The sequence below is a fragment of the Camellia sinensis genome, chromosome 3, assembly GCF_055761805.1.
Source record: "Camellia sinensis isolate YWXY chromosome 3, ASM5576180v1, whole genome shotgun sequence".
Lineage (NCBI taxonomy): Eukaryota > Viridiplantae > Streptophyta > Magnoliopsida > Ericales > Theaceae > Camellia > Camellia sinensis.
This window is the reverse complement of record NC_138963.1, coordinates 151567602-151639690: the sequence shown is the minus strand read 5'-3', so window position 1 is coordinate 151639690 and position 72089 is coordinate 151567602. Positions and strand designations below refer to the sequence as shown.

The following is a 72089-nucleotide window of genomic DNA, read 5'->3' as shown; positions in this document are numbered from 1 at the left end:
CGGTCTAAGAACTCCCGGAAAATCCGGTTCATCAAGTCCATAAAGACTGCCGGTGCATTGGTAAGCCCAAATGGCATCACCAGAAACTCATAATGGCCATACCGCGTACGGAATGCCGTCTTCGGAATATCCTCTTCCCTGACCCTCAACTGGTGGTAACCCGATCTCAAATCTATCTTAGAGAAACAACGGGAACCCTTCAATTGGTCAAACAAATCATCTATACGGGGCATAGGGTACTTATTCTTAACCGTAGCCCGATTCAACTTCCGGTAGTCAATACACAGTCTCAGGGCACCATCTTTCTTTTTAACAAAGAGGGTCGGTGCTCCCCACGGCGAAACACTAGGGCGAACAAAGCCCTTATCGAGCAATTCCTGGAGCTGAACTTTCAACTCAACCAACTCTGCTGGAGCAAAACGGTAAGGTGCCATAGAAATCGGCGCCGTGCCGGGCACTAAATCAATAGAGAACTCTATCTCTCGATGAGGTGGCAAACTAACAAGATCTTCGGGAAAAACATCCGAATACTCACAAACCACCCTCGGCAACACAATCTGTGTCTCAACACACTCACTACTCTCAAAGCTAGCGAGTAGACCACTAAGCTCACTTCGCCCTCGCGAATCATACCCCGGTGGCAAAACACTACCAACCCGGTCTCCCAAGAAATGGAACCACTCCCCGCTCAGGGTACATAACGTGACCCTCTGGCGGTAGCAATCGATAACAGCCCGGTATGACGATAGCCAGTCCATACCCAAAATAACATCAAAACCCTTCATGGGCATGACAACAAACGGAAAAGCAAGCCTATAATCGGCGACTTCTATATCACATCCTCTAACACCCTGTTTCAGGATCAACTCACCACCCAAAGGCGATACCACACAAATAGGAGATGCTAACTGTGCTAACTCCAATTCCAAAACAGATGCAAATGCAGCAGATACAAAAGAATGAGATGCACCCGTGTCTATCAACACATTGGCAACCGAGTTGCAAAACAGAAAAGTACCTCTCACTACTGATGGAGCTGGTACTAAATCCTGCGCGGTAACAGCATACACGCGCCCCGTAGGCCCCTGGTCTACCTGCTCACCTCTCGGAGCAAAAGACTGCTGCACAGACTGGGATGACGAAGCTCCCGGATTGGCCCTCGAGGCCTGCACAGACTGAGCTGGCTGAAAACCCTGCGTCTGCCTAGAACCAGACGCTCCCGAAGTGGCACTCAACTGCGGGCAAAACCTCTTCAGGTGCCCAGGTTGTCCACACTGATAACAAGACAAGGGCTGCCCCCTGCCCAAACTCTGACTCTGTGGTCTAGCTGAAGAAGAAGCAGCTCTCTGACCCCCACCCTTCTGCGGGCAAACCGAAACCTTGTGACCCAGCTGGCCACACTTATAACAGGTGAATTCCCCCTGACCACCTCTCCCGGAGCCTGCACTCGGCACTGGGAAGGTCGATCTAGCAACACCACCCTGCGACTGCTGAGGGTTAGAACCCCTCTGCCTCCTGCCATCACCCTGGCTGTCCTGGTTCCTCTTGGAGCCCCTCTGCCCCTCATCCTCCTCCTGCATCATAAGCTCCATATGAGCTGCAGCATCTACTAGGTGTCTATACTCTCGGATATAAGACCCACCAACCCTCAACTTGAGGCCCCGCCTCAGCTTCCGCTCAAACTCATAGCAACGGCGTTCCTCAAACGCCACCAGTTCAGGTGCAAACCTGGACAAACTAGTAAAGGTAGCCTCAAACTCGGCCACAGACAAGCCCTGCTGATTAAGCCGGCTAAACTGATCCCTCAGCTTCTCCCTAGCTACTGCAGACAAAAACCTCTCCTGAAAAGCATTCACAAACGCCTCCCAAGTACCACCAACACGAGCCTTCTCATACTTCCACCACTGACCCGCATCTCCCTTCAGTTGGAAGGATGCCAAGGTCACTTTCAGTGCTCCGTCTTCGATGCCAAGCATCTCGAACGTCTTACTCATTTGCTCTAGCCACTCATCAGCCTTCAGTGGCTCCTTCGGATCCCCGACAAACTCATCCGGATTAGACCGGAAGAACTCCCTCTTCAAGAAAGAAGGCCCTGCCTCAGCGGCCTGATTCCCAGCTCTAAGAATACCCAACGCTCCTGCTATCTCTCTAGCCAAGGCACCCATAGCCTGCTGACCCACTGGCTCGGCCACATTGGCCTGGCCAACTCCCTCCTGCACTGCCGGAATCTCACCCTGTAACGGTACTTCCTACCTCGCAGGTCTACCACGCCTAACACCTCTTCCTCGTCCTGACATCCTAATAAAGGTAACACAGAACATTAGCACACTCATAAATGTGCCGAAACTAAACACTCACGTCCTAATGCATGGACAACTGTAATTCACTGCACATAAGCACATAAACACATAAGCACTTACGAATTTCATTTCCGGATAATGATAGTCCCGAGGCGTTACTAGAGTTCCGGTTAGAAATAGCATTGATCAAGTGCTTTTCCAACAAGACTCCCAGAAACCCAAGGATCCAATCAACATCCTAAAAATTAAATCCCATACCCACATAGTCACACAAACATGTTATCAAGTAAGCACATAGCATATGATACTACATCTAAGTCTCTATCAAGCGAGACAAACCCATTGTGATCCTAATCACTTCCCACGTACCCAAAGTATTCGAACCCGGTACGCTCTGATACCAAGTTGTAACGCCCTCAAAATAATAACAATAAACCCATCAAATAACACATTCATTAACATATGAAATAACCACATTCTTCTATTCATCAGTGTTTCATTACAAAAAGTATTACATGTTAACACTAAAAGCAAAATGCCCTACAGGCTTACAGCTTTCCAAGTTAACACTTGGTTACAACAAAAGAGTACTAACTCATACACATTAAGCCCTTGGCTTGTATTTACATGTAATACATCAAAAAGTAAAACGACATCATTATGTCCGCCTCAAGCCTCCCAAGCTATGTCCTTGGAGGTGGCATGCTTCCTGCACCTGAAAATGATATTCCCATATAGGGTGAGCCACAGCCCAGTAGAAATACACTAAACCAACCATGAACAATGACTAAAATATTAGCAATTGATAGATGGCCAACACTGATACAATCACATAAATCACACATTTATGTCAACCGACTAATGAGTCCAAGTCACTTTTCATTTTCCCTTATTCAATAGACAAGCATGCTAGCTCTATCATCATTTCCACAGATATGTATAAAAACTATATCCCACATACAGATAAGCATACAAGCTATATCCACATTCTCAACAGATATGTATAACAACAATATCCACAGATAAGCATATAAGCTATATCCACACTTCACAAAGATAAGCATATGAGCTCTATCTTCACTTCTCTAGACAAGCATATGAGCTGTATCTACGGAGTTCATCCCCTTTCTTCTCCCAACACTATCCGGTTTAGAGGTACATCCCCTATCTTCCCCTAAACCGCGGAGTACATCCCCTATCTCCTCCTCTACACATAACGTATACAAACACAATGGTTCTATATACAATCACCCAATACATACAATTAATGTATTCTATCAACCGTCAAGTTCCATGACACATTCCATTGATTAGTTTCAGTTTGCCTAATCATCATGCATTGTCTACAACAATCACGACTATCCTCCACCGATAGCCCCAAGCAGTTATTTCTAAACAGAAAATAAATGCACAATGGATATTCAATCAACATTTCATTTCCTTATTCTTCTCAATTAATTATCCCAATTAATTAAACAATGTAATTAGGTCAATTCCCATAATTAACATTTCAATCCTTAGGTCCCATTTTCATCAATGATTTAACATTCATTCCATTTCTCTAAGCCAAACATGCATCTAGGTTTATTATGAGTAAAACCCCAACTTTTGTAAAATAGCACAAAAGCCCCAAACTCTCACAAAATGACCAAACCAACCCCAACATCTCAAAATACCAAAATTTAAAGACAAAATCCATAGAGAGGAGTAGGATATCCCTACCTCAAACCCAGAGCCTCAAAGGAGATGAAGACCAAAACCAAAATGCTCCAAATCTCGAAATTTTCAGATCAAAAGGAAGCTCTCGACGATCAACACAACTTTTGTGAAGACAAAAGGTGAGTAAACGATCCTTACTAGATCAAATCTAAGAGAGAAGGGCCGATTTAGAGTGAGAAGCTCTGAAAATGGCTTTTTGGAAAAGTAAGAGAGAGAAGAGAAAGCAAAAAGTGATTTGAAGAGTCACAAATTCGGGACTTCAACCCAGGTCTCCGCTCGAGCGTAAAACACCCCGCTCGAGCGGCCACTCACAGACTTCCGCTCGAGCGGCTAACCTCCCGCTCGAGCGCAGAATGCACTCGCTCAGCACTTTTGCAGAACCAGACCTCCGCTCGAGCTCCCAACCCTACGCTCGAGCGTACAACACTGCATAACAAATACTGGATGGGTGTATTCCCCGCTCGAGCGCCAACACCTCCGCTCGAGCGGACAGGCCAAAAAAAAATCTGGGCAACTAGTTTTGGCTTCTAAACTCAACCAACCTGAAACAAACCCGCCCAACACATCCCATAACTCAAGTATGAAGAAAAGAGGATGCAAACAAGATAATAAACAACTACCAACATCCACGGACACATGTCCGGATCATGGTACAACAAGGGTAAACCCGGGATCGCTATAAGTAGCAAAGAGAAGCTCAACAAGTAGCAAACGATCAACACCATCATAGATGAATTACTGACTTCGGGGAAGTAAACCTAACCCACAGCTACCATTGCTAGCACGATGGTCGCTTTGATAATTTTTTCAATGAGATGAAACCCATCCGCCATACATCTCTAAAAGTATGTGTCCAAATTCCTAAATGTTAGTGAGGTAGACGCTATCACCGCACAGATGGTACCTAGCACTCCACACACATTGAAACTCTGATGATGATGGTGAGTATTGAAAACTAGCTCCTTATTGTCACGCCTCTAAAGAACCCAATTTCACAGTAAGCAATTGACATTGAAGATATTTTCCTCAACTCACATTCAAGAAGTTTTTTTTTAAAGTTTTTTTTTTTTTAAAAAAAAAATATCGCAACCTGAAACAATACAATCACATGCTTTGAAAATTAATTGAAAAAAATAGAGTACCCTTAGGGTTCTCTAAATTTAGATAATTTTGGAGTTCCGCGATCAAAACCCTAATTTTTCAGCGAAAATCCCTAAATCAAAACCCTAGTTTGAATCTTATAACCTGGTTGAAGGGAGGAAGTATTCTTCCTGGTGTGTTTTCATCTCTTCAATCTCGTCTCTCTCTTCGTCCTTACTTCTCTGTCTTCGTTCTTCTCTTCTGAGTTAGAGCTCTTTCTCTCTCTACGTATTTTTTTGGTTGATCTTCTCCTTCTCACATGTTGTTATGTCGATTTCAGTTTGGATTTGGGATTGTGATTTGGGGTCTGATGGAGAGAGAGAGGGGGTTTGAAGTGTTTTTGCATAGATGAAAACAGAGAGAACAGAGACAAGGTGGAGCAGAAGCGAGATCACCATTATGCAGAGAAGAGCGGAGGAGCGCTCTCTGAGGCAGATAGAAGAGGGTTCACTTTAGATCCATGCTTTATATATATTATATAGATATAGATATGTTGATCACACTAATTTATTTAGAAGGTATGATTAAAAAAATTATATATAATCACATTAATTTAGAAGGTGAGATTAAAAAATATATATATAATCAAATTTAATTAAAAAGTGACATTAAAAATAAATATTATCAAACAATCAGATTAAGTGCGATTAAAATATCAATTTAATTTTTTTTATCACACTTCTAATAAAAGTGAGATATTTTTATTTATCAAAGTGTGGTCTTTAACTATTTTTGTAGGTGTCTCGTAAAAAGGCAATACTTTTAACGGCAGGCGAAGTGTACGTCGTAAAAAGGGCCATACTTTTAATGGCGGGCGTTGTGTGCGCCGTGAAAAGTATTAACTTTTCATGGCTGGCGTATGTGCGTCATGTATAATTAATTTATTAATGGCACGCCATATGCACATCGTAGAAAGTTTTATCATTTACGGCGTGCATTGCAAGCCATAAAAAAATCATCGTTACCACCATTCACGGCCTACGCAATACACACGTCGTGGTTGGAAAAGTATTCACGATGTGCAAAAAACACCAGTCGTCAAAGTGAGAAACTACGACATGCATTTATTGTATGCCGCCGATAAACACGCTCAGACAACCAACAATATAGGAATACTGAGCACTTTCTTCATCGCAATCAAGCTTTTTCGAACCAACCAAAAACCAAGCATGATGTTTGCTATGTTTCGATCGAGAATCGACAGTATTGAACATAAACGCTTTAACCATGTAAGCTCATGCTCATTCTCAAGTTTAATAACCATTTTCGGAGCTTGTTTTTGAAAATGGTTCAGAGTTGTTGGAATGAAAGCTGAGAGAGGAATGATGCGTTTTATATAAGGTTGTTGTTTGTAAAATGATGTAGTGAACAAGTAGCAAAGAGAAGCTCAACAAGTAGCAAACGATCAACACCATCACAGATAAATTACTTACTTCGGGGAAGTAAACCTGACCCACAGCCACCATTGCAAGCACGATGGCTGCTCCAATAATTTTTTCAATGAGATGAAACCCATCCGCCATATATCTCTAAAAGTATGTGTCCAAATTCCTAAATGTTAGTGAGGTAGACGCTATCACCGCACAGATGGTACCTAGCACTCCACACACAATGAAACTCTGATGATGATGGTGAGTATTGAAAACTAGCTCCTTATTGTCACGTCCCTAAAGAACCCAATTTCACAGTATGCAACTGACATCAAAGATATTTTCCCCAACTCACATTCAAGAAGTTTTTTTTTTAATTTAAAAAAAAAATATCACAACCTAAAACAATACAATCACATGCTTTGAAAATTAATTGAAAAAATTGGAGTTCCCTTATGTTCTCTAAATTTAGATAATTTTTGAGTTCCTCGATCAAAACCCTAATTTTTCAGTGGAAATCCCCAAATCAAAACCCTAGTTTGTATCTCCAATCCTTGCCAAAGGAAGGAAGCATTCTTCTTGGTGTGTGTTCATCTCTTTAATCTCCTCTCTCTCTCTGTCGTTACTTCTCTGTCTTTGCTCTTCTCTTCTGAGTCAAAGCTCTTTCTCCCTCTGCATATTTTGTTGGTTGATCTTCTCATTCCCACACGTTGTTATGTCGATTTCGGTTTGGATTTGGGATTGGGATTTGGGATCTGATGGAGAGAGAGAGAGAGAGAGAGAGAGAGAGAGAGAGAGGGTTTAAAGAGTTTTTGCGGAGATGAAAACAGCGAGAGTAGAGACAAGGTGGAGGAGAAGCGAGATCCCTATTAGGCAGAGAAGGGAGGAGGAGGTCTCTCTGAGGCAGATAGAGGAGGGTTCACTTTAGATCTATGCTTTATATATATTTTATAGATATAGATATATTGAACGCACTTATTTATTTAGAAGGTGTGATTAAAAAAATTATATATAATCACACTAATTTAGAAGGTGAGATTAAAATATATATATATATATAATCACATTTAATTAAGAAGTGATATAAAAAATAAATATTATCACACTGAACCAAATTAACTGCGATTAAAATATATTTTTAATTTTTTTTATCACACTTCTAATAAAAGTGAGATATTTTTATTTATCAAAGTGTGGTCTTTAACTATTTTTGTAGGTGTGTCGTAAAAAGGCAATACTTTTAACGGCAGGCGATGTGTACGTCATAAAAAGTGCAATACTTTTAACGGCGGATGTTGTGTGCGCCGTGAAAAGTATTCAGTTTTCACGGCTGGCGTATGTGCGTCATGTATAATTAATTTACTAATGACAGGCCATATGCACATCGTAGAAAGTTTTATTATTTACGGCGTGAATTACAAGCCGTAAAAAAAGCATCGTTACTACCATTCACGGCCTACGCAATAGACACGCCGTGGTTGGAAAAGTATTTATGACGTGCAAAAAAAGAAAGTCATAAAAGTGAGAAATTACGACGTGCATTTATTGTATGCTGCCGATAAACACGCTCAGACAACCAACAATATAGGAATACTGAGCACTTTCTTCACCACAATCAAGCTTTTTTGAACCAACCAAAAACCAAGCCTACGGTTTGCTATGTTTCAATCGAGAATCGGTAGTATTGAACATAAACGCTTTAACCATGTTAGCTCATGCTCATTCTCAGGCTTAATAACCATTTTCGGAGCTTGTTTTTTAAAATGGTTCAGAGTTGTTGCAATGAAAGCTGAGAGTTGAATGATGCATTTTTTATAAGGTTGTTTTTTGTAAAATGATGTAACGAACAAGTAGCAAAGAGAAGCTCAACAAGTAGCAAACGATCAACACCATCACAGATGAATTACTGACTTCGGGGAAGTAAACTTGACCCACAGCTACCATTGCAAGCACGATGGCCACTTTGATAATTTTTTCAATGAGATGAAACCCATCAGCCATACATCTCTAAAAGTATGTGTCCAAATTCCTAAATGTTAGTGAGGTAGACGCTATCACCGCACAGATGGTACCTAGCACTCCATACACAATGAAACACTGATGATGATGGTGAGTATTGAAAACTAGCTCCTTATTGTCACGTCCCTAAAGGACCCAATGCCACAGTAAGCAATTGACATTGAAGATATTTTCCCCAAATCACATTCAAGAAGTTTTTTTTAAAATTTTTTTTTAACAAAAAAAAATATATTGCAAGCTAAAACAATACAATCACATGCTTTGAAAATTAATTGAAAAAATCGGAATTGCGTTCGGGTTCTCTAGTTTTAGATAATTTTGGATTTCCTCGATCAAAACCCTAATTTTTCAGTGGAAATCCCCAAATCAAAACCCTAGTTTGAATCTCCAAACCTGGTTGAAGGGAGGAAGCATTTTTCCTAGTGTGTGTTCATCCCTCAATCTCCTTTCTCTCTCCGTCGTTACTTCTCTGTCTTCGTTCTTCTCTTCTACGTCAGAGCTCTTTTTCTCTCTGCATATTTTGTTGGTTGATCTTCTCCTTCTCAGACGTTGTTATGTCGATTTCGGTTTGGATTTGGGATTGGGATTTGGGGTCTGATGAAGAGAGAGAGAGAGAGAGAGAGAGAGAGAGAGAGAGAGAGAGAGTGGGTTTGAAGAGTTTTTGCATAGATGAAAACAGAGAGAGCAGAGACAAGGTGGAGGAGAAGCGAGATTGCCATTAGGCAGAGAAGAGAGGAGGAGGGCTCTATAAGGCAGATAGAGATGGGTTCACCTTAGATCCATGCTTTATATATATTGTACAGATATAGATATGTTGATCATACTTTTTATTTAGAAGGTGTGATTAAAAAAATTATACATAATCACACTAATTTAGAAGGTGAGACTAAAAATACATATAATCACACTTAATTAAAAAGTGACATGAAAAATAAATATTGTCACACTCAATCAAATTATGTGTGATTAAAATATCAATTTAATTTTTTTTCATCACACTTCTAATAATAGTGAGATATTTTTATTTATGAAAATGTGGTCTTTAACTATTTTTGTAGGTGGGTCGTAAAAAGGAAATACTTTTAACGATAGGCGATGTGTACGTCGTATAAAGTGCAATACTTTTAACGGCAGGCGTTGTGTGCGCCGTGAAAAGTATTCAGTTTTCACGGCTAGCGTATGTTCGTCATGTATAATTAATGTATTAATGGCATGCCATATGCACGTCGTAGAAAGTTTTATTATTTACGGCATGCATTGCAAGCCATAAAAAAATCATCGTTACTACCATTCACCGCCTACGCAATAGACACGCTGTGGTAGGAAAAGTATTTACGACATGCAAAAAAAGCAAGTCGTAAAAGTGAAAAACTACGACGTGCATTTATTGTATGCCACCGATAAACACGCTCTTACCACGAACAATATAGGAATACTAAGCACTTTCTTTACTGCAATCAAGCTTTTCCGAACCAACCAAAAACCAAGCATGATGTTTGCTATGTTTTGATCGAGAATCGACAGTAGTGAACATAAACGCTTTAACCATGTTAGCTCAATCTCATTCTCAAGTTTAATAACCATTTTCGGAGCTTGTTTTTGAAAATGGTTCAGAGTTGTTGCAATGAAAGTTGAGAGAGGAATGATGCGTTTTATATAAGGTTGTTGTTTGTAAAATGTTGTAGCGAACAAGTAGCAAAGAGAAGCTTAACAAGTAGCAAACGATCAACACCATCACAGATGAATTACTGACTTCGGGTAAGTAAACCTGACCCACAGCTACCATTGCAAGCATGATGGCCGCTCCGATAATTTTTTCAATGAGATGAAACCCATCCGCCATACATCTCTAAAAGTATGTGTCCTAATTCCTAAATGTTAGTGAGGTAGACGCTATCACCGCACAGATGGTACCTAGCACTCCACACACAATTAAACTCTAATAATAATGGTGAGTATTGAAAACTAGCTCCGTATTGTCACATCCCTAAAGAACCCAATTTCACAATAAGCAATTGACATTGAAGATATTTTCCCTAACTCACATTCATGAAATTTAAAAATATATATATATATATATCGCAAGCTAAATCAATACAATCACATGCTTTGAAAATTAATTGAAAAAATTGGAGTTCCCTTTGGGTTCTCTAATTTTAGATAATTTTGGATTTCCTCGATCAAAACCTTAATTTTTTAGGGGAAATCCCTAAATAAAAACCCTAGTTTAAATCTCCAAACCTGGTTAAGGGAGGATGCATTCTTCCTGGTGTGTATTCAACTCTTCAGTCTCCTCTCTCTCTCTTTCGTGACTTCTCTGTCTTTGTTCTTCCTTTCTGAGTCAGAGCTCTTTCTCTCTCTGCGTATTTTGTTGGTTGATCTTCTCCTTCTCAGACGTTGTTATGTCGATTTCGGTTTGGATTTGGGATTGGGATTTGGGGTCTGATGGAGAGAGAGAGAGAGTGGGTTTGAAGAGTTTTTGCATAGATGAAAACAGAGAGAGCAGAGACAAGGTGGAGGAGAAGCGAGATCACCATTGGGTAGAGAAGAGCGGAGGAGGGCTCTCTGAGGCAGATAGAAGAGGCTTCACTTTAGATCCATGCTTTATATATATTGTATAGATATAGATATATTGATCACACTTATTTATTTAGAAGGTGTGATTAAAGAAATCATATATAATCACACTAATTTAGAAGGTGAGATTAAAATATATATATATATATATATAATCACACTAGTGTAGAAGGTGAGATTAACAAATATATATAATCACACTTAATTAAAACGTGCCATAAAAAATAAATATTATCACACTCAATCAAATTATGTGTTATTAAAATAATTTAATTTTTTTTTATCACACTTCTAATTACAGTGAGATATTTTTATTTATCAAAGTGTGGTCTTTAACTATTTTTGTAGGTGGGTCGTAAAAAGGAAATACTTTTAGCGACAGGCGATGTGTACGTTGTAAAAAGTGCAATACTTTTAACGGCAGGCGTTGTGTGCGCTGTGAAAAGTATTTAGTTTTCAAGGCTAGCGTATGTGCGTCATGTATAATTAATGTATTAATGGCACGCCATATGCGCGTCGTAGAATGTTTTATTATTTACGGCGTGCATTGCAAGCCGTAAAAAAATCATCGTTACTACCATTCACGGCCTACGCAATAGACACGCCGTGGTGGGAGAAGTATTTACGATGTGCAAAAAAAGCAAGTCGTAAAAGTGAGAAACTACGACGTGCATTTATTGTATGCCACCGATAAACACGCTCTGACCACGAACAATATAGGAATACTGAGCACTTTCTTCACCGCAATCAAGCTTTTCCGAACCAACCAAAAACCAAGCATCATGTTTGCTATGTTTCGATCAAGAATCGACAGTAATGAACATAAACGCTGTAACCATGTTAGCTCATGCTCATTCTCAAGTTTAATAACCATTTTCGGAGCTTGTTTTTTAAAATGGTTCAGAGTTGTTGCAATGAAAGCTGAGAGAGGAATGATGCGTTTTATATATGGTTGTTGTTTGTGAAATGATGTAGCGAACAAGTAGCAAAGAGAAGCTCAACAAGTAGCAAACGATTAACACCATCACAGATGAATTACTGACTTCAGGGAAGTAAACCTGACCCACAGCTACCATTGCAAGCACGATGGCCACTCCGATAATTTTTTCAATGAGAGGAAACCAATCCGCCATACATCTCTAAAAGTATGTGTCCAAATTCCAAAATGTTAGTGAGGTAGATGCTATCACCGCACCGATGGTACCTAGCACTCCACACACAATGAAACTCTAATGATAATGGTGAGTATTGAAAACAAGTTCCGTATTGTCATGTCCCTAAAGAACCCAATTTCACAATAAGCAATTGACATTGAAGATATTTTCCCCAACTCGCATTCAAGAAGTTTCTTTTTTTAAACTTAAAAAAAAAAAATCGCAAACTAAAACAATACAATCACATGCTTTGAAAATTAATTGAAAAAATTGGAGTTCCCTTAGGGTCTCTAATTTTAGATAATTTTGGATTTCCTCGATCAAAACCTTATTTTTTTAGTGGAAATCCCCAAATCAAAACCCTAGTTTGAATCTCCAAACCCAGTTGAAGGGAGGAAGCATTCTTCCTGGTGTGTGTTCAACTCTTCAATCTCCTCTCTCTCTCCGTCGTTGCTTCTCTGTCTTCGTTCTTCCTTTCTAAGTCAGAGCTCTTTCTCTCTTTGCGTATTTTGTTGGTTGATCTTCTCCTTCTCAGACATTGTTATGTCGATTTCGGTTTGGATTTGGGATTGGGATTTGGGGTCTGATAGAGAGAGAGAGAGAGGGTTTGAAGAGTTTTTGCAGAGATGAAAACAGAGAGAGCAGAGACAAGGTAGAGGAGAAGCGAGATCACCATAAGGTAGAGAAGAGCGGAGGAGGGCTCTCTGAGGCAGATAGAAGAGGGTTCACTTTAGATCCACGCTTTATATATATTGTATAGATATAGATATATTGATCACACTTATTTATTTAGAAGGTGTGATTAAAAAAATTATATATAATCACACTAATTTAGAAGGTGAGATTAAAAAATATATATACAATCACATTTAATTAAAAAGTGACATAAAACATAAATATTATCACACTCAATCAAATTAAGTGTTATTGAAATATTAATTTAATTTTTTTTATCACACTTCTAATAAAAGTGAGATATTTTTAGTTATCAAAGTGTGGTCTTTAACTATTTTTGAAGGTGGGTCGTAAAAGACAATACTTTTGATAGCAGGCGATGTGTACGTCGTAAAAAGTACAATACTTTTAACGGCGGGTGTTGTGTGCGCCGTGAAAAGTGTTCCGTTTTCACGGCTGGCGTATGTGCGTCATGTATAATTAATATATTAATGGCACGCCATATGCACGTCGTAGAAAATTTTATCATTTATGCCGTGCATTGCAAGCCGTAAAGAAATCATCGTTACCACCATTCACGGCCTACGCAATAGACACGCCCTGGTTGGAAAAGTATTTACGACGTGCAAAAAAAGCAAGTCGTAAAAGTGAGAAAGTACGACGTGCATTTATTGTATGCCGCCGATAAACATGTTCTGACCACCAAAAATATAGGAATACTGAGCACTTTCTTCACTGCAATCAAGCTTTTCTGAACCAACCAAAAACCAAGCACGATGTTTGCTATGTTTCGATCAAGAATCGATAGTATTGAACATAAACGCTTTAACCATGTAAGCTCATGCTCATTCTCAAGTTTAATATCCATTTTCGGAGCTTGTTTTTGAAAATGGTTCAGAGTTGTTGCAATGAAGGCTGAGAAAGGAATGATGCGTTTTATATAAGGTTGTTGTTTGTAAAATGATGTAGGGAACAAGTAGCAAAGAGAAGCTTAACAAGTAGCAAACGATCAACACCATCACAGATGAATTACTGACTTCGGGGAAGTAAACCTGACCCACAGCTACCATTGCAAGCATGATGGCCGCTCCGATAATTTTTTCAATGAGATGAAACCCATCCGCTATACATCTCTAAAAGTATGTGTCCAAATTCCTAAATGTTAGTGAGGTAGACGCTATCACTGCATAGATGGTACCTAGCACTCCACACACAATGAAACTCTGATAATGATGGTGAGTATTGAAAACTAGCTCCTTATTGTCACGTCCCTAAAGAACCCAATTTCACAGTAAGCAATTGACATTGAAGATATTTTCCCCAACTCACATTCAAGAAATTTTTTTTTTAATTTTTAAAAAAAAAAAAAAATATCGCAACCTAAAACAATACAATCACATGCTTTGAAAATTAATTGAAAAAATTGGAGTTCCCTTAAGGTTCTCTAAATTTAGATAATTTTGGAGTTCCTCGATCAAAACCCTAATTTTTCAGTGGAAATCCCCAAATCAAAGCCCTAGTTTGAATCTCCAAACCTGGTTGAAGGGAGGAAGCATTCTTCCTGGTGTGTGTTCATCTCTTCAATCTCCTCTCTCTCTTTGTCGTTACTTCTCTGTCTTCGTTCTTCTCTTCTGAGTCAGAGCTCTTTCTCTCTCTGCGTATTTTGTTGGCTGATCTTCTCCTTCTCACACGTTGTTATGTCGATTTTGGTTTGGATTTGGGATTGGGATTTGGGGTTTGATGGAGAGAGAGAGAGAGAGAGAGAGAGAGAGAAAGAGAGGGTTTGAACAGTTTTTGCAGAGATGCAAACAAAGAGAGCAGAGTCAAGGTGGAGGAGAAACGAGATCACCATTAGGATGAGAGGAGAGGAGGAGGGCTCTCTGAAGCGAGATCCATGCTTTATATATATTGTATAGATATAGATATATTGATCACACTTATTTATTTAGAAGGTGTGATTAAAAAAGTTATATATAATCACACTTATTTAGAAGGTGAGATTAAAAAAATATATATATGTATATAATCACACTTAATAAAAAAGTGACATAAAAAATAAATATTATCACCCTCAATCAAATTAAGTGTGATTAAAATATCAATTTAATTCTTTTTTATCACACTTCTAACAAAATTGAGATATTTCTATTTATCAAAGCGTGATCTTTAACTATTTTTGTAGATGGGTCACAAAAGACAATACTTTTAATGACAGGCATGTGTACGTCGTAAAAAGTGCAATACTTTTAACAGCGGCCGTTGTGTGCACTGTGAAAAGTATTCACTTTTCACGGCTGGCATATGTGAGTCATGTATAAATAATGTATTAATGGCATGGCATATGCACATCGTAGGAAGTTTTATTATTTATGAGCATGCATTGCAAGCCGTAAAAAAATTATCGTTTCTACCATTCACGGCCTACACAATAGACATGTCGTGGTTGGAAAAGTATTTACGACGTGCAAAAAAAGCAAGTCGTAAAAGTGAGAAACTACAACGTGCATTTATTGTATGCAGCCGATAAACACGCTCTGACCACGAACAATGAAGGAATACTGAGCAAATTCTTCACCGCAATCAAGCTTTTCTGAACCAACCAAAAACCAAGCATGATGGTTGCTATGTTTCTATCGAGAATCGACAATATTGAACATAAATGCTTTAGCCATGTTAGCTCATTCTTATTCTCAAGTTTAATAGCCATTTTTGGAGCTTGTTTTTGAAAATGGTTCAGAGTTGTTGCAATGAAAGCTAAAAGGAATGATACGTTTTATATAAGGTTGTTGTTTGTAAAATGATGTAGCGAACAAGTAACAAAGAGAAGCTCAACAAGTAGCAAACGATCAACACCATGACAGATGAATTACTGACTTCGAGGAAGTAAACCTGACCCACAACTACCATTGCAAACACGATGGCCATTTCGATAATTTTTTCAGTGAGATGAAATCCATCCGCCATACATCTCTAAATGTTTGTGTCCAAATTCCTAAATGTTAGTGAGGTCGACGCTATCACCGCACAGATGGTACCTAGCACTCCACACACAATGAAACTCTAATGATGATGGTGAGGATTGAAAAGTAGCTCTGTATTGAAAATATTTTTCCCAACTCACATTCAAGAAGTTTTTTTCTTTGATTTTTTTTAAAAAGAAATTATATATATATATATATATCACAACCTAAAACAATACAATCACATGCTTTCAAAATTAATTGAAAAAATTGGAGTTCCCTTAGGGTTCTCTAATTTTAGATAATTTTGGAGTTCCTTAATCAAAATCCTAATTTTTCAGTGGAAATGCCCAAATCAAAACCCTAGTTTGAATCTTCAGACCTGGTTGAAGGGAGGAAATTTTCTTCTTGGTGTGTGTTCATCACTTTATTCTCCTCTCTCTCTCTCTCTGTCGTTACTTCTCTGCCTTCGTTCTTCTCTTCTGAGTCAGAGCTCTTCTCTCTCTGCGTATTTTGTTAGTTGATCTTCTCCTTCTCATACGTTGTTATGTCGATTTCAGTTTGGATTTGGGATTGGGATTTCGGGTCTGATGGAGAGCGAGAGAGAGAGAGAGGGTATGAAGAGTTTTTGCGGAGATGAAAACAGAGAGAGCAGGGACAAGGCGGAGGAGAAGCGAGTTCACCATTAGGCAGAGAAAAGAGGAGGAGGGCTCTCTGAGGCAGACAGAGGAGGGTTCACTTTAGATCCATGCTTTATATATATTGTATAGATATAGATATATTGATCACACTTATTTATTTAGAAGGTGTGATTAAAAAAATTATATATAATCACACTAATTTAGAAGGTGAGATTAAAATATATATATATATATATATATAATCACACTTAATTAAAAAGTGACATAAAAAATAAATTTAATCACACTCAATCAAATTATGTGTGATTAAAATATCAATTTAATTTTTTTATCACACTTCTAATAAAAGTGAGATATTTTTATTTATCAAAGTGCGTTCTTTAACTATTTTTGTAGGAGGGTCGTAAAATGGCAATACTTTTTACGGCAGACGATGTGTACGTCGTAAAAACTGCTATACTTTTAACGGTGGGCGTTGTGTGCACCGTGAAAAGTATTCACTTTTCACGGCTAGTGTATGTGCGTCATGTATGATTAATGTATTAACGGCACGACATATGCACGTTGTAGAAAGTTTTATTATTTACGGCGTGCATTGCACGTCATAGAAAAATCATCGTTACTACCATTCACAGCCTACACAATAGACACGCTGTGGTTGGAAAAGTATTTACGACCAGCAAAAAAGCAAGTCGTAAAAGTGAGAAACTATGACGTACATTTATTGCATGCCGCCAATAAACTCGCTCTGACCAACAATATAGGAATACTGAACACTTTCTTCACCGCAATCAATTTTTTCCGAACCAACCCAAAACCAAGCATGATGTTTACTATGTTTCGATCGAGAATCGACAGTATTGAGCATAAACGCTTTAACCATGTTAGATCATGCTCATTCTCAAGTTTAATAGCCATTTTCGGAGCTTGTTTTTGAAAATGGTTCAGAGTTTTTGCAATGAAAGTTAAGTGAGGAATTATGCGTTTTGTATAAAGTTGTTGTTTGTAAAATGATGTAGCAAACCAGTAGCAAAGAAAAGCTCAACAAGTACCAAACGATCAACACCATCATAGATGAATTACTGACTTCGAGGAAGTAAACCTGACTGACAGCAACCATTGCAAGCACGATGGCCGCTCTGATAATTTTTTCAATGAGATGAAAGCCATCCGCCATACATCTCTAAAAGTATGTGTCCAAATTCTTAAATGTTAGTGTGGTAGACGCTATCACCACACAGATGGTACCTAGCACTCCACACACATTGAAACTCTGATGATGATGGTGAGCATTGAAAACTAGCTCCGTAGTGTCACGTCCCTAAAGAACCCAATTTCATAATAAGCAATTGACATTGAAGATATTTTCCCAACTCGCATTCAAGAAGTTTTTTTCTTTAATTTTTTTTTTAAAAAAAAATATCACAACCTAAAACAATACATTCACATGCTTTCAAAATTAATTGAAAAAATTAGAGTTTCCTTAGGGTTCTCTAATTTTAGATAATTTTCAAGTTCCTCAATCAAAACCCTAATTTTTCAGTGGAAATTCCCAAATCAAAATCACAGTTTGAATCTCCAAACCTGGTTGAAGGGAGAAAGCATTCTTCTTGGTTTGTGTTCGTCTCTTCAATCTCCTCTCTCTCTCTCCGTCGTTACTTCTTTGACTTCGTTCTTCTCTTCTGAGTCAGAGCTCTTTCTCTCTCTGCGTATTTTGTTAGTTGATTTTTTCCTTCTCACACATTGTTATGTCGATTTCGGTTTGGATTTGGGATGGGGATTTGGGGTCTGATGGAGAGAGATAGAGAGAGAGAGAGAGAGAGAGAGAGAGAGAGAGAAAGAGAGAGGGGGTTTGAAGAGTTTTTGCGGAGATGAAAACAGATAGAGCAGATACAAAGCGGAGGAGAAACGAGATCACCATTAGGCAGAGAAGAGAGAAAGAGGGCTCTCTGAGGTAGATAGGGGAGGGTTCACTTTAGATCCATGCTTTATATATATTGTATAGATATAGATATATTGATCACACTTATTTATTTAGAAGGTGTGATTAAAAAAATTATATATAATAACACTTATTTAGAAGGTGAGATTAAAAAATATATATATATATATATATATATATAACCACACTTAATTAAAAGGTGACATAAAAAATAAATATTATCACACTCAATCAAATTAAGTGTGATTAAAATATCAATTTAATTTTTTTTATCACATTTCTAATAAAAGTGAGATATTTTTATTTATCAAAGTGTGATCTTTAAATATTTTTGTAGGAGGGTTGTAAAAAGGCAATACTTTTAATGGCAGGCGATGTGTAATTCGTAAGAAGTGCAATACTTTTAACGGCGAGCATTGTGTGCACCGTGAAAAGTATTCACTTTTCATGGCTGACGTATGTGCGTCATGTATAATTAATGTATTAACGGCACAACATGTGCACGTCGTAGAAATTTTTGGTATTTACAGTGCGCATTGCAAGCCGCAAAAAAATCATCGTTACTACCATTCACGGCCTACGCAATAGACACGCCGTGGTTGGAAAAATATTTACGACGTGCAAAAAAAGCAAGTCGTAAAAGTGAGAAACTATGACGTGCATTTATTGTATGCCGTTGATAAACACGCTCTGACCACGAACAATATAGGAATACTGAGCACTTTCTTCATCGCAATCAAGCTTTTCTGAACCAACCAAAAACCAAGCATGATGTTTGTTATGTTTCGATTAAGAGTTGACTGTAGTGAACGTAAACGCTTTAACCATGTTAGCTCATGCTCATTCTCAAGTTTAATAGCTATTTTCAGAGATTGTTTTTGAAAATGGTTCAGAGTTGTTGCAATGAAAGCAGAGAGAGGAATGATGCGTTTTGTGTAAGGTTGTTGTTTGTGAAATGATGTACCAATGATAGTTGGGTTCTTCTAGACAATATTATTCTTTGTTATTGAACATGGTGTATTTTTTAAACAAAAAATGCATTATGAACGAGTAAAATTTACGTATTTGGAATGTCATATAAAATTAAAAATACATTATAAATAAGAAAAATCGATCCATTTTGGAATGTTATATCAAATCAAAAATATGTTATGAACAAATAAAATTTACCCATTTTGGTATGTCATATCAAATAAGTTCTAAGAGTTTTCTTATGAACCAATTAGTTATTTTTGTTGTGGAAAGTAATATTTATTTGATTTGGTACCATTTGAGTTGAAGTGAATGTCCTTTTGTGATTCATTTTTCTAATTTTTTGATTTATTTTTGGAATGAAAATGGAAATGTGAGGTGTAGAAGATTCTTTTTAGGGGAATTGGTGTCTGAAGTGTTGGTTGTCGCTACCACAAAAAGTATATTTTGTAACATTTTTTTAAAAGTGCTATAAAATAGGAGATATTGATAGCATTTTATAGAAAATGCTATAAAAAATTATTAGTTCATAACATTTCTTTTTCATAGCATTATATTACTCTTTTAATAGCAATTTAAGAACACTACCGTATATTACAAAATTCGGAAAGATATTATTACATAATAGGTGCGCCATAAGAGAATTTTAAATAAGCACTATAACAAGAAAGGGTTTTTACGGTGCGCAATGCACGTCGTAAAAACCCTTCTATGACGTGCAGCTCGCGTCATATTATGACCAGTCATGGAAAGTCATTTATTTTCAACGACATGCTTAGTACGCCGTTAAAAACTATTTAACGGCAAATTTTGTGCGTCATTATTACTTTTTCTATGACATGCTACAGTATGCTGTTAAAACTATTTAATAGCAGATTTTGTGCATCGTTGTTACTTTTTCTATGACTACTTTTGCACACCGTTAATTGGTGAGACAAATAACGACGCTGATTGTGCGCCGTAAAATATGTAATACGACTTATTATGGCTGCCGTAAAATATGCAATTTTTTTTTCCAGATTCAGCAGGTTCTATTTGACCAATTTTGTACAGTTTAACAAATATTACAAACAAGCATCACAAAACATCAATCAACCACCAAAATATTGTTTGAAACATCAAAAAGAAACTATATCTATAAATTATAAACATTCAACAATTGTCTATACATTCCAAACATTCGAAAACTATATCCTTAAGTTCTAAATTGTACAAAAAGTTTAAACCATCGAAAACTATGCATATCTAACTTTCTAAACATATCGACAACTATTAAGAGATTATCTAAAACTACTAACAACAGTTCCTATAGCAGTTGTAGCTGCAGCTGTAGCAAATCCACTTGCTCCTATCGCAGGGATGAGGGTGCCAAATGTATGTGTTAAGGCACCTAAACCCGCGACAATAGCTGGAGGAACTAACCCTGTTACATTTCTTGTCTGTATGACAAAAGAAACTTCACATAAGTACAAAAACCAACGACTCAAGGACAAAAATATTTCTTAAGGTATTAAGAAATGATCAAGAAATTTTAAAACATCAACAAAACATTTCCAAAATTAATAAGATAGTTCAATGGCCCCATAAAAGCAATATCATAATGAAAATTAGCAAAAATTCAAGATCTCAACAGTCTCAACGTATATGCAAATAAAATCCACATAAAGCAAAACCCTTTTTTCATACCTCAAATGAAGTTACCTCTTTTGTTACAATGTTTCTAGAGGGAAATGAGTAGGAATCTTCAAACAAACCATTAAATTTGTACAGGAAAATATAGTTTGCTACTAAATCCAGGCCCTAAAAAGCTCAAGAGAAAAATTAAATTTAAAAAGAGGAAGAGGTAGAATTAATCTACTTCAATGCATCACCTACTTGGGACTTGCATGATTATGTTAAAGGATCTCTATGTATGAGGTTTAAGATTGTATAAGTTTTATCCATTATTATTGTAAGTTCCAAAATAAAGAGTCCAAGTCAAATTAGAGTCTATATGTATGATGTTAGGACAGTTAATGAGATGTGAGATTGTTTAACAATTGATCTAAGAGTTTTGAACTTGTGAATTAGGAATATACAATAACAATCTTTGGTGCGCAATTTGTCTATAACAAAGCATTATCTGGCGCAAATTTTTAGTATTTTCAGGTGCTGGGTTGCTCAGAAGATGTCTTATAAAAGAGTATTGGACAAAATAAGTAACTAACAAGAGCTAATCATGAATGGCAAAAGTTTTTTCATTTTTCATTTATAATTTTAAAAGGCAAACACGAAGAACAAAAAAAGAAAAAATTCAAGTGCATATGTAAACACACAGGTGCAAAAAGCCAATTTTTTCCATACCTGCAAGGGTGCAAACCTAAATCTCCCCATCTATAGAAACCTTAGTGTAGAACTACATAAAGCCTATTTTTGCCCCAACATAAGTTCCCGACTATTATGTGCAAATAAACTAGGCTCTCTGTATGAGATATACACAATGCATATATGTCTACCACATAGTGTCTTGGTGCAGGAAAATTGTTTTCAAAACTTCTACCAAACACCAAAAAAGAAGTAAGGAAAAACATTGTTTTCATGTAAAACGTTCTACACAGAAAACATTTTCTAGTCAAGCATATTATATTGACAAATATGGCAAATCAAATAAGCCTTTTATTCCCATTTTTCTCTAAAAGATTAGAGTTGCATTGATTATTATTGTTAGTTATCATTGCTCAGCAAAATGGTAAAAGCTCTAGATGTCAAGCATGAAAGCATAGGCATAAGTCTATGAGCAGCTACTTCCTGCAATCACTGTCAAAGATTATTCTACTTCCACTTCAAAGCAAGGATATGAGCTAGAAAATAATATGCTCAAACCCTACATAGCCAAGAAAAAAAGTTTGATCGATGGGTTTACTGAACAGCAGAAGGCGATGCTACAGTAACAACAAGAGCACAAAGAGCTTGCATGAGAACTATTTGGTCTACATGACGAACAGGAACCTGGAAGAAGACAATAGGAATCAGGGGTTCCCAGATATAACTCAATTGGCCACCATCAGCACCAAATAAAGTTTAGAGTTAATGACATATCAATTTCTTTTTTTGTTATAAGTAAAAACTTATTGAAAAAAGCATTGAAAGGGGATGCTAACCATATACAAGAGCTAATGCCATCTTTGTTTCTATTTATAAAAATAAAAAATAAAAAAAGTCTCTGTCTCCTATAAAAAGAAAAAATTAGCAATTGTTGAATAACCAATTCCACTAAAAGCTAGATGAAGTTATACCTTCTGAGAATGAGCAGCAACTTAGTACTGCATAGAATTGGCATAAGCTTTTCTAGGTAATGCCAATTTTGAGTATGGAAATAGAAGATTGAGTCTATATTCCCTTACCAATTAAAAATTTTCACAAAATTATTAATACACACCTCACTAAAATCATCCATCAGCTCAATGCCCAAATTAAATTAATTTATCGAGTTGCTTGTGTAAAATTGCTCTTCACTGAGTGACCAATTTACAGAGGTATGTATGGAATTGACCAATTTAAAGAGGTACATAAAGCTAACACTAAAAAATGCAGACATATTGGGAACTTCTCTCTCTCAAGTACAATGGAGAAAGAAAATGGAAAAAGCTTAAAAAGCACGAGGAATTACAATTTACAAGCAATCCTAGTCATCACAATTCAATAGTACTCTCAAAAAAAAAATTAAAATCTAGATAAAGAAAGCTTTTTCCTTTCAATAGTAGGTACACATAGAGAATATGCACAAAATTAAATTAAGAGGTCAATAGAAATTTAGACACATGAAACTAGCAAGCCAAAAGGAGTGATTGAAATTTTAGTGTTAACAAGGGGAAAAATGGACTATCCAGAACCGGAATGCACCAATGTGATTGAACTTAGAATATTTACCGTTGTGTATGTATTCAGCCTTGCGACTTCGAATCCAAGATTAGACATGCCTTCTTTTGAGAAAAAAAGAAAAGAAAAGAAAAAAAAAAGTGTGACAAACATCAAAGGCAACAACTGCAAAAAGTAAATAAATTCAGTATCATCACCCGGGTTTTTGTATGCATATCCAAGATAAATTTTTAAAGAAATTATTTACTAGTTATAGCTTTAAAAATTAGAGCCCTAATGAATTACTTTTTTTTGTAATATATGAAAAATATTGGCAGTGGCATATGATTCACAATGATCAGCTACTTTCAATGATATTAAAACAAATTAGAGGAAATCAAACACAGTTTGCAAACATGGACCGGTGTGTCCTTAAAAAAATTTATTCTGTGACAATAAAGCAAACACGTATTACTGAAAGCAGCAAAAGTACATAAATAGTTAGGTGAGTGAGAGGTCACACATCTTTGGAAATTCTCAATAAATTAAAATTGGACTTTCACCAAATAAGAAGTGTGAGACGAATAGTATAGGAACTGAAGAGGATATCAAATTCACCGACACAAGCATTATTTCTTTATGACAGACCTCAGATAAAGCTCTTGCAACAGATGTAGACTAGAAAATGCTGGATGTTCTCGTAAACAACCTACATTACCACTTAGATCTAGAATCTGGAGCTTGGAGGCAACTTGAAAGCCATTTGATGGAATCTAGAAACAAGAAACAAAGGGTCTTTAAAAATGACTAATTATAGGAGTGATACAACAAACTATAAGGTATATAAAGTATTTGAATGCTTCAAACTAAAGGCTATGCTTATGCAATTAGTAACATGAATAGATGCTTGCAAAGTAAATGAAACATTTCCGGCACAATTTTTGACAGGGAGTATGGTGTAGGAGTTTACTGAGGTGGTGAATGTTTTTTTGATGTGATGAAGCAATGTTGCTGATCAAGTCTTTTGAGGCTTGTGGCTGCAGTTTTGCTGGGTGTGGCTATGGTCTCTCCTACTTACTGCTATGTTGTTGTTGATTGATCTTTGTTCTTAGTTGTAATACATTGTTGTGGAGTTTGATGTTTTGTCTATAATGAGTAAAGAATGTGATGCATTTTTTAAGATTTGTTGTTGGCCTCTTTAGTCAGATTGTCTCACTGTGTTACTGTCAGATTGTCAATTTAGAAGACTACTCAACATATGCACAACATTCATAGGAAACAGTTTGCATAAGATTCTTGCCATTTGAGAGATAGGTTTGTGAAGAAAATTGATAGCAAATAAATTACGTACTTGCATATTGAAGCAAAATTTTCAACTGACATGCATTAATCATTCAAGCTAATTTTTCAACTCACTGCAAATTAAAATGAGTAAAGTTTTTTTTTTAAAAAAACAATAATTGAAGAAACTAATTTTTATATAATCACATGCTTTCAAAATTAATTCAAGAACCTAGAGTTCACTTAATGGTTCTCTAATTTTAGATTCAAGAAATTAATTTTTTTTTATATACAATGACAACTAAGTTAAGGATCCTAATTTTCGTAACAAAACATCAATTGTTTTAGATTAACAAATTTAAAAAAAATAAAAAATATAGTGTTCAACCAATTGAAAAACCTAATTTCACAATAAGCAATTAAAATTGAAGAAACTCAAATTCAAGAAGGCTTTTTTTTTTTTAAAAAAAAAAAAAATTTACAACCTAAAACAATACAATCACATGCTTTCAAAATTAATTGAAAAAATTGAGTTCCCTTAGGGTTCTCTAATTTTAGATAATTTTGGAGTTCCTCAATCAAAACCCTAGTTTGAATCTCCAAACCTGGTTAAAGGAGGAAGCATTCTTCTTCGTGTGTGTTCGTCTCTTCCATCTCCTCTCTCTCTCCATCGTTACTTCTCTCTCTTCGTTCTTCTCTTCTGATTCAGAGCTCTCTCTGTGTATTTTGTTGGTTGATCTTCTCCTTCTCACTTGTTGTTATGTAGATTTTGGTTTGGATTTGGGGCCGGATGGAGAGAGAGAGGGTTTGATGATTTTTTGCGGAGATGAAAACAGAGAGAGGAGAGACAAAGCAGAGGAGAAGCGAGATCACCATTAGGCAGAGAAGAGAGGATGAGGGTTCTCTGAGGAAGATAGAGGGCGGTTCACTTTTAGATCCATGCTTTATATATATTATATAGATATAGATATATTGATCATACTTATTTATTTAGAAGGTATGGTTAAAAAAATTATATATAATCACACTTATTTAGAATGGGAGATTAAAATATATATATATATATATAATTATACTTAATTAAAAAGTGATATAAAAAATAAATATTATCATATTTAATAAAATTAAGTGTGATTAAAATATTAATTTAATTTTTTTTATCACACTTCTAATAAAAGTGAGATATTTTTATTTATCAAAGTGTGATCTTTAACTATTTTTGTAGGAGGGTCGTAAAAAGGCAATACTTTTAATGGCGGGTGTTGTGTGTGCCATGAAAAGTGCGTCATGTATAATTAATGTATTATTGGCATGTCATATGCACGTCGTAGAAAGTTTTGTTAGTTACGGCGTGCATTGCAAACCGTAAAAAAATCATCGTTACTACCATTCACGGTCTACACAATAGACACGCCGTGGTTGGAAAAGTATTTATGACGTGCAAAAAAAGCAAGTCGTAAAAATGAGAAACTACGACGTGCATTTATTGTATGTCGCCGATAAACACGCTCTAACCACCAACAATATAGGAATACTGAGCACTTTCTTCACCGCAATCAAGCTTTTTTGAACCAACCAAAAACCAAGCATGATGTTTGTTATGTTTCGATCGAGAATCAACAGTATTGAACGTAAACGCTTTAACCATGTTAGCGCATGCTCATTCTCAAGTTTAATAGCCATTTTTGGAGCTTGTTTTTTAAAATGGTTCAGAGTTCTTGCAATGAAAGCTGAGAGAGGAATGATGAGTTTTATATATGATTGTTGTTTGTAAAATGATGTACCAATGATAGTAGGGTTCTTCTAGACAATATTATTCTTTGTTATTGTGCATAGCATTTTTTAAAATAAAAATAAATTATGAACGGGGAAAATTTACGTATTTTGAAATCTCATATAAAATTAAAAATACATTATAAATAAGGAAAATTGATCCATTTTGGGATGTCATATCAAATCAGAAATATGTTATGAACAAGTAAAATTTACCTATTTTGGTATGTCATATCAAATAAGTTCTAAGAGTTTTCTTATGAACCAATTAGTCATTTTTGTTTTGGAAAGTTATATTTATTTGATTTGGTACCATTTGAGTTGAAGTGATTGTCCTTTTGTGATTTATTTTTCTAATTTTTTGATTTATTTTTGGAATGAAAATGGAAATGTGAGGTATAGAAGATTCTTTTTAGGGGAATTGGTGTCTTAAGTGTTGGTTGTCACTACAACAAAAAGTATATTTTATAACATTTTTTTAAAAGTGCTATAAAATAGGAGATATTGATAGCGTTTTATAGAAAATACTATAAAAAATTATTAGTTCGTAACATTTCTTTTGCATAGCATTATATTTCTCTTTTAATAACAATTTAAGAACACTACCGTATATTACAAAATTCGGAAAGATATTATTACATAATAGGTGCGCCATAAGAGAGTTTTAAATAAGGGGGCTTTTTAAATAAATCCACTATCTAAGAGTCCTATTCCATCAAACTCATGGTGTTTTGTAATATTCCATTAGGTCCCATTTCATACTAAAAGATTGAATAACCCTCAAACAAACACGTGCCCACCCTTTGAATCAATAACCGTCTCTCTCTCCCCCTCTCTTCTTGCAGAAAATCCCACACAGTATCTCCACTATTCCAAAAATCCAAAACTGTATTCCATATCGTCTTAACACCCAAAAGACTCTCATTGTCCCATCGTTGCATTGTCTCATCATCTTCTTCGCCATTCCTACATCGTGGGTCACCGAAATCGTGGAAATCACCATTGTTAACACATCAGTAAGTTCCATCTTCGTCAAAATCACCATCGACGGCCATTTGTAACAATGCAACTGTCGAAATAGGCAAAAAACGTAAGTAATCTCATCATTCTTGTATGTAAATCCTAAATCTCTTCTTCAACAAACAGCATTGTGAAATTTCACAAATATCCCCTGTTCCTATTCATACAATATGTGAAACTTCATATTGTTATTGTTCATGCCCTAATCGTTAATCTGAACCCCTCAATCCCAATCCCCAATTATATGGGTTTTTTCACCCAAAAACGTTACAGTGCCCATTATGTTATGTTGAAATCTATGAACATTCAAATGGATTGAAAGATGTTGGGCCAATCAAATTGTTTAGGATATTATTGTTGTTGTTGTTGAAAGATGTGAACATTCACATGAAATTGAAAATTGTTGGGCTGATATACTTGGGGATTGGGATTGAGGGGTTCACATTCACGATTAGGGCATGAACAATAACAATATGAAGTTTCACACATTGTATGAATAGAAATAGGGGATATTGGAAGTTCACAATGTTGTAATTTGAACAAGAGCTTTAGGGTTAACATACAAGATTGGTGAGATTACTTACGCTTTTTGCCCATATCGACGGTTGGGTTGTCATAAATGGTCGTTGATGGTGATTTTGACGAAGATGGAACTCCAGGATGTTCAGCAATGGTGATTTCCATGTTTTCGAAGACAGAAGGCGGAGGGATGACGAAACCGACGATGAGACATTGCGACGATGGGATAATGAGAGGCGTATGGGTGTGAGACAATATGGAATACGATTTTGGGTTTTTGGAAGGGTGGAGATACTTTGCGTGATTTTCTGCAAAAAGAGAGGGGGATAGAGAGATGGTTATTTGATTCAAAAAGAGAGGGGAAGAGGGGAATGGTGTTTTGGTCTTCTAATATGAAATAGGACCTAATGGAATAGTAGAAAACACTATGGGGTTGATGGAATAAGATTCTTAGAGAGTGGATTTAAAAACTCCCAAATTTAATTCATTCTACAATAAATAAGATCAGTAACTAATTTCATTATTGTGATTTTATAGATAAAAAAAATATTAAAAAAAAAGAAGAACAATAATCATAAAAAGTACTACAAAAATTCCTAAAATTACAAGGCATTTTTTGTTCATATTTTTATTTATTAGTATTTATATATACAACGCATATAAAACTATTCATTAATTTATACAAGTCAAGTTCGAATTTATTTGAGAATTTATACCAACTCAACCAATCTATATCAATTAATGGTTGATCAGAATTTTAATAACCAACCAATGGGATGAACGGTGGAGACAAGAGATTGCTTTGGTGGGAGTAGAAATCGACTAGAGGGAAAGGTAAGGAAGGGAAGTTAAAAGTAGTGATGGTTGCATAGTAGACGTGCTTTAAATAAGAGTCAATGTGGTCAAAAGAGCAGAGATGAAAATTAGAGAAATGATGGTTAATAAAAATGGTTAAAATTTAATTCATTTTAAAATAAATAAGATCAGCAACTAATTTCATTATTATGATGTTATAGAAAAAAATAAAAAAAATAAAAGAAGAAGAGCAATAATCATAAAAAGCACTACAAAATTTTCTAAAATTAAGAGGCATTTTTTTTTGGTTCATTTTTTATTTATTATACAAAATTATTCATTATTTTATACGAGTCAAGTTCAAATTTATTTGAAAATCTATGCCAACTCAACCAATCTATTATCAATTAATGGTTAATTCGAATTTTAATGGCCAAATAATGGGATGAAGGATGGAGACAACGCTAGATTCGAGAAGAGAGATTGCGAGTGGGAGTAGAAATAGAAGTCAACTTGGGAGAAAGATAAGGAAGAGAAGTTAAAAGTAGTGGCAGTCGCATAGCAGAGGTCCTTCAAATAAGAGTCGACATGGTCAAAATAGCGGAGATGAAAATTGGACAGAGCATAGTTAGTGAATGATGTAGACTTGATAAGGATTATTGAGGGAAATAGTATCATCCTCCTTTTAGAAAGGGATAATTGACAAGTTTATAAATCAATGAATAAGATAGCCATATGTAGAATCATTTGATAAAAATGACGACTTAAATTTTTCAACAATGACTCATTTTAAATCATAAAATCTCGTGCATAGCACAGATAATATGTTAGTTGTTTAAAAAAACAAAAAACACTTATCTATTTTTTTAGTGACAAACACCATAAATTGAATAAGTTACAATTATCGTATTTTGTCTTTTTTCTTTTTTTTTTGGATTATATACACAATGTGCCTGACAAAAGAAACTATTCGAATTATCGAGAAGGAACTCGTTCCCAGACAACACCCTACAGTTCTCCAATTCCTAAAAGAAAATACCCAAAAAAAAAAATGTATTATATCAGTCAATCTATGAAGATAGATAAAGCAAATTGCATCTATCTTGCGATTGATTATTATTTACTGATTCACAACATCATGTCTTCATCAATTAGTACAAGAATTTACACTTTTGCCGACCAAAAAAATTTTTATCACAAAAAAATGACATTTGGCGACCAACTATTAATTAGTCGTGAATGATCATTATTTTTGGCGACCAAATATTATTGGTCGCAGAAGGTTATATTTTGGCGACCAAAAAATGAGTTGGTCGCAGAAAGTAGTATGCTTTTGCCGACCAACTACAAATTTGGTCACGGAAGGTCACATATTTTTTGGCGACCAAAAATTTGGTCGCCAAAAACTTATTTTCAGCAACCAAAAAAAATTAGTCGCCAAATTAGTACTTTTAGCAACTAATACATTGATTGAGATTTGGCGACTAAAAAAATTTGTCGGTGAAGGTACATTTTCTGCGACTAATGCTATAGCGATCCCGGGTTTACCCTCGTTGTACAGTGATCCGGACATGTGTCCGTGAATGTTGGTAGTTGTTTATTTTCTAGTTTGCATCCTCTTTACTTTGCATATTGGGTTATGGGATGTGTTGGGCAGGTTTGTTACAGGTTGGTTGTGCTTGGGAGCCTAGTGTTGCTGCCCAGATTTTTGGTCCTTCGCTCGAGCGAGGAGTTTGTCGCTCGAGCGAGAGTAGTGTTGCCCCGGTTCTGGACCTGAGAGTTGTAGTTTCTGGCTCGAGCGAGCTTTTCGTGGCTCGAGCGGTCTGGGTTTTTCTTCGCTCGATCGAGAACTTCTTGGCTCGAGCGAGAGTTTTCTGTGTCTGGTCGCTCGAGCGACCAATCCTTCGCTCGAGCGAGCGTGTTTTATATCAGCGGACAGCAGCGTCTAAAACATCATTTTCAGGTGCAGGAAGCATGCCACCTCCAAGGACATAGCTGGGAGGCTAGTGGCGGGCATAGTCTTGTTGTTGTACTTTTGATGTATTACATGTAATTTCAAGCCAAGGGCTTAATGTGTAAACGAGTTAGAACTCTTTGTTGAATCCAAGTGTTAACTTGGAAAGCTGTAAGCCCGTAGGGCATTTTGTTATGAGGTTAACATGTAATACTTATGTAACGGAACTCTAATGAATGAAAGAATGTGGTTAGTTTATATGTAAATGTATGTCTTACTAGATGGGTTTATTGTTATTATTTTGAGGGCGTTACAACTTGGTATCAGAGCGTACCGGGTTTGAATACTTTGGGTACGTGGGAAGTGATTAGGATCACAATGGGTTTGTCTCGCTTGATAGAGACTTAGATGTGGTATAGATGTGGTATCATATGCTATGTGCTTAAGTGATAACATGTTTATGTGACTATGTGGGTATGGGATTTAATTTCTGGGATGTTGATTGGATCCTTGAGTTTCTGGAAGTCTTGTTGGAAAAGCACTTGATCAATGCTGTTTCTAACCGGAACTCTAGTAACGTCTTGGGACTATCATTATCCGGAAATGAAATTCGTAAGTGCTTATGTGTTTATGTGCTTATGTGGAGTGAATTACACTTGTCCATGCATTAGGACGTGAGTGTTTAGTTTCGGCACACCTATGAATGTGCTAACGTTCTGTGTTACCTTTATTAGGATGTCAGGACGAGGAAGAGGTGCTAGGCGTGGTAGACCTGCGAGGCAGGAAGCACCGTTACAGGGTGAGATTCCGGCAGTGCAGGAGGGAGTTGGTCAGGCCAATGTGGCCGAACCAGTGGGTCAGCAGGCTATGGGTGCCTTGGCCAGAGAGATAGCAGGAGCTTTGGGTATTCTTAGAGCTGAGAATCAGGCAGTTGAGGCAGGGCCTTCCTTCTTGAAGAGGGAGTTCTTCCGGTGTAATCCGGACGAGTTTATCGGGGATCCTAAAGAGCCGCTTAAGGCAGATGAATGGCTCGAACAGACAACGAAGACGTTTGAGATGCTTGGCATCGAGGACGGAGCACTGAAAGTGACCTTGGCATCCTTCCAGCTGAAGGGAGATGCGGGTCAATGGTGGAAGTACGAGAAAGCTCGTGTTGGTGGTACTTGGGAGGCGTTTATAAATGCTTTTCAGGAGAGGTTTTTGTCTGCAGTAGCTAGGGAGAAGTTGAGGGATCAGTTTAGCCGGCTTAATCAGCAGGGCTTGTCAGTGGCCGAGTTTGAGGCTACTTTTACCAGTCTGTCTAGGTTTGCACCTGAACTGGTGGCGTCTGAGGAACGCCGTTGCTATGAGTTTGAGCGGAAGTTGAGGCGGGGCCTCAAGTTGAGAATTGGTGGGTCTTATATTCGAGAGTATAGACACCTAGTGGATGCTGCAGCTCATATGGAGCTTATGATGCAGGAGGAGGATGAGGGCCAGAGAGGCTCCAAGAGGAGCCAGGATAGTCAGGGTGATAGCAGGAGGCAGAGGGGTTCTAACCCTCAGCAGTTGCAGGGTGGTGTTGCTAGATCGACCTTCCCAGTGCCGAGTGCAGGCTCCGGGAGAGGTGGTCAGGGGGATTTTACCTGTTACAAGTGTGGCCAGCTGGGTCACAAGGTTTCTGTTTGCCCGCAGAAGGGTGGAGGTCAGAAAGCTGCTTCTTCTTCAGCTAGACCGCAGAGTCAGAGTTTGGGCAGGGGGCAGCTCTTGACTTGTTATCAGTGTGGACAACCTGGGCACCTGAAAAGGTTTTGCCCACAGTTGAGTGCCACTTCGGGAGCGTCTGGTTCTAGGCAGACGCAGGGTTTTCAGCCAGCTCAGTCTGTGCAGGCCTCGAGGGCCAATCCGGGAGTTTCGTCATCCCAGTCTGTGCAGCAGTCTTTTGCTCCGAGAGGTGAGCAGGTAGACCAGGGGCCTACGGGGCGCGTGTATGCTGTTACCGCGCAGGATTTAGTACCGGCTCCATCAGTAGTGAGAGGTACTTTTCTGTTTTGCAACTCGGTTGCTAATGTGTTGATAGACACGGGTGCATCTCATTCTTTTGTATCTGCTGCATTTGCATCTGTTTTGGAATTGGAGTTAGCACAGTTAGCATCTCCTATTTGTGTGGTATCGCCTTTGGGTGGTGAGTTGATCCTGAAACAGGGTGTTAGAGGATGTGATATAGAGGTCGCCGACTATAGGCTTCCTTTTCCGTTTGTTGTCATGCCCATGAAGGGTTTTGATGTTATTTTGGGTATGGACTGGTTATCGTCATACCGGGCTGTTATTGATTGCTACCGCCAGAGGGTCACGTTATGTACCTTGAGCGGGGAGTGGTTCCATTTCTTGGGAGACCGGGTTGGTAGTGTTTTGCCACCGGGGTATGATTCGCGAGGGCGAAGTGAGCTTAGTGGTTTACATGCTAGCCTTGAGAGTAGCGAGTGTGTTGAGACTCAGAGTGTGTTGCCAAGGGTGGTTTGTGAGTATTCGGATGTCTTTCCCGAAGATCTTGTTAGTTTGCCACCTCACCGAGAGATAGAGTTCTCTATTGATTTAGTGCCTGGTACGGCGCCGATTTCTATGGCACCTTACCGTTTTGCTCCGGCAGAGTTGGTTGAGTTGAAAGTTCAGCTCCAGGAATTGCTAGATAAGGGTTTTGTTCGCCCTAGTGTTTCGCCGTGGGGAGCACCGGCCCTCTTTGTTAAAAAGAAAGATGGTGCCTTGAGACTGTGTATAGACTACCGGAAGTTGAATCGGGCTACGGTTAAGAATAAGTATCCTATGCCCCGTATAGATGATTTGTTTGACCAGTTAAAGGGTTCCCGTTGTTTCTCTAAGATAGACTTGAGATCGGGTTACCACCAGTTGAGGATCAGGGATGAGGATATTCCGAAAACAGCATTCCGTACGCGGTATGGCCATTACGAGTTTCTGGTGATGCCATTTGGGCTTACCAATGCACCGGCAGTCTTTATGGACTTGATGAACCGGATTTTCCGGGAGTTCTTAGACCGATTTGTGGTCGTCTTCGTGGACGACATTCTTATCTATTCGTCTTCTGAGGAGGAGCACGAGGCACACTTGAGAGTGGTGCTTGAGTTACTTAGAGCCCATAGGCTGTATGCCAAGTTTGGAAGTGTGAGTTCTGGCTGGGGGAAGTCAAATTCTTAGGCCACGTGGTATCCGGGGAAGGGGTGTCTGTTGATACATCCAAGGTTGAGGCAGTGCAAGATTGGGCACAGCCTAAGAGTGTGTTTGAGATCCGCAGTTTTCTGGGATTAGCTGGGTATTACCGTCGGTTTGTGAAAGATTTCTCCAGGTTAGCGTCACCATTGACTAGACTGACTAGGAAGGGAGTCAAGTTTGTGTGGAGTGAGACTTGTGAAAAGTCGTTCCAAGAGCTGAAAGTTAGATTGACCACCGCTCCGGTGTTGATTATTCCGGAAAGAGGGTTGGGTTATGCGGTTTATTGTGATGCCTCACGAGAGGGTTTGGGTTGTGTGTTGATGCAAGAGGGGAAAGTGGTAGCTTATGGCTCACGTCAGTTGAAAATACATGAGAAGAATTACCCCACACACGACCTAGAATTAGCGGCTGTGATCTTTGCCTTGAAAATCTGGAGGCACTACCTTTATGGTGAGAAGTTCGAGGTGTTCTCGGACCACAAGAGTTTGAAGTATCTGTTTACACAGAGAGATTTGAATCTGAGGCAGAGGAGATGGATGGAGTTCATCGAGGATTATGATTTTGAGTTGCATTATCATCCGGGAAAGGCCAATGTTGTGGCCGATGCCCTTAGTAGGAAATCTATTAGTGATGTAGCTTGTATAGCCATCCGGGAATGGGAGATGTTGGGAGCACTTGGCGAGTTTGATTTGCTACTGAGCGAATCTGTTGAGACTGCAGCTTTGTTTTCTGTTGTTGCGCAGCCCACACTTTTGATTAGAGTGTTAGAGGCACAGAGAGGTGACCTTGAGGTAGAATCCTTCCGAGAGAAGATCTCCAGTGGGAAAGTTGAGAAGGGTTTGACGGTGTATCCCGACCTGAGTGTGAGATACCGAGACCGTTTGTTTGTACCGGAGGCTTGCCGAGAGGAAGTACTCCGAGAGTTTCACCATTCGCGCCTTGCGGTGCATCCGGGAGGTACTAAGATGTATCAGGATTTGGGTCGCCAGTTTTGGTGGCGGGGTATGAAAAGAGATGTGGCTGTTTTCGTATCGAAATGCCTTACTTGCCAGCAGGTGAAGGCCGAACATCAGAGGCCAGCGGGTTTGTTGCAACCCTTGCCTATTGCCGAGTGGAAATGGGAGCATGTCACTATGGACTTCGTTGTAGGTCTTCCGAGGACTCAACGGGGTAGTGATGCTATTTGGGTGGTTGTAGACCGATTGACTAAGTCGGCGCACTTTGTTCCTATGCGCGTGAGAGATTCGGTAGATCATCTTGCCGATTTGTATATTCGGGACGTAGTGAGATTGCACGGGGTCCCAGTGACGATCGTCTCAGATAGAGATCCTCGTTTTACTGCTAGGTTGTGGCAGAGTTTGCAGAGTGCCTTGGGCACCAAGTTGACCTTTAGTACGGCTTATCATCCTCAGACTGACGGGCAGTCCGAGCGTACTATTCAGATCCTCGAGGATATGCTTCGGGGTTGTGTCCTTGACTTCAGTGGGACGTGGGAGAGGCACTTACCATTGGTAGAGTTTGCCTACAACAACAGTTTTCAGTCTAGCATCGGTATGGCACCGTTTGAGGCCTTGTATGGCCGACCGTGTAGGTCTCCAGTTTGTTGGGCCGAGGTGGGTGATGCACCTTTGTTGGGTCCGGAGTTGGTTAGGGAGACGACGGAGAAAGTTGAGCTTATCCGTAGGAGGCTTGTTACAGCCCAGAGTCGACAAAAGAGTTATGCCGACCGTAGGAGGAGGCCTTTGGCGTTTGAGGTAGGTGATCATGTCTTTCTGAAGATATCACCTAGGAGAGGCTTGATGAGGTTTGGGAAGAGTGGGAAGTTATCCCCTCGGTTTATTGGTCCTTTTGAGATCCTTGAGAGGATAGGTGAGGTTGCTTATCGGTTAGCCTTACCGCCGCAGTTGTCCGGAGTACATGACGTGTTTCATGTGAGTATGCTTCGGAAGTATGAGCCAGATCCATCACATGTGTTGGATTGGACCGATTTAGAGGTAGATGAGGATGCCTCGTATGAGGAGAGACCGGTTCGGGTCTTGGATAGGCGGGATCAGGTCCTGCGTGGCAAGACCATTCCTTTGGTGAAAGTCTTGTGGAAACATCACGGAGTGGAGGAAGCCACTTGGGAACGTGAGTTGGAAGTCCGAGAGAAATATCCGGACTTGTTTATTGATATGTAATTTTGTATTTAAATTTTACATTTTGTTGAACTTAAGAGCTTTTATATATGTCTTAAGTTGTGAAACATTGAAAATGTTTTGGTTATTGGAAGTGTGTTTTGGAACTTGCCTCATATGGAAGTTGAATGTAACATTATAGGTGTTAAGTATATTGTTGACATTGGAAAGTTAGTGCATAATGTTGATGCATGTTAATAATACATATGTTGTTTACATATTGTGATATGTCTCTTGTTAAAGGGATGGGATGACCGGTAATGGGTCGAATTGTTGAATGTTAAATTGTAACATTGTTCAAAATGGAGGAAAACCTGTTATTGAAAACTTGTGTTTAATTTCGGGGACGAAATTCTTTAAGGGGGGGAGGTTATAGCGATCCCGGGTTTACCCTCGTTGTACAGTGATCCGGACATGTGTCCGTGAATGTTGGTAGTTGTTTATTTTCTAGTTTGCATCCTCTTTACTTTGCATATTGGGTTATGGGATGTGTTGGGCAGGTTTGTTACAGGTTGGTTGTGCTTGGGAGCCTAGTGTTGCTGCCCAGATTTTTGGTCCTTCGCTCGAGCGAGGAGTTTGTCGCTCGAGCGAGAGTAGTGTTGCCCCGGTTCTGGACCTGAGAGTTGTAGTTTCTGGCTCGAGCGAGCTTTTCGTGGCTCGAGCGAGCTTTTCGTGGCTCGAGCGGTCTGGGTTTTTCTTCGCTCGATCGAGAACTTCTTGGCTCGAGCGAGAGTTTTCTGTGTCTGGTCGCTCGAGCGACCAATCCTTCGCTCGAGCGAGCGTGTTTTATATCAGCGGACAGCAGCGTCTAAAACATCATTTTCAGGTGCAGGAAGCATGCCACCTCCAAGGACATAGCTGGGAGGCTAGTGGCGGGCATAGTCTTGTTGTTGTACTTTTGATGTATTACATGTAATTTCAAGCCAAGGGCTTAATGTGTAAACGAGTTAGAACTCTTTGTTGAATCCAAGTGTTAACTTGGAAAGCTGTAAGCCCGTAGGGCATTTTGTTATGAGGTTAACATGTAATACTTATGTAACGGAACTCTAATGAATGAAAGAATGTGGTTAGTTTATATGTAAATGTATGTCTTACTAGATGGGTTTATTGTTATTATTTTGAGGGCGTTACAAATGCGGTCTTTTGGTCGCCAAAAGTTTGAGAGGGAAATTTGATTTTTAGTGGGGCGGGAATTGAAATTTTTTTGCGACAAATAAATGTGGTCGCCAATTACAAAACGCCGTCGTTTTGTACCATGAAAGCAAAAAAAAAAAAAGAAAAAAAAAAAGAGCCCTGATCTCCATTGTCTCTATCTCGCTCTATGTCTCGGTTCACCCTCTCCCTCTCTGTGTTCTTTCTCTCAATCGATGCCCACTCTCTCTAGCTCACCGAAGTCCCTCACCACCGTTGCTCACATCCGTCGCACATCGCCACCGCCGCAAATCGCCATCGCCCTCTGTCTTTCTCTCACACAGAGGGAGCGATTGCTGGGTATTCGCTGCTGTGGTTGTTGCTGGGTATTTGCTAAAAGCATACATATGCATACGGTACCGTGATTTTTGCACTCTCGATCGTCGGTTGAAGACATTGTTTACTGGGCAAGGCTAGATTCTTCCTTCTACCTGGTCCTCTGTCGAACGGGTATCCAGAAAGATTTTTGGGAATGTCTCTCCTGATGTTGTTGCAGACAGAAGTGCCCTAATTCAAGAGTGTTTACGATCCATTCTGCACTCCAGGTTTTCATCCAGCCTTCCAAGTGCTCTAAAGGGTACATTGCTCATTCCTTTGTCTCTTCTATTTGATTCCTTTTATCTTTGTTTTCTTGTAAAAGAATCGTTGACAACAATTTTAATTACTAGAATCTGAACTGTAGTCTTGAAAGCCACTGTTGTGCAAACCTTAGCTTTATATGCCTTATTGTAATTTCTTGATCCACCATTTGCTCTTGTGGTTCAGCCTGCAAACCTAAGGAATTTTTAGGGTGCCTTGCATCAGTGGATAGCACTGACACTCTGTCCGCAGCATGAGTTGGTTGGCTTTTTTGCGTGTATATATATATCCACAACATACATATTTTTGTGACTTTTGGCTGTTGATATATGGTAAGTGAAAGAGGGTGGAAATACTATAACTGCAAATAACACGTCTTATGGTAATAAGATTCTACTAATGCAAGGTCAATAAACAATGTATATATTACATTTTTCATGTTGGTGAAGGCATGCTATCTTCATTTCTTTCATTTTTTTCTTACGTCTATTAGCCTTTACTTGCTTTGTACTTATATTGCTTTGAGTAATATCTATTCTTTCTTATTGTGATTGACTCGCTAGAATAACATTGCTTAGTTGGTGCCCATGGTGAAACAGGTAAAAGTTTGTGATATTTGTGGTGATGCTGGTCGGGAGGATTTTCTTGCAACTAGTAGCAAGTGCAGTGATGGGGCAGAGCACATGTAAGTCATTTATGATTTGTCACTTAGACATTACTAGTTTTACTGTAGTTCATTTGGTATCTTCTCTTATTCGTTTCTTTGAAATGTGAACGTTCACATTTTGTTTTATTTTCAATCAATCAGTTACTGCATGGGTGTTAGGATGGAAAAAATTCCTGAAGGCAATTGGATGTGTGAAGATTGCTTGCTTCAGGAAGAAATTGAGAAACAGAAGCAAAATAAATTGGAAAAAGTAGGTAGGACTCCGCAAGGTCCATCCTCAAATAAAAACCTCCAAAATGCTGGAAATCTAAATACCAATATTAGAACTTGTGTGGAATTGGATGCTAAAGGCTCAGATGTTGAGAAAAGTAGACGAGACAAAGTTGGTTCAATTTCACGCATCTGTGCTAAGAGACCTGCGGGCAATTTAGAATTTGACTCTATTACGAAAAGAAGGGCTCTTGAAACGAGTGTTGGATCTCCAAGGATGTCCAACCCTTGCAAAAAAAGTCCACTTTCTCAGGGTTCTCTGCATAAGAATGTGGATAATGTGAAAGTAAAACCGACGTGTCACGTATCTACTTTCAGTGACCGCTCACCCTCATCCATGATTTCTTTTTCTAATTCACCCAAGACTCGAACAAGTCGTCAGATTTCATGAGGTAATTTTCTAGCCTTCCAAATGATATTTTAGTGATTTTAGTGATTTTCATCCAGCCTTCCAACTGCATATGTTTCATGGAGCTAACATCTTTTTAATTTAGTGATTTTAAAAATTCTGGCTTCAATGGCTTCTCCACAATCAAAATGTGCATTTAAATGAATAATGCTCAGCAACTGTTAAGCATGGGAGTGTATTCTAGAGACCAAGAATAAGCAATAAATTCAGTTAATGATATTTTGGCTCATACTCCAATGAGGCCACATTCTAAATTCTATATATATGTACTAAGATCGGCATGCATATTACATGGGCTCATGTTCAGACCTTGAAGTCCTCTCTTGATGAGCAAACTCTGGAATTGCAAGTTAAAATATCAATTGAAGCTTAGGCCATCTCTCATGTTCAGTTATTTTATGGTATAGTTTGATATGTCAATTGTTTCATCTATATTACCCTTTTGGTACTAACTTAAGTTCATATGGATGCTGAGCATTGGCATTGGCATTGGAAAATGAATATGAATATGGATTGACATATGCTTGTTTACTTCATTCTATTCGCACTGAAATTTGGGAGTCTCAGAAATGTCTATACCCGCCACCTCCTACATCACAGGTATGTTTCTTTAAGGTTGTTATTTTTTTTTTCTTTCAGAAAGGAAGGTTGTTACTTAATAATCTAGTTATTTAGAAAAGATACTGTATTTGATGCATACAAGTAAATCAATTTTGACAGTGGTATTGAATTTTAATAATTACATGGGTTGTTATTTATGCTAGTAATTGAAGTAAAAGTATCACTTAGACAAAAACTACTCAATGAATACAACTTATTAACATGAACTGTGCCAGAAACTGGTATTTAATGTCAAGGAATCAACTCAATAAGCTTCAATCCCAACATACTATTGTGGGTATATGGATCAGGTTTTTGTAATCTATAGTACGTAACGCCACCTCAGTCAAATTCAAGACAATCAAGACCTCTCACACAATTGTAGATTAACTCTCGGTAGAATTTTTTGGAAAACGTGGTGGCCAATAAATCACTTATGAATTTTTAAGTTAAAATCTCTTATAAACCTGAAAAGCAACAACATTAAGGAAATAAACTCATAATAAGACCAGAAACCAAGCTATATTTATTCACAAATCATCTTCATGTGAGTCCTATTAATCAACTTTCGAAACCCTGTTTTATTTTCACCAAAACTCTAGTGATTTTTTTTCATGTCTGTATTTCTCCTGCAGTGTCCAAGTCTGGAATAGTGGAAAGTCTCTTGTCATGGGCAGATTCTGGAATAGTGGTATGTTTTTATTCTTTTATTGCATTTTTATGCATTAATAAGAAGTTTAAAGTAGCACTTAATGATTTTTTCTGCATTTTGACTCTAAACCTTGGGTATTTCAATTCCAGAATTTCTATACATAAATATCTATAAATTTTCTGAAACTAAGGTGACTCATGTGTGGGCATGTGTGCATCCATCTATTCATTCCTGCAGTAATCTTTCCTATTCATTTTTTGATATGCACAAGTAAAGCATAGTAGAACATCATCCCCATCTTCTTATGAGAAGGTTTTTTGTGAATTGGTAGATATATATACCAGAAAGAAAAGGCCTGATAAAAAGAAGCATAATGTGATGTTTATATACATGTTTATATGCATGTGTGCATCCATCTATACATGTTTCTTCTAGTGACTCTAGTCACTTCATTTATCTTATTACTCTTCTAATTGTCCAATCCATGGTAAAGTGGTGATCTTTGAAAAATTATTCTCTTCTCTTCCCCGGACTGAAGAATGTGTTCCTATAATTCTTTTTCTCTTACATGAGCATTCACTAAGAATCTATTCATTGCAGTTTCCTGTGGTGAATTCTTTGGTCAATTGCCTGATAAGGACTCGGATATTTGTGGGTTACGTGAGATAAATGATCCGCCTAACAAACGGGAAGAAGGATTAAAACTTCAGCAAGGTCATTTAGAAGGATTAACAATTATATATGTACCTACCAAAAAAGAAACATTAAGCATATCAAAGTTTCTTTGCAAGTGTGGTGTGAAGGCTGCTGCTTATAATGCCAAGGTAACTATTTTTGTACATCTGTTTAATTTGGATTACCTATCATTCATTAGTTTTTTTCATTTTGGTAATGGTTTTGTAACTCTCTTCCAGGTAAATCAACCCTTTAGCCTTACTAGACTTCTGTCACTCCTAGTTTTCAAAATTTGTAAAGTCTTACGTCTCATGAACGATGAAAGTGGAAGTTGAAAGTTTTATTCAATAAGTGATTATTAACTTTATAAAATTGATGCATTCTGTAACGCCCTCAAAATAATAACATTAAACCTATCAAATAAGAAATTCATTGATATGTAAAAGTTCCACATTCTTCCATTTATCAAGGTTTGAGTACAAAAAGTATTATATGTTAACAACAAAAGCAAATGCCCTAAAGGCTTACAGCTTTCCAAGTTAACACTTGGTTACAACAAAAGAGTACTAACTCGCTTACACATTAAGCCCTTGGCTTGAATTTACATGTAATACATCAAAAATAAAACGACAAAAGTATGTCCGCCTCTAGCCTCCCAAGCTATGTCCTTGGAGGTGGCATGCGACCTGTACCTGAAAATGATATTCCCATATAGGGTGAGCCACAGCCCAGTAGAAATACACTAAACCAACCATGAACAATGACTAAAAGATTAGCAATTGATAGATGGCCAACACTGATACATTCACATAAATCACATATTTATGTCATACGACTTATGAGTCCAAGTTACCTTTCATTTTCTCTTTTTCAATAGATAAGCATGTTAGCTCTATCATCATTTCAACAGATATGTATAAAAACTATATCCCACATTCACAGATAAGCATATAAGCTATATCCACATTCTCAACAGATATGTATAACAACAATATCCCATATTCACAGATAAGCATATAAGATGTATCCACACTTCACAAAGATAAGCATATGAGCTCTATCTTCACTTCTCTAGACAAGCATATGAGCTGTATCTATGGAGTTCATCCCCTATCTTTTCCCAACACTATCCGGTTTAGAGGTACATCCCCCATCTTCCCCTAAACCGCGGAGTACATCCCCCATCTCCTCCTCTACACATAACGTATACAAACACATTGGTTCTATATACAATCACTCAATACATACAGTTAATGTATTCTATCAACCGTCAAATTCCATGACACATTCCATTGATTAGTTTCCGTTTGCCTAATCATCATGCATTGTCTACAACAATCACGACTATCCTCCACCGATAGCCCCAAGCAATTATTTCTAAACAGAAAATAAATGCACAAATGGATATTCAATCAACATTTCAATTCGGTGTGTGATAAACAATTCAACTACACCCATTAATCCCATACATTCCCAATCTCAACAATTCCATTTCATTTCCACATTTCTCACAATTAATTATCTCAATTAATCAACAATGTAATTAGGTCATTTTCCATAATTACCATTTCAACCCTTAGGTCCCATTTTCATCAATGATTCAACATTTATTCCATTTCTCTATACCAAACATACATCTAGGTTTATTATAAATAAAACCCCAACCTTTGTAAAATAACACAAAAGCCCCAAATCTTCACAAGATTACCAAACCAACCCCAACATCTCAAAATACCAAAATTTAAAGACAAAATCCATAGAGAGGAGTAGGATATCCCTACCTCAAATTCGGAGCTCCAAGGGAGAAGAAGACAAAACCCAACGTGCTCCAAATCTCGAAATTTTCAGATTAAAAAGTAGCCCTCGACGATCAACAACTTTTTTGTAAAGGCCAAAGGTGAGCAAATCACTCCTACTTGATCAAAACCTAGAGAGAAGGTAGAGTTCTAGAGTGAGAGGCTCAACAATGGTGTTTTTGGAAAAGTAGGAGAGAGAAGAGAAAGTGAAAAAGTGATTTGAAAAGTCAAAACACGGAACTTAAACCCAGTCGACCTGCTCGAGCGTCAAACACCCCGCTCGAGCGTCACTCACAGACTCTCGCTCGAGCGCCAACAATCCCGCTCGAGCGGCGGATACCCACTCCCAGAACTTTTACAGAACCAGGTCTCCGCTCGAGCTTCCAACTCCCCGCTCGAGCGGCACTCACACAACCCCGCTCGAGCGGCCAATACCACGCTCGAGCGTCCAACACTGCACAGAAAATACTTGATGGGTGCAATTCCCGCTCGAGCACCAACACCCCCGCTCGAGCGTACAGGTCAAAATCTGGGCAACTAGTTTTGGTTTCTAAACTCAACCAACCTGTAACAAACCTGCCCAACACATCCTATAACTCAAATACGAAGTAAAAAGGATGCAAACAAGATAATAAACAACTACCAACATCCACGGACACATGTCCGGATCACTGTACAACAAGGGTAAACCCGGGATCGCTATAACCTCCCCCCCTTAAAGAATTACGTCCCCGAAATTAAGCACAAGTTTTCAAAAACAAGTTTTTCTCCATTTTAAACAATGTTACATTTTAACATTCAACAATTCGACCCACTACCGGTCATTCCATCCCTTTAACAAGAGGCATTTCACAATATGTAAACAACATATGTACTTTCAACATGCATCAACATTACGCATGTCCTTTCCAATTTCAACAATATATTCAACATTTATAATGTTACATTCAACTTCCATATGAGGCAAGTTCCAAAACACACTTCCGATAAACCAAAACATTTTCAATGTTTCACAACTTAAGACATATATAAAAGCTCTTAAGTTCAACAATAGTTCAAAATTTAAATACAAGATTACATATCAACAAACAAGTCCGGATATTTCTCACGGACTTCCAACTCACGTTCCCAAGTGGCTTCCTCCACTCCGTGATGTTTCCACAAGACTTTCACCAAAGGAATGGTCTTGCCACGCAGGACCTGATCCCGCCTATCCAAGACCCGAACCGGCCTCTCCTCATACGAGGCATCCTCATCTACCTCTAAATCGGTCCAATCCAACACATGTGATGGATCTGGCTCATACTTCCGAAGCATACTCACATGAAACACGTCATGAACTCCGGACAACTGCGGCGGTAAGGCTAACCGATAAGCAACCTCGCCAATCCTCTCAAGGATCTCAAAAGGACCAATAAACCGAGGGGATAACTTCTCACTCTTCCCAAACCTCATCAGGCCTCGCCTAGGTGATATCTTCAGAAAGACATGATCACCTACCTCAAACGCCAAAGGCCTCCTCCTACGATCAGCATAGGATTTTTGGCGACTCTGGGCTGTAACAAGCCTCCTACGGATAAGCTCAACTTTCTCCGTCGTCTCCCTAACCAACTCCGGACCCAACAAAGGTGCATCACCCACCTCGGCCCAACACACTGGAGACCTACACGGTCGGCCATACAAGGCCTCAAACGGTGCCATACCGATACTAGACTGAAAACTGTTGTTGTAGGCAAATTCTACCAAGGGTAAGTGCCTCTCCCACGTCCCACTGAAGTCCAGGACACAACCCCGAAGCATATCCTCGAGGATCTGAATAGTACGCTCGGACTGCCCATCAGTCTGAGGATGATAAGCCGTACTAAAGGTCAACTTAGTGCCCAAGGCACTCTGTAAACTCTGCCACAACCTGGCGGTAAAACGAGGATCTCTATCTGAGACGATCGTCACTGGGACCCCGTGCAATCTCACTATGTCCCGAATATACAAGTCGGCAAGACGATCTACCGAATCTCTCACGCGCATAGGAATAAAGTGTGCCGACTTAGTCAACCGGTCTACAACCACCCAAATAGCATCACTACCCCGCTGAGTCCTCGGAAGACCTACAACGAAGTCCATAGTGATATGCTCCCACTTCCACTCGGCAATAGGCAAGGGTTGCAACAAACCCGCTGGCCTCTGATACTCGGCCTTCACTTGCTGGCAAGTAAGGCACTTCGATACGAAAACAGCCACATCCCTCTTCATACCCCGCCACCAAAACTGGCGACCCAAATCCTGATACATCTTAGTACCTCCCGAATGCACCGCAAGGCGCGAATGATGAAATTCTCGGAGTACTTCCTCTCGGCAAGACTCCGGCACAAACAAACGGTCTCGGTATCTCACACTCAGGTCGGGATACACCGTCAAACCTTTTTCAACCTTCCCAACGGAGATCTTCTCTCGAAGGGATTCTACCTCAAGGTCACCTCTCTATGCCTCTAACACTCGTGTCACAAGTGTAGGCTGCGCAACAACAGAAAACAAGGCCGCAGCCTCAACAGATTCGCCCAGTAGCAAATCAAACTCGCCAAGTGCACCCAACATTTCCCATTCCCGGATGGCTATACAAGCTACATCACTAATGGACTTCCTACTAAGGGCATCGGCCACAACATTGGCCTTTCCCGGATGATAGTGTAACTCAAAATCATAGTCCTCGATGAACTCCATCCATCTCCTCTGCCTCAAATTCAAGTCTCTCTGTGTAAACAGATACTTCAAACTCTTGTGGTCCGAGAACACCTCGAACTTCTCACCATAAAGGTAGTGCCTCCAGATTTTCAAGGCAAAGATCACAGTCGCTAACTCCAGGTCGTGTGTAGGGTAATTCTTCTCTTGTATTTTCAACTGACGTGAGCCATAAGCCACCACGTTCCCCTCTTGCATCAACACACAACCCAAACCCTCTCGTGAGGCATCACAATAAATAGCATAACCCAACCCTCTCTTCGGAATAATCAACACCGGAGCGGTGGTCAATCTAACTTTCAGCTCTTGGAATGACTTTTCACAAGTCTCACTCCACACAAATTTGACTCCCTTCCGAGTCAGCCTAGTCAATGGTGACGCTAGCCTGGAAAAATCTTTCACAAACCGACGGTAATACCCAGCTAATCCCAGAAAACTGCGGATCTCAAACACACTCTTAGGCTGTGCCCAATCTTGCACTGCCTCAATCTTGGATGCAACAACAGACACCCCTTCCCCGGATACCACGTGGCCTAAGAATTTGACTTCCCTCAGCCAGAACTCACACTTCTCAAACTTGGCATACAGCTTATGGGCTCTAAGCAACTCAAGCACCACTCTCAAGTGTTCCTCGTGCTCCTCCTCAGAAGGCCAATAGATAAGAATGTCGTCCACGAAAACGACTACAAATCGGTCCATGAATTCCCGGAAGATCCGGTTCATCAAGTCCATAAAGACTGCCAGTGCATTGGTAAGCCCAAATGGCATTACCAGAAACTCATAATGGCCATACCGCGTATGGAATGCCGTCTTAGGAATATCCTTCTCCCTGACCCTCAACTGGTGGTAACCTGATCTCAAGTCTATCTTAGAGAAACAACGGAAACCCTTCAACTGGTCAAACAGATCATCTATACGAGGCATAGGGTACTTATTCTTGACCGTAGCCCGATTCAACTTCCGGTAGTCTATACACAATCTCAAGGCACCATCTTTCTTTTTAGCAAAGAGGGCCGGTGCTCCCCACGGCGAAACACTAGGGCGAATAAAGCCCTTATCTAACAGCTCCTGAAGCTGAACTTTCAACTCAACCAACTGTAGACACCCCATTTTTGACCGACCTTAAGACTCAGACATCACCGATTGAGCGCTCGGTGACATTGCATAATGTGCTCGTTCAGAAGTTTCAGAGTCACGGCCGTGCGCCCTGCCTCCGGACTTCCGAACCCTCTTCTGTGCCTTGCCTCGGTTTGCGAACCAGACTCGATTTTCTCTGTTTCTTTTCCTGAGGGGAGAGAGAGGTCCTGTAGACCATCTCTCAGTGGCCGTGGGCTACATTCTGTGGCCGTAGGCCATTTTGCCCATTTCGGAGCCCGGTTTTCGATTTTCCGGGACCGTCAGGCTGTGTGCCTCGGTTCGGGACCGCCTAACCATCTCCGTTTGCTCTAAATTTTGGCATACATCTTATTTACTCCCTTTTGAGGGACACTGGGGTCTGAGAAACCCACTTCGAGGTCGAATGCCACTTTCGGTGCTTAACAGCCCATTTTCGGGACCCCGAACTGCGCGTTTTGGCCCCCGAACATTCGTTTTGCATCGATTTTCGTTCATTTTTGGCAGGTACCTCTGTTTCATCACTAGGAAGGCCGTAGAAGGGTGGGAGGCCAGCAATTGTTACAGCAACCAAGTTATACGCCCTCCGACGCCCTCCGATGCCCGTTTTTCACACTTCCGGGCTAATGTTGAACACCTTGGGGCCACTTTCTTGAACTTTGAACCACATATTTGTGATGTACACACATGGGAGGACCCTAAAAGTTGGTGGCCGGCCACTAATGTTACTTGACCCTTTTGAACCCCTCCTTCCGGGCTAATGTTGAACACCTTGGGGCCACTTTCTTGAACTTTGAACCACATATTTGTGATGTACACACATGGGAGGACCCTAAAAGTTGGTGGTCGGCTACTAATGTTGCTTGACCCTTTTGAACCCCTCCTTCCGAGCCAATGTTGAACACCCTTAGGCCATTTTCTTAAACTTTTAACCACATATTTGTGATGTACACACATGGGAGGACCCTAAAAGTTGGTGGTCGGCTACTAATTCTCATTGACCCTTTTGACCCTTGGCCGGCCGGCCATAATAGGTGGCCGGCCGGCCATGATCCTCAGGTTGTGTGCATTACAGCTATGCACTTTTTTCCCACAAAATATCTGTATCCGGGGGAAATATCTTGTGGGGGAAAGCTTACCTTCTTTTTGCCCCACCATTACACCCTCTTTTTGTCCATATAACCAGCTTCAAGCATGCATTTTAGAGGTTAGAAAACTTCACCTTCAAGCTTCCATACACAACTCCATCTCTATACCTCTCATTTCCTTGAAAATCTCTAAGTCCCTAAGCACCATTTCTTCTACACCACCAAGCTCTACCACCACCACCTCATTTCCAGCAGCAAGGAAGGTTTCTCAAAGGCAAAAGGAGCTGCAAATTGATCCAAGAAGCAACAAAAGTCTTAGTCTTCAAGGGTGAGTAACATTTCTCCTCTTTGACCCTTTTTCTTGATCTATTTTTAAGCCCTACATGCTTTTTGTTTCAAGCTCCGGCCCTAACTGAAAGTGGCCCTCTTTTGAGCTCATCTTCACTTTTCATTAAGGGCTCAACCCTGTTTGAGCCCTCCATGATGCACTTGCTTCATTGATCCTCTTGTATGTCATAATCTTGCATGCTATTTTTGGCTCATGAGTAATCTGTTTTTGAGCATGATGTAATCTGTAAATGTGCTTATTTTGGGCCCTTCTCCAACATTGTTGAAGGTCCCCTCACCATTTGGTGCCTCCATGTGTCACTTGTAGTTATATACCTTATTTGGCCCCATTTTTGCATAAATTGGCAGCCCTCTTTGCTTCTGTTTTTGGACCTTGGTCCGAACTGAAAGTGGCCTTTTTTTGGCCTATACTTCATGTTTCATTAACATTTATTTTCTGTTTGGTGATTATTTTGTATACTTCATGTTATAGCAACTTTTGAGCCTCATTTTGCATCACATTTCTATCATGTTTGTATACTGATTTTGAGGCTGCCATATACTGTAAATATTCATATTTTTGGTCCCTCTTCAGTGTTGTAGAAGGGAATTTTTCAGTTTGGATTTTGCTTATATCACTTGCTTCATTACCCCTCTTTTGGCCCCTATTCTTGCATGCCATTTTTACCCTACCTATGCTTGCTGTTTGGCCATGTTTATAACTGTGAAAGTGCCTTTTTTGGGACTGTCTAGCTTCTGTCTTTGCATTGCATGTCCATGTTGTGCATGTTTGGCATAGCTATAGGCCATTTCGGGTGCCTAATGTTGCATTTCGGGACAATTCCATGCATTTCATGTCATTTCACCTCATTTCGGGACTGTTTTCCCCCATATTTTAGTGCTGAAATTCCATCAGAATGATTGCTATCCATTTCATGTCATTACATCGCATTTTACCATCGCCTCGGTTTGCGTGCCCGTGTGCACGCATTTCGAGGCACTTCATTTTTATCCGCCGGCATCCGACGTGAGTGTGGCTGAGGCTCACTCATGTTGGTATAAGCCCATTTGTCATTTCCATGTCATTTCATCGCATTTTATCATCGCCTTGGTTTGCGTGCCCGTGTGCACGCATTTCAAGGCACTTCATTTTTATCCGCCGGCATCCGACGTGAGTGTGGCTGAGGCTCACTCATAGCCCATTTGTCATTTCCATGTCATTTCATCGCATTTTATCATCGCCTCGGTTTGCGTGCCCGTGTGCACGCATTTCGAGGCACTTCATTTTTATCCGCCGGCATCCGACGTGAGTGTGGCTGAGGTTCACTCATGTTGGTATAAGCCCATATCATGTTTTCATGTCATTACATCGCATTTTATCATCGCCTCGGTTTGCGTGCCCGTGTGCACGCATTTCGAGGCACTTCATTTTTATCCGCCGGCATCCTATGTGAATGTGGCTGAGGTTCACTCACGTTGGTATAAGCCCATATCATGTTTCCATGTCATTTGCATCGCATTCTGTCATCGCCTCGGTTTGCATGCCCGTGTGCACGCATTTCGAGGCACTTCATTTTCATCAACCGGTTTCTTATATGAGTGTGGCTGAGGCTCTCTCATGTTAGTATAAGTCCATGTTACCTTTCCCATGCCATTTTAGTCACTTGCATTGCATTCTGTCATTTCCTCGGTTTGCGTGCCCGAGTGCACGCACTTCGAGGCATCTCATTTTCACAGCATAGTGCATACTAGGTTGTATCTTAGATTGCATTCTGCCATTTTCTCAGTTTGCGTGCCCGTGTGCACGCATTTCGAGGCATGTCATTCCATAGCATTGTGTATGTTAGGATTGTATCTTAGTTGCATTTCATGCATATCATGCATATTGCATCGTGTCCGGAATAGGAGTTAGCCCGGGCACGAGAAACGAGGTACATTCCGTACTCTGAGTGACGGAATGTGTCTCAATTCTCCAGTCACCGACACTCCGGATTATCCATGATGGAGTTAGGTTTTAGCTGTAGTTTCATGTGCATTCATTCTATATTGAGTTGTGCATTTCGACTCCTCGGCCATCATGCCTCGGTATGCGTGATTGGTGGCACGAGGATCGAGACATGCATATATTTGTGCAAATACATTGCTATGCCCCTTTCCTGCTCTCTGTTGCAGCAAAACGAAGAATCAGCAACTTTTTGGGGCTTGGCACGTATTTCAAGAACAGGTGTAAACAGAGGCTAATTGGGGCATTCCGGTGGATTTCCGCGCAAGACAACCCGGACATGCATCATCCATCAGAAGCAAGGCAGTCCCTGGCTTGCATGCCAGTTTTATTTATTTTCTTAGTTAATTTGTTAATTAATTAGGATTTTGTAATATTTTGGACTGTAATATTCTTTTATTCGGGACTGTAATATTTGGACTGTATTATTTATTTGGACCCTCTGCGCGAGGGCACAACTGTAATAAGTGTGCGTGTGTGTGATGTATGTCTTCCAACCCCACGTCTTTCTTCCCTTTTATTTACATGCTTATGATGGTTAGATTAGGGCATATTTCAATTAGCATACAGTATGACAAGCATGTTTGCATCATTCATCTGTATTGCATGCACCGGGCTCGGCGCATCATACTAACTGCATTGTACTTTCAATTTCAAAATTGAATACGTGTTAGTTGTAGCATTCCATATGCCATGTTGAGAATAGCCGAGCCTGCTATAGTTGCATTTTTGCATGTGTTGCATTAGGCATTTCTGTACACTTAGGATTCATGCATGATTTCTAATGGGTTTTTGTTTTGGCTTGGAGTACCCGGTGAGCTTTATGCTTTAGCATCCTTGCATGCGTGTGAGTGAATGCCATGATAGCATGCTTACCATGAGGCAATTTGCTTATGTGATATAACTGCCTGAATGCTTGTGGGTGAAGGTTGAGTTGCTTGAATTGGAATAAATCATCAACTATTTGTTTTAAGCCCACTAGATAGTGGCAAAACCATCTTTTCCTAAGCCCACCTGTGGGTGGCAAAATCTGCATTTTTAGCCTACTTGCGAGTAGCAAACCACCTTTCAAAAATAAACATGAAATGTTTTGTTCCAATCCAGGCGACCTGGTCTATACTTGTATGCTGTGCGCATCACATAGTAACCTAGGCTAATAACCGGAATAAGAACTCACAATGTTTTCAAAAATAAATATCACGGTTAGTAGAGGCCGGTCTCTGACCGGGCGAGCGGGGGTGCTCACAAAGTGACCTTCCCCAATCGTACCCAAGTTCCCGAGCCGAGGCAACTTTGGTGATGACGGACACGTGGCCTTAGGCAACGAGTCAGGGTTTCCTAAATTTCCCAAAATAAAATATTTAGGTGGCGACTCTGTATCTGGCAAAGAAGTCCATGTTTGGCACTTCTTTTCTAAAAATCTGTTTTTTTCTCAAAACGATTTGCCGGATTTGAACTCTTTGGTTCAGACTTAGAACCGTGACTACACAAAAATCGAGTCCGAGCTGTAGCGAGGTCCCTCGCGGGCTGGTTACACCAACTCTGCCGGAGCAAAACGATAAGGTGCCATAGAAATCGGCGCTATGCCGGGCACTAAATCAATGGAGAACTCGATCTCCCGATGAGGTGGCAAACTAACGAGATCCTCGGGAAAGACGTCCGAGTACTCACAAACTACCCTCGGCAACACAATCTGGGTCTCATCACACTCACCACTCTCAAAGCTAGCAAGTAGACCACTAAGCTCACTTCGCCCTCGCGAATCATACCCCGGTGGCAAAACACTACCAACCCGGTCTCCTAAGAAATGGAACCACTCCCCGCTCAAGGTACATAACGTGACCCTCTGGTGGTAGCAATCGATAACAGCCCGGTATGACGATAGCCAGTCCATACCCAAAATAACATCAAAACCCTTCATGGGCATGACAACAAACGGAAAAGGAAGCCTATAGTCGGCGACCTCTATATCACTACCTCTAACACCCTGTTTCAGAATCAACTCACCACCAAGAGGTGACACTACACAAATAGGAGATGCTAACTGTGCTAACTCCAATTCCAAAACAGATGCAAATGCAGCAGATACAAAAGAATGAGATGCACCCGTGTCTATCAACACATTAGCAACCGAGTTGCAAAACAGAAAAGTACCTCTCACTACCGATGGAGCTGGTACTAAATCCTGCGCGGTAACAGCATACACGCGCCCCGTAGGCCCCTGGTCTACCTGCTCACCTCTAGGAGCAAAAGACTGCTGCACAGACTGGGACGACGAAGCCCCCGGATTGGCCCTCGAGGCCTGCACAGACTGAGCTGGCTGAAAACTCTGCGTCTGCCTGGAACCAGACGCTCCCGACGTGGCACTCAACTGCGGGCAAAACCTCGTCAGGTGCCCAGGCTGTCCACACTGATAACAAGACAAGGGCTACCCCCTGCCCAAACTCTGACTCTGCGGTCTAGCTGAAGAAGAAGCAGCTCTCTGACCCCCACCCTTCTGCGGGCAAACTGAAACCTTGTGACCCAGCTGGCCACACTTGTAACAAGCAAACTCCCCCTGATTGCCTCTCCCCGAGCCTGCACTCGGCACTGGAAAGGTCGATCTAGAAACTACTCCCTGAGACTACTGAGGGTTATAACCCCTCTGTCTCCTGCCATCACCCTGACCATCTTGGCCCCTCTTGGAGCCCCTCTGTTCTTCCTCCTCTTCCTGCATCATAATTTCCATATGAGCAGCAGCATCTACCAGGTGTCTATACTCTCGGATATAAGACCCACCAACTCTCAACTTGAGGCCCCGCCTCAACTTCCGCTCAAACTCATAGCAACGGCGTTCCTCAGACGCCACCAGTTCAGGTGCAAACCTGGACAGACTGGTAAAAGTAGCCTCAAACTCGGCCACTGACAAGCCCTGCTGTTTAAGCCGGCTAAATTGATCCCTCAGCTTCTCCCTAGCTGCTGCAGACAAAAACCTCTCCTGGAAAGCATTCACTAACGCCTCCCATGTACCACCAACACGAGCCTTCTCGTACTTCCACCATTGACCCGCATCTCCCTTCAACTAGAAGGATGCCAAGGTCACTTTCAGTGCTCCGTCCTTGATGCCAAGCATCTTAAACGTCTTACTCATTTGCTCTAGCCACTCATCAGCCTTCAGTGGCTCCTTCGGATCCCCGATAAACTCATCCGGATTAGACCGGAAAAACTCCCTCTTCAAGAAAGAAGGCCCTGCCTCAGCTACCTGATTCCCAGCTCTAAGAATACCCAAAGCTCCTGCTACCTCTCTGGCCAAGGCACCCATGGCCTGCTGACCCACTGGCTCGGCCACATTGGCCTGATCAACTCCCTCTTGCACTGCCGGAACCTCCTCCGGTAACGGTATTTCCTGCCTCGCAGGTCTACCACGCCTAGCACCTCTTCCTCGTCCTGACATCCTAATAAAGGTAACACAGAACGTTAGCACATTTACAAATGTGCCAAAACTAAACATTCACGTCCTAGTGCATGGACAACCGTAATTCACTCCACGTAAGCACATAAGCACTTACGAATTTCATTTCCGGATAATGATAGTCCCAAGGCGTTACTAGAGTTCCGGTTAGAAACAGTATTGATCAAGTGCTTTTCCAACAAGACTCCCAGAAACCCAAGGATCCAATCAACATCCTAGAAATTAAATCCCATACCCACATAGTCATATAAGCATGTTATCAATTAAGCACATAGTATATGACACTACATCTAAGTCTCTATCAAGCGAGACAAACCCATTGTGATCCTAATCACTTCCCACGTACCCAAAGTATTCGAACCCGGTACGCTCTGATACCAAGTTGTAACGCCCTCAAAATAATAACATTAAACCCATCAAATAAGACATTCATTGATATGTAAAAGTTCCACATTCTTCCATTTATCAAGGTTTGAGTACAAAAAGTATTACATGTTAACAACAAAAGCAAATGCCCTAAAGGCTTACAGCTTTCCAAGTTAACACTTGGTTACAACAAAAGAGTACTAACTCGCTTACACATTAAGCCCTTGGCTTGAATTTACATGTAATACATCAAAAATAAAACGACAAAAGTATGTCCGCCTCTAGCCTCCCAAGCTATGTCCTTGGAGGTGGCATGCTACCTGTACCTGAAAATGATATTCCCATATAGGGTGAGCCACAGCCCAGTAGAAATACACTAAACCAACCATGAACAATGACTAAAAGATTAGCAATTGATAGATGGCCAACACTGATACATTCACATAAATCACATATTTATGTCATACGACTTATGAGTCCAAGTTACCTTTCATTTTCTCTTTTTCAACAGATAAGCATGTTAGCTCTATCATCATTTCAACAGATATGTATAAAAACTATATCCCACATTCACAGATAAGCATATAAGCTATATCCACATTCTCAACAGATATGTATAACAACAATATCCCATATTCACAGATAAGCATATAAGCTGTATCCACACTTCACAAAGATAAGCATATGAGCTCTATCTTCACTTCTCTAGACAAGCATATGAGCTGTATCTACGGAGTTCATCCCCTATCTTCTCCCAACACTATCCGGTTTAGAGGTACATCCCCCATCTTCTCCTAAACCGCGGAGTACATCCCCCATCTCCTCCTCTACACATAACGTATACAAACACATTGGTTCTATATACAATCACTCAATACATACAGTTAATGTATTCTATCAACCGTCAAATTCCGTGACACATTCCATTGATTAGTTTCCGTTTGCCTAATCATCATGCATTGTCTACAACAATCACGACTATCCTCCACCGATAGCCCCAAGCAATTATTTCTAAATAGAAAATAAATGCACAAATGGATATTCAATCAACATTTCAATTCGGTGTGTGACAAACAATTCAACTACACCCTTTAATCCCATACATTCCCAATCTCAACAATTCCATTTCATTTCCTCATTTCTCACAATTAATTATCTCAATTAATCAACAATGTAATTAGGTCATTTTCCATAATTACCATTTCAACCCTTAGGTCCCATTTTCATCAATGATTCAACATTTATTCCATTTCTCTATACCAAACATACATCTAGGTTTATTATAAATAAAACCCCAACCTTTGTAAAATAACACAAAAGCCCCAAATCTTCACAAGATTACCAAACCAACCCCAACATCTCAAAATACCAAAATTTAAAGACAAAATCCATAGAGAGGAGTAGGATATCCCTACCTCAAATTCGGAGCTCCAAGGGAGAAGAAGACAAAACCCAACGTGCTCCAAATCTCGAAATTTTCAGATTAAAAAGTAGCCCTCGACGATCAACAACTTTTTTGTAAAGGCCAAAGGTGAGCAAATCACTCCTACTAGATCAAAACCTAGAAAGAAGGTAGAGTTCTAGAGTGAGAGGCTCAACAATGGTGTTTTTGGAAAAGTAGGAGAGAGAAGAGAAAGTGAAAAAGTGATTTGAAAAGTCAAAACACGGAACTTAAACCCAGTCGACCCGCTCAAGCGTCAAACACCCCGCTCGAGCGTCACTCACAGACTCCCGCTCGAGCGCCAACAATCCTGCTCGAGCGGCGGATACCCACTCCCAGAACTTTTACAGAACCAGGTCTCCGCTCGAGCTTCCAACTCCCCGCTCGAGCGGCCAATACCACGCTCGAGCGTCCAACATTGCACAGAAAATACTGGATGGGTGCAATTCCCGCTCGAGCACCAACACCCCCGCTCGAGCGTACAGGTCAAAATCTGGGCAACTAGTTTTGGTTTCTAAACTCAACCAACCTGTAACAAACCTGCCCAACACATCCTATAACTCAAATACGAAGTAAAAAGGATGCAAACAAGATAATAAACAACTACCAACATCCACGGACACATGTCTGGATCACTGTACAACAAGGGTAAACCCGGGATCGCTATACATTCTCCTTGGGGCAACAGAAATACCATTATTAACTTTCATGTTTTCAACCTCTGTGCTATTTTTTTTTTTTTTGTGACTAGCAATGTTGTCATAAAAGGGTAGTGATGAGGTTGCAAACACTCTAGTATTTGAGGTCCTTTTTCCTGTTTGGTATGCAAGTGATTTATGCTTTTTATTTTCCGACCAAAAATGGGCTTTTAGCAACCAATTTTTTGGTCGGCAAAAGTGTTAATTCTTGTAGTGTCGTCTCACCTGTCTATTTGTAATGTTATCTATCCTCTTAAGTCACATGAACTTATACAATTGAATAACGTCTTGCTGTGATATGTTGACATAATACTGATCCCCATTGTGTTTTTGCATGGAAAGTTCAGAAGTACAATATATATGGAAGAGAAATGCCAATTTTGATGCAATGAAATCTGTGAGCGTATGTATGTTGATTTTTATGCTTGGGTTTACATGTGATGTGTAAATTTACCATATTTTTGTAGATGCAGAAATTGAAGGAAATTTATACTAGTAGATTAATAACATTTTCCTTTTCTTTATTGTGTCACTTTTTTTCCAGCATATGAGGAGGAAAGGGTGCAGGCTGATGCTAAAAGGCAGGAGAAAGCAAATGAGTCAGCTATTCGAGTTTCATTGGAGAATGAGATATCCTCTCTTGAAGTCTGAGATACTTTCATTGCATCAAAGAGGGCGCTCACTAGCTCAAGATGTGGATGGGGAAGTAATTCTTCTTCGAACACGCCTTTCTGAAATGGAAACGGAAATAAAACGGTTCGAGGAGCTTGTCAAGAAAGAGAGAATGGAAACAGATTCTGAGAGGAGAAAAGCTGATGCTGAGAGAAAGGAAGCAAATGAAACACGGAAAATTATGAAGGCAGAAAAAAGTAGGGCTGCTGAAGAAAGGAGACTTGTTGATACTGAACGAAAAAAGGTTGAGGAAAATCGAATTCAGTTGGAGAAGTTAAAGAGTGAAGCCGATGAAGCAAGATCAAAATTGGTTTTGGAGGCATTCAAGTCTGAAGAGGCAAACAAAAAGATTCAGGCAGAAAAGCAAAAGGTGATTAAAGAGAAAAAACGTGCAGATTCGAAGAGGGCCAAAGCGGAAGAGCTAAGGGAGCTTGTAGAAATTAATCAGAAGAAGGCCATGGATGAAAAGTGTCGTGCTAATAATCTGTCTCAGCAGGTTGAAGAGCATAGACAAGGGATTGAGAGATTACGAAAGGAGATAGATGAACTTGTATCCTTGAGAAAGTTGGTTGAGGCTCTTGATGACCTGTCTGATAAATGTATGAATGATGAAACTGCAAAAGTGAAAGGTGGGTTTCCGGCAGGAAAAAGTAGTGCTGCTGAAGAAAGGAGACTTGCTGATATTGAACGAAAAAAGGTTGAGGAAAATCTTATTCAGTTGGAGAAGTTAAAGAGAGAAGCCGATGACGCAAGATCAAAATTGGTTTTGGAGACATTCAAGTCTGAAGAGGCAAACAAAAAGATTGAGGCAGAAAAGAAAAAGGTGATTACAGAGAAAAAACGTGCAGATTCAAAGATGGCCAAAGCAGAAGAGCTAAGGAAGTTTGCAAAAATTAATCAGAAGAAGGTCATGGATGAAAAGTGTCGTGCTGATTATTTGTCTCAGCAGGTGGAAGAGCATAGACAAAGGATTGAGAGATTACAAAGGGATATAGATGAACTCGTACCCTTGAGAAAGTTCGTTGAGGCTCCTGATAAATGCATGAATGCTGAAGCTGCAGAAGTGAAAGGTGGGCTTCGAACGGAGATATTAGAGAGAGAAGCTGATGAGTCGAAGTTGGTTTTGGAGTACTTAAAGTCTGAACAGGTAAACAAAAGGCTCAAGGAAGAAAAACAAAAGGTGATCAGAGAAAAAAAGCGTGCAGATTCAGAGACAAGGAAAGCAGAAGAGCAGAGAAAGGTTGCAGAAACAAATAAAAAGGCGGCCATGGAAGAAAGACATCGTGCGAATTAGTTAGCTCAGCAATTAGAGGATAATAAGCGAAGAATAGAGGAACTACAGAAAGAGATATTGGAACTTGTGTCCTCTAGAACATTGGTTGAGGCTCCTGCTGTTCTGCCTGATAAAAATATGAATTCTGAAACTGCTATAATGAAGCTGTAGAGAAAAAAACTGAAGTTTAAAAAGAAGCAACTAAAACATGCAAAAAAAGTTGCTGAGTTTGAAATATATCGTAATAATATACTACAACAAGAACTATGCTGCTTAAGGCAGGGTTTTGTTCAATTTTCGCATTGCCTGGATGTACTAAATAACTACTTCTCACATCGGGGTGAAGGTAGTGATGACCTGGTAAAGGTCGGTTTCTCTTTTGCTTATTATTCATTTAAACTATCTGAACAGACTTGAATTAAATTTTTGTTGATTATTTGATAGGTACAGTGATGTCATTTATCAATAATAGTCTATAGCATACAGGTTTCTAGTGTTTGTTATTGGACTATATTTTGGTTGAGTTTACCCAGAAGCAAGTTAATTGAAGTACATAGGTATTTGACTGATGGCTGTTTAGCTTTTAATCTGATGGGTGAGTAATCCAATCAGGGCTTATGCTCTTATAATTCATCATGAACTTGCTTGTATATGTATTTTAATAAATATTAGGAGATAGTTATTTAGTCGAAGATTATAAATAATGCTATTCATATGTAGCTGTTGTCAGTCAAGTTTTGCAGCCTGAGAATTTATAGTTTCAACTTTAAATACTTGAGTTATGTGTTGAGTACTTATTCATCCTATTTTCTGTATTCTTTGCAAGTGATTAGATTTCGATATCTTATGCTTTTTTATTTTTTCTCCTTCCTTGAACCAGAGCATACACAAGTTTCTTCACATGGTATTTACTTAACTACTTGTCTAATTTTTGCAGACTGGCAACGTCTTTAATACTCCAAGCTTAAACTTGAGGAGGGAACGCTTCAGTAAAAAGCGGCGCAATAATGAGCTTGTAAAGCCTATTTGCACAGCTATGGATGCCTCTGATTTTATCAAGCAAACCATAGAATATTTGAGATTGCTCTCTCAATAACATTAATCTGAAGGGCAGATTTTGATTCTGAATCTTGCTCACCCCATGATTCCACATCAAATTGATCATCTTGTAACTCAACCTTTTGTTCCAATGGAGTTCTTAGCTCTACATTATGATGGATAGGTGAAGATACAGTGTCTTCTGCAATCTCAATATCATTAATCTTCTGGGCAGATTTTGACTCTGAATCTTGGTCATGTTGATCTGAAGACAATGGGACTGTGGTAGCATCAGCAATATGCATTTTTAGCTCTGCATTATGATGGGTAGGTGAAGATACAGTATCTTCTGCAATCTCAATAGCATTAATCTTCTGGGCAGATTTTGACTCTGAATCTTGGTCATGTTAATCTGAAGACAATGGGACTGTGGTAGCATCAGCAATATGCAGATTGTTTCTGGATGTTGCAACCGTAGAAGAGTCAACACTATTGAGGAATTCTGAATTAGAATCATCACAAGAAACTGTATTGCACAAAACAGAGTCCAAATTTGATGAAGCAACTGCCTGTTGATCCACCTCATTTTCTGTGCAAGATTCTTGAAGATGCTCTGGGGAACATGCCTCGTTGATTTCCATACCATTCTGATGTAAATCCTCAAGAATAGTAATAGATTCTTCTTGCAATTTTGTGGGACTGGTAGAAAAAGATCTGCTGTCGCCTTCATTATTATCACAATGTGAGCCAACAACAGCAGTAGCCACAATCACAACTTCCGAATGAACAGTTTCAGTTACTACATCATCTAAATGCACATCGGGAACTGGTGGAGGATCTGGAGAGCTTTGAAAATCAGGTGAAAATTTAAGGCTGCTATCATCCTTTCCAATGATATCCATGTCAGTGGAGAATCCACCCGATTCTTCACAATCTGCTGCATTGGAAGCCACATCAAGATTTTTCTCTCTAGAATATGAAAAACCCACTTCTGCTGAATCAAGTTCATGTGAGGAAATATTTTCTGATATTCCTAAGAACTGATGCTTTGTAAAGCTAGTAGCCTCTAGATTGTCCACTGTCGGAGTTGAGCTAATTGCTCTCTCCTCGGGCATTGGAGGAGCATCAACTACTTTAGAAACTATGCCATCAGGCTTCATGTCAGGATGACAAGTTTCCAGTTCTGGGAAGGCTGAATCAAGATGCTGCTCTTCTGCATGTGAAGTAACTGAATGTGGTGAGACAATCTGAATGTCAACCGAAATTTTGGGACATTCATCTTCTGCGTATTCTGCTTGAAGTGAATCATCTAACAAACTTTCATTACTATTCTTTCCATGAGCAGCAGGCTCCAAGTGAATCATCCACATGATGGTTTTCAGAAGACAGCTCAGGGGGGAAATCATCTCGCGTTTGGGAAGGACTATCAGAGAGATTAGATGTGCAGGGTAAATTTTCTCCCAGATATGCTGTATTCTCTTCCAGATTACTACATTTTGTATTAAGTTCATTATTGGAAGATATTTCATCCAATTCCGGTTCCACTGATGAACATTCCATCAAACTTTTTACTGGATCTACAGGTACAAGCACAGGAGTTGAATCAGCATGACAGGAAATAGAGGATGGTTCTGCAAATTCAGGCCTGTAACTTGGGATATTGGCTTCCTCATTGCAAACACCATCACAGACCATGTGCTTTGGAGCTTGGGTCAATGGATTCTCCTCATTGACAGTATGCCTGTCAGATGTCATGTTACCAATCTCAAATTCACAAATGTGGTCTTATAAGTACTACAGGTTCAAGTAATTTTAATTATTATGGTGTGTTCCCGTTGAGAGGTAAATTGCTTAATGTGAGGGAAGCAAGCCATAAACAGATCATGGAGAATGCTGAAATTCAAAGCATCAAGCAGATTCTTGGACTTCAGCATGGAAAACAGTATGACAGTGTGAAGACTTTGAGATATGGTCATTTGATGATCATGACTGATCAGGTTTAAAACATTTAACTTCTTGTTTTGTTTTTTCTTTTGGTTTTATCTATACGTTGATTCATTACTGAGTGTGGATGCATTTTAGTTTGTTTGCTGATGACTTGGTTAAAAGTTTCAATTTTTATGCATTCACAGGACCATGATGGATCACATATTAAAGGGCTGTTGATTAATTTTATTCATTCATTTTGGCCATCGTTGCTAAAAATTCCTTCTTTCTTAGTTGAGTTCATTACACCTATTGTGAAGGTATGTACTCCCTGTCCAATCTTACTTCCATTACTGTCTAGTGGAACTGAAAGTGAAGTTTATAATAACTAGTATTTATTGTTGCACAGGCTACTCACAGAAATGGGAAAGTTCTAGCGTTTTATTCCATGCCGGAGTATGAATCTTGGAAGGAGAGTTTGGGAGGCAGAAAATTCTAGCGTTTTTCTTAACAAGGTCACAAAGCTAAATTGTACAAGACTACTTGGCAGTATGAGCATTTTTTGGAGGATTAAATATTTTTGGGTGGATGTGTATGGATAACAAATATTAGTAGTTTTATTTGTTGATAGCTGCGCATGGATAACAAATAGTTATGTTTCAAATTGTTATGCTAGATGGATGTGACTTGTGAATGAAAACTTAGAATAGTTGTATTGTGTCGAATGTTAATGAATTATGTATTGTATCGAATGTTAATGATTCAATTAATTTGAATGATGCTTTAAAATTATAGATTTATTATGAATTGAATGAATTATTAGGAATTACAGGTGTATTATTTTCCTGCTTTGGCGACCAATTTATTAGTCGCTACATCCAAAATAATTTTTTTTGGCAAAAAATGACAATTGCCGACCAAGAGTTTTGATCGCAAAAAATACATCTATTGCCGACCAAAACAGCTTTTAGTCGTGGAAACTCACTTTTGCCTACCAAAAGTTTTGGTCGCGAAAAGTAACAAATGGCGACCAAATTTTTTTGTCGTGGAATGTCACAATTGGCGACCAAACTTTTTAGTCGCGAAATGTGTCAATTGGCGACTAAGATATTTGGTCAGGAAAATATCACTTTTCGCGACCAAAGTGTTTTAGCGACAAAATGAATTAGTCACGGTAATTAAATATTTAGCGACTAAAAATTTAGTCAGGAAATCCAACTTTTGCCGACCAACTAAAATTTTAGTCGCGAATTACTTTTGCCGACTCTCAATTGGCGATCAAAGTAGCGATCAAAAAAATTGGTCGTGGATAACTTTTGCCGATCAAAAATAGACTTTTAGCGACCAATTTTTTTGTTGCCAAAAGTATTAATTCTTGTAATGAATGTATTGAGTTGTTTATTTATTTGGGTAATACTATTCAAACTGAATTTGTATAGAAAATACTCTATTAATGATGTGTCTGGTTTTCCTACTTTAATAATATGATTAGTTGAGTTGGCTCGACGCGAGAGTGTCACAGCTCGAACCAGTGTCGGTGCACCGAAGAATAAAGGCAACTAGTAATTATTATAAGTTCCAGCTTGAATAAGGCTGTCCACTTACTCCTGTTGTCCACCATGGTTTTGTGAATTTCCTGTAAATTCATGTGTCACACTATCATTGCTACTACCTACCCACCAAAAAAAAAAAAAAACCTTATCTTAGTTGATATTGACTTTGACCACTACCAACAAACATCATATGCATATGTATCCTTACCATACAATTTCAAGACCAAACTCCTATATCAGCAAAACGTGCGTTTTGACCACAGCCAACCAAAATTGATAGTTTTCACAACTCCCAAAAGATCAAAATCAGACATTACAAAACAACACAAACATTTCGTCTTCACACCATTTGTTTGAGCCAAAATCAATATGGGCCTATCCCCAAGATCTCTCTTCTTCTTCCTCTTCATTCTCTTCATTGATTCTGTCACTTGTTCATCATGTCCCATTGATTTCAGTTATGTCCAAACATTCCCATGGGACTCATCACCGTGCCAAGACCCAACTGACAAAAGCTGTTGCCAAACACTCCTCAGCCTCTTTGGTATTGGACTAGCCCAATACCTCAAACAAACATCCATGTTCTACTTCCCAAACGAAACTTCCTCATCTTCTTGCCTATCCGATTTCCAAACCAAGCTCCAATCCCTGTCATTTCCACGGTCCTTAGTCTCTGAATGCCTAGGCAATTCAACTGAGTTCGTCGTCAACCCATCGTTCTGTGCTGGAATCGCCACAACCCAAGATTGGATAAAAAAAGTCGGTCCAACGAGCCTTCTAGACTCATCCTGTAATGGGGATATGACAGGGCTGTCCCGGTGTGGCTTGTGCGTCGAAGCTGGCTTCAGAGTTTCTGCTCAGTTGGCTTCTCTAGACAAGAATTCCACAAAATGCTTTTACTATGCTGTTTTTTATGCTGCTGGGATTGTCAATGAGTTTGGCCCTGAAGATCCCAGAACTGCTGTTTGCATATTAGGCTTGACCTTGGATAGTTCAGCAACCAACAAGTCAAAAAATTTGAGCAAAGATAGCTTGTACAAATGGGTTTTCGGGTCTTTGGGCGCTTTGGTTGGTGTTTTGATGACCACGGGACTAATCATCGTGTACAAGAAGTGGCACAAGAAGAACCAGCAGAAGGAATTGCACGAAGAATACGTGACGGGTGTGAAGGCTCGAGTTCTACCCAACACCGGCGCTAAATGGTTTAGTCTGGCCGAGCTTGAACAAGCCACAAGCGGGTTTCCACAGAGGAACATGATCGGCCAAGGCGGGTATGGAGTTGTTTTCAAAGGAATCCTCTCAGACGGGACAGTAGTCGCGGTGAAACAAATTCTCGACATAGACTCAAAAGGAGACGAAGAGTTTGTCAACGAGGTAGGGATTATAAGCAACATAAGGCACAGAAATCTCCTCTCTCTTAGAGGTTGTTGTGTAACAAGTGATCAATTAAGAGGCAAAAGAAGGTACTTAGTTTACGATTTCATGCCAAATGGTAGCCTCGACGACCACCTTTTCAAAATTGAATCCAACGAGAAGCGCTTAAGCTGGCCACAGCGCAAGAACATAATTCTTGACGTGGCCAAAGGGCTAGCCTATTTACACCACGGGATCAAACCCGCCATATATCACAGAGACATAAAAGCCACAAACATTCTTTTGGACTCGGAAATGAAAGCTAGAGTTGCAGATTTCGGGTTAGCCAAACAAAGCACAGAAGGGCAGTCCCACCTCACCACACGAGTGGCTGGCACGTACGGTTATTTAGCACCCGAATACGCCCTTTACGGGCAACTAACTGAAAAGAGCGATGTTTACAGTTTTGGGATTGTAATTCTCGAGACAATGAGTGGGAGGAAAGTGCTCGACACAACGAATGCAACTAATGCATCGACAATTCTGATCACGGATTGGGCATGGACGATGGTGAAGTCGGGGGATGTGAAGGGGGTTTTCGATGAGGGGATAAGAGAGGAAGGGCCTAGGGGGGTGATGGAGAGGTTTGTGCTTGTTGGGATTCTGTGTGCTCATGTTATGGTGGCTTTGAGGCCTACCATTGCTGATGCTCTGAAGATGTTGGAAGGAGATATTGATATTCCCAGACTGCCTGATAGGCCTTTGCCTCTTAGTCATGAGTCTTTTCGATCTTCTTTGCTGTTTAGTGCATCCATAAGTGAGAGATCCAAAGGCAGCTCCAGCATTAGCAGCATGTAAAGATTGCTACACTCTTTTCTTTCTTTTTTTTTTTGAAAGTCAGAAATTTGATAGTGAGAGATCCAGAGGCAGCTCCAGAATTAGCAGCATGTAAAGATTACTATACTTTTTTTCTCTTTTTGTTTTTTTGAAGTTAGACATTTTTGTAATGCGACTTATGAATTAACAAAAACAAAGGAATTGGAGGTTGTGGTATCAAGCAGAGTGATTATGTGCTTAGATGATTGTAATTTAACATGTTATTTTTGTCGGGATTAATCTCTGAAATGATATAGACATTAGTGGGTTTATAAATTCAGAAATTATTCTGGAATGGAGCATTACTCTGGGAACATTATATTATTTCTAATAAACTGGATAGGTTAACAAAAAGCTTGAAAGCTATAGTAGGTATTTACAGAAAAGTCTTCGTAATTTTATTCAAAAATGATATGGTTCACATGTTTAGAATTGATTTTTTTTTTTTTTTTTGTGATTTTTTTCGTTTTTAATGAATTTTTTTTTAAAAAAAAAACATTAAATTTTTAGAAATTACTCAACTAGACAAACCAGAAAAGTTCAAAAAAAAAAAAAAAAATTCACTAAAAATAATAAATAATTTTTTGTTTGTCTTTAGTAATTTTTTTTTTTTTTTTTAAAAATGAAATTTTTCTGCACTAGATGGACCAAAAAATTTGACACAATTTAAAAAAAATAAAAATAAAAATAAGTTTAAAAGAAAAACTTTTTTAGCTTGATGTCTAACCACGACTAAAAATTAATGAATTTGGACTACGAAATATTTTTTTAATAAAAGGTTGGATATTTTTGTAAAAGTGATAATTCTTGTGTGTGTATTTTGACAGGTCAAAAGAACAAATGTCAAGAACACCACAAATCTAGAATCTCGTGTCGATACGTTCCATTAATTATTATTTTTATTTATTGATTCACTATTGTATTAAACTGAGCTTCTAATCAGTCATGCTGACGGTGGAAAGGCAATACAAGAGGAAGACGCAGGGCTTTTCCTACTATTTTAGAGCTACTTTCGCAGTAACTCCGAAGGTTTTAAAAACTGAGAAATTTGAGAAGTTTTTTAACATTTATTAAAATTTAAGAGTTGATTTTAATTAAATTATTTAATATGTAAAAATAAAATTTATAATTTATTAATTTTATCTTTTAAATTTTAAATTTTTTACATTTGTGATAGTGGTGGTAGCAACGACAATGATAATTGTATAATCGTGATGGTCATGGTGTAGTAGTAGTCACTGTGACATTTGTGACGGAGGTGGAGGGGTGATGATGATTGTGAGGATGTATTTTCTGAATACCAACACGTGGCAAGGTGACGCCGACGTGTCAGCCGAGGTACCACGTGTCCTGGTTGTTACGCCGCGGTTATCTCAGCAAGGCCGAGGTTATCTCCGAAGATATCGGAATCCGAGATAAACGGATAAGGGATAAGGGACAAGAGTCCTAGAGTAAAGTGGGGACTTAGCCAAGATAAGGATAAAACTCTTAAGGAGTTTATCTTTATCTCTTAAAGAGTCTAAAGTAAGTACAGAACAGGAATTCATAGAAGTCAGGCTTCTAGTGGGATTAGGATTGAATTGGCTATAAAAGAGAGGCAACACCGTGGGTCTAAGATACGCAGTTTTATGCTTTAAATAGTGAGTTTAGCACTTGATTATCTTGGAGAGATATACTGACTTGATCGTCGGAGTGCCCCCGGGTGGAAGAGCCACCGCCGGAGCCTTTTCTTTCTGTTACAGGTTAGCTGAAGCCATCTATTCTACCGGTGCTCTCCAGCTGATTACTAGGCGGGCAGTGTGGTCAGAAAATCACCCGCACAATTTGGCGCCGTCTGTGGGAATCTTAGAAAAATAGATGGCCAGTAACGGACAAAAAGAAAACATTGGGGGCGACACTCCTGCTGGGAGTGGTAGACCAATTGACCTTGACGTTGAAGGAGACAACCACAATGTAGAAACTCATGACCAAGGCCACGGTGAAAAACACGTCGACCAGGAGGGCGATACTTCGAAGAGGACAGACCAAGACAAGTACTATCACGAAGACAACCTTCAGGTATGGAGGGATAGGTGCCTACGGAGGGATGAGGAAGTAAAAGAATTGGCGAACAAATTGGCAGACCGATAGTCGGTCGTCAACTTCATGATACAAAACAATGTCATGCAGCCACCACACCCGCTGTAGGATACGCCGATGCCAGCAGCTAATACCCAGAAAGGGGGAGGAAGAACAATTCCCGAAGTCGCTCAGCACGCCAGGAGCGGAAGGCACTCTCACCGACCTTCTAGGGAAGTCGGACGAGAGGAGCCGAGACGAGAGGAGTCCCGAAGAACGTATCACACGAAAAACCCAGAGCCCAAAGAACATCGGCATGTTCAAGGGCAGGCACTCTGCTTCGACACAACACATGGAGAGAGATCAAAACGAACCCACCACGAGGCTGAGAGTAGTGTGCCGAAAAGATTGAAGTCCAAAGATAGTCGAGCTCCAGGGAGGAGTACAGAAGGCTTAAGAGATTACCTCAAGAGGAAACAACAGAATGCTGAAGCCGAGGTAACATCCCCGGTTAAACCGAGGACACCATTCTCGGTGGAACTGGACAAATTTCAAGCACCAAAGAGATTCAGTATGCCGAGATTCCAAATATATGATGGTAAGTCAGATCCCAACTTTCACGTTGGCCTATACCTGAATTCAATGGCGTTGTATAGTGGGAACGAGCCGTTGCTCTGCAAAGTATTCCCCTCATCCTTCGGGGAAATTGCATCAGATTGGTTTCATAAACTACCAAAGGGAAGCGTAAAGACTTGGGAGGGCCTGGCCGAGATGTTCGTGGCCAGATTTGTGACAAATAAACTTTAGCCCTTGAGGGTCGACGCACTGATGGCTTTAAAGATCGCCAAGGATGAAGGCCTTAGGGCCTACGCAAAAAGGTACTACGAGGTGTTCAATCGAATACCTGATTGCAACCAAGAGGTGGCGGTTGTGTCCTTCAAGAACGGCCTGAAAGATGACTGCCCACTACGGAAATCTTTGGCAAAGACATTGCCAAAAAGCATGGAAGAACTCATGGCGAGAATAGAGAAGTACGCCAGAGCCGAGGAGGATACGTCGGGAAATAAAGAAACAAAGCAGGAGAAAGGAAACGGCTCGCCGAAGCAAAGCCGAGGTAACAACGGACCGACCAAACAGGAAACGGACTTGAAAGAGAAACAGGCAGTAACGACTATTTTCCGAGTCCCGATCCACAAAGTCTTGGATCAAATATGAAACCAACCCTATTTTAGAGGACCGACAAGAACACCAGGGGAATTCATGGGAAGAAACGTCGGTAGGCGTTGTGCTTACCACAATGAAGAAGGGCATCCAACTCAGGGCTGCAGAGCCCTAAAAGCACACTTAGAAGATTTGGTAAGGCAAGGACATCTGAGGGACCTTGTTGATGAGGCCAGGACTAGAGAAGAACAGGCAAGATTGCCTCAAGCACTAGCAGCTCCGCCTCCCCCAGCACAGCAACCACCCGCAGGAGGACCACGGGTGGTTAACGTAATTCACTCAAAGGTGAACGAAAATGACATACGAGGGGAGACCCAGAAGGTAAAACACCTGCAGCACGTGAACCAGGTTGGACATAAACGACCTCGGCCTGAAGAATGCCAAGGACCGACGATAGCATTTACTGAAGCCGACTTAGAGATGGTCCAACATCCTCATAATGACGCCTTGGTAGTATCCCTCCAGGTTGGGGAGTGCCAAGTGAAACGCATCCTGATTGATCAAGGAAGCTCTTACGACATCATGTACGTTAGATATTACAAAGAGCTGGGCCTTCATCCTGATGACTTGGAGCAATCAAATGGCCCGATGGTCGGCTTCAATGGAACGCCGACGTGGCCACTGGGCGCAACAAGCTTGGAAGTACAAGCTGGCACTAAGAAGATCAGGACAGAATTCATAGTGATTGACACACCTTCACCATACAACATCATCTTGGGAAGACCATGGTTGCATGCAATGGGGGCAATTCCCTCAACATTGCATCAACTACTGCGGTTCCCAACAGAGCATGGGATTGAAGAAATCAAAGGAGATCAACTGCAGGCAAAGAATTGCTCCATGGCAGTAATGAAATCCACCTGTAACATTCGAGAACCAGAAAAGGCAGAAATTGAAGATGAGGACGTTGAAGTCCTAGAAGACGTCGGCAAAGAACCAGCCGAGAAGAGCGAAGAAGTGCTGAAAAAAATCCTCGTCCAGGATGGAGACGAAGAACGCTTCTTTCTTCTCGGCTCGGGCTTAGCCGAAGAAGAGGAAAAAGAGTTAGAGACTTTTTTAAGAGCCAACATTGAGGTGTTTGCCTGGACACCTTACGAAATGCCTGACATTGACCCCGTGGTCACTTGCCACAGACTGAATGTTGACAGGTCGGCAAAACCTGTGATTCAACGAGCCAGAAGACCGACGTTGATGCACGTCGAAGCAGTAGAAGAAGAAGTGGACAGACTTCTGAAGGCCAGGGCCATCCGAGAAGTTCATTACCCGACATGGCTATCCAACACAGTAGTGGTAAAGAAGAAGAACAGTAAATGGCGGGTCTGCGTAGATTTTACAAGCCTGAACAAAGCTTGTCCCAAAGACTGATTTCCTCTACCCAAGATTGACCAATTGGTAGACGCCACATCTGGACATGGAAGGATGAGCTTCCTGGACGCTTACAGAGGATACCACCAGATAGCCAGGTACCCCCCAGACGAAGAGAAGACAGCGTTTATCACCCTGAAAGGACTGCATTGTTACAAGGTAATGCCTTTTGGGTTGAAAAACGCAGGAGCAACTTACCAAAGGTTGGTAACCAAGATGTTCAAAAATCTGATTGGCCAAACAGTGGAAATCTACATTGACGACATGGTCGTGAAGACCAAGGATCCAAGGGGTCATCTTGCCGCCTAAAAGAGGTCTTTGAGATACTCAAAACATACCGGCTCCGACTCAATGCATCGAAGTGCGCGTTTAGAGTTGGATCAGGTAAATTTTTGGGGTACCTGGTAACAAGAAAGGGCATTGAGGCCAGCCCAGATCAAATCAAGGCCATCCTAGAGCTAAAAAGCCCGACGTCGGCAAAACAAGTTCAGATGCTTACTGGAAGGGCCGCAGCCCTAAACAGGTTCATAAGCCGAAGCTCAGACAAATGTAAACCTTTCTTCAACCTGGTAAAGAAGGCCACAGACTTCCTATGGACTGAGGAATGTAAGGCCGCCTTGGCCGACCTAAAGAAGTATCTGACCACGGCTCCAGTCCTCTCAACACCTGAACCTGGAGAAGAACTGTTTTTATACTTAGCCGTTTCAGAACATGCAATAAGTGCTGTATTAATTTGTGAAGAAAAATGGGAGCAAAGGGCTGTTTACTATGTAAACAAAACCTTAGTCGATGCAGAAACAAGATATCTACCCTTGGAAAAATTGACGCTAGCTTTAGTAATGGCTTCAAAGAAGCTGAGCCATTACTTTCAAGCACACAAGATTATAGTGCTGACAGAACACCCACTGAAGTCCTTGTTACAACAAGGAGACTTAACTGGAAGAATAGCAAGATGGGCAGTGGCCTTGGGCCAATACGACCTGGAGTTCAGGCCGAGAACAGCAATTAAGGGACAAGTTTTGGCCGACTTCGTGGCCGAATTCACGCCGGAATCCATCGAACATCAGGCTCCGTTGAGCCGAAATGAACGATGTCCAAGCAAGCAAGGAGAAACCCAGCCAAAGACAAAAGAACAAGGAAAAGAAAAACTAAGACCTTGCAACATTTACATCGGTGACTCCTTTCGCCTATTTGTCGATGGAAATTCAAATCGGCAAGGAGCGGGGGCAGGAGTAGTGTTAATATCTCCTGATAGGGAGATATTAGAACAGTCTATTCAATTGGGGTTCAAGGCCTCAAACAATGAGGCAGAATACGAAGCACTGATTGCAGGACTGAAGCTAGCAGTGGCAGCAGAAGCAGATGAGGTAATTATTTTTTGTGATTCGCAACTTATAGTAAATCAAACAGCAGGAGAGTTTACAACCCGAGATGAGAGGATGTCGGTATACGCAAAGGAGGTCATCAGACTAGCAAACTTGTTTCATAATTGCCGACTTCTTCAAGTCAGCCGAGATGATAACAACCACGCCGATGCGTTGGCCAACTTGGCAAGCTCAATGCAAACTGGAAAAATAAGAACAATAATGATTGACTATCTGTCAAGACCGAGCATAGAACAGCCGATCACAGAGCAACAAGCAATGTATGTGGACTTGGGTCCAAGCTGGATAGATGCAATTGTTGCGTTTCTGAAAGAGGGAAAGCTACCAGAAGACCATAAGGAGGCACACAAGATCAGATTGAAATCTGCAAGATTCAGCCTGACAGCAGATGGACATCTCTACAGAAGGTCCTTCACAGGACCCCTTTTAAGGTGCATACACCCTTTGCAGGTTGAAGATTTTCTATACGAAATTCATGAAGGGATTTGTGGAAGCCACGCTGAGGGCAGATCACTAGCTCACAGGGCCATTACCTAGGGGTATTGGTGGCCCTACATGCAAAAAGATGCAGAAGCCTACGTGAAGAAGTGTGAACAATGCCAAAGGTTTGCACCTTTGATACACCAGCCAGCTGCTGACCTGAATCCTGTATCCAGTCCATGGCAATTTGCCCAATGGGGCATGGATCTCATTGGACAGTTGCCCCAAGCAACTGGGCAAAGGAAGTACTTGCTGGTAGCAACAGATTACTTCACGAAATGGATAGAAGCAGAACCTCTTGCCAAAATCCGAGATGTGGACGTCAAGAATTTCATATAGAGGAACATCATCACTAGATTTGGCATTCCAAGAGCAATAGTTGCCGACAACGGAACGCAGTTTGACAGCAAACTCATCAAGAACTTCTGTGCGAAATTTAAGATAAAGAATTACTTTTCAACACCAAGTTTTTCCCAAAGCAATGGGCAAGCAGAAGCATCCAACAAAGTAATTTTGGATGGGATAAAGAAGAGGCTGCAGGCAGCAAAAGAAAAGTGGGTGGACAAGTTGCCCAATGTACTCTGGGCATATCGGACTACGCCGAGAAGATCAACAAGGGAAACCCCCTTTGCCATGGCTTACGGCACAGAAGCAATCATCCCACTGGAGATCGGCATCCCAGGGATCAGAACCAAAGGAGTAGAGAATGGCACAAATGATATAATTCTAGCCCGAGATTTGGATCTCTTAGAAGAAAGAAGGGAGAAAGCTGCAATTCAGCTCGCAGCATACCAGCAGC

At 40.0% G+C, this 72089-nt stretch overlaps 2 protein-coding genes across 2 annotated transcripts; both read left to right on the top strand.

The window, feature by feature from the left end:
• The first annotated feature begins 39625 nt into the window (after nucleotides 1-39625).
• Nucleotides 39626-61320, top strand: LOC114279284 (uncharacterized). The gene is made up of 7 exons (XM_082921161.1): nucleotides 39626-39745; nucleotides 40381-40436; nucleotides 40998-41221; nucleotides 56635-58401; nucleotides 58973-60521; nucleotides 60657-61070; nucleotides 61206-61320. Exons 1-4 carry the CDS (start codon nucleotides 39666-39668, stop codon nucleotides 58054-58056), a joined length of 1782 nt encoding a protein of 593 aa, XP_082777287.1. The 5' UTR covers nucleotides 39626-39665; the 3' UTR covers nucleotides 58057-58401; nucleotides 58973-60521; nucleotides 60657-61070; nucleotides 61206-61320.
• A 1304-nt stretch (nucleotides 61321-62624) lies between these two features.
• LOC114298810 (putative receptor-like protein kinase At1g11050) lies at nucleotides 62625-64962 on the top strand. The gene has a single exon (XM_028243437.2). The coding sequence runs from the start codon at nucleotides 62922-62924 to the stop codon at nucleotides 64761-64763; it is 1842 nt and encodes a 613-aa protein (XP_028099238.2). The 5' UTR covers nucleotides 62625-62921; the 3' UTR covers nucleotides 64764-64962.
• The last annotated feature ends 7127 nt before the right edge of the window (nucleotides 64963-72089 follow it).

Coding starts and splice junctions, on each gene's coding strand:
- LOC114279284 (XM_082921161.1), top strand. CDS start 39,666: ATGCTTGTTTACTTCATTCTATTCGCACTGAAATTTGGGAGTCTCAGA. Junction 39,746..40,380: donor CGCCACCTCCTACATCACAG/GTATGTTTCTTT, acceptor TTTCTCCTGCAG/TGTCCAAGTCTGGAATAGTG. Junction 41,222..56,634: donor CTGCTGCTTATAATGCCAAG/GTAACTATTTTT, acceptor CTTTTTTTCCAG/CATATGAGGAGGAAAGGGTG.
- LOC114298810 (XM_028243437.2), top strand. CDS start 62,922: ATGGGCCTATCCCCAAGATCTCTCTTCTTCTTCCTCTTCATTCTCTTC.